The sequence below is a fragment of the Schistocerca americana genome, chromosome 3 (assembly GCF_021461395.2).
Source record: "Schistocerca americana isolate TAMUIC-IGC-003095 chromosome 3, iqSchAmer2.1, whole genome shotgun sequence".
Taxonomy (NCBI): domain Eukaryota; kingdom Metazoa; phylum Arthropoda; class Insecta; order Orthoptera; family Acrididae; genus Schistocerca; species Schistocerca americana.
Window position 1 is genome coordinate 811,645,357 of NC_060121.1, and position 72,089 is coordinate 811,717,445.

Consider the following 72,089-nt stretch of genomic DNA (forward strand, 5'->3'; position numbering starts at 1 on the left):
AATCGCCTTAAAGTATAACATCGACACACTGCACAATGAAAACATGGCACCTGCTGTCTGTCGCCTGCTAATCAGCGCAAGAAGCACTCCGTCTTCAGGCCACAAGTGTCCCATCGGTTCCATCCGACCGCCGTATCATCCTCAGCTGAGGATGCGGATAGGAGGGGCGTGTGGTCAGCACACCGCTCTCCCGGTCGTTAAGATGGTTTTCTTTGACAGGAGCCGCTACTATTCGGTCGAGTAGCTCCTCAATTGGCATCACGAGGCTGAGTGCACCCCGAAAAATGGCAACAGCGCATGGCGGCTGGATGGTCACCCACCCAAGTGCCGGCCACGCCGGCAGCGCTTAACTTCGGTGATTTCACTGTGGCAAGGCCGTTGCCAATCAGCGCAAGAGATTTGCACCAAATCCGGGAAGTAATGAGTTGCGGCTCACGCCCTCCATTTCGGATAAATTACATATGCGCAAATGCGTGGTTGCGCTTTTGGAAATGTAAGCGTATGCGTAAAGTTAAACAGAAAAAAGTCCATAACTCCTGGTCTAACCGTTAGAGTCCCCGCCTCTAGATCGCGGCGTCCCGGTTTCGATACCCGGCCCATTAAGAGAGAGTCTTCGTTCGGGGAGTGTGTCCTTGTGTTGTCCTAATCACTTCATCTCATATTCATCACAAAGGCGCTTAAGTCGCTGAAATGTCGTCAAATGGAAAGACTTGCCCCAGGCGGTAGAACGACCCTAGGCGGGGTCTGCCGACCAAATAATGCCATACGATCATTCATTTCCACAGAAAAAAGGTATCGTGTGGACGTATCTAGGCAATCGAAGACAGATGTACAATCGAATGTGCATGAAGATTTACCTGTGAAAACGATGTGTTCCCGATGGGTTCCGTACAATTCCATCAAAACTCACAAATAGACTTGTCTTACAAATATTTACTATTAAAAACAGTCTTGATCACGATTTATTTATCAAGGTGACCAGTTTCGACCACTACTGTGGTCATCTGCAGACCATTGAGTAGGAACCTCTTTCTGTTGGAGAATCTCCAACAGAGAAAGGTTCCTACTCAATGGTCTGAAGATGACCACAGTAGTGGTCGAAACTGGTCACCTTGATAAATAAATCGTGATCAAGACTGTTTTTAATAGTACAGGGCTATTACAGATGATTGAAGCGATTTCGTAAATTCACTGTAGCTCTATTCATTGACATATGGTCACGACACACTACAGATACGTAGAAAAACCCATAAAGTTTTGTTCGGATGAAGCCGCACTTCAGGTTTCTACCGCCAGAGCGCTTGAGAGCGCAGTGAGACAAAATGGCGACAGGAGCCGAGAAAGCGTATGTTGTGCTTGAAATGCACTCACATCAGTCAGTCATAACAGTGCAACGACACTTCAGGACGAAGTTCAACAAAGATCCACCAACTGATAACTCCATTCGGCGATGGTATGCGCGGTTTAAAGCTTCTGGATGCCTCTGTAAGGGGAAATCAACGGGTCGGCCTGCAGTGAGCGAAGAAACGGTTGAACGCGTGCGGGCAAGTTTCACGCGTAGCCCGCGGAAGTCGACGAATAAAGCGAGCAGGGAGCTAAACGTACCACAGCCGACGGTTTGGAAAATCTTACGGAAAAGGCTAAAGCAGAAGCCTTACCGTTTACAATTGCTACAAGCCCTGACACCCGATGACAAAGTCAAACGCTTTGAATTTTCGGCGCGGTTGCAATAGCTCATGGAAGAGGATGCGTTCAGTGCGAAACTTGTTTTCGATGATGAAGCAACATTTTTTCTTAATGGTGAAGTGAACAGACACAATGTACGAATCTGGGCGGTAGAGAATCCTCACGCATTCATGCAGCAAATTCGCAATTCACCAAAAGTTAACGTGTTTTGTGCAATCTCACGGTTTAAAGTTTACGGCCCCTGTTTCTTCTGCGAAAAAAACGTTACAGGAAACGTGTATCTGGACATGCTGGAAAATTGGCTCATGCCACAACTGGAGACCGACAGCGCTGACTTCATCTTTCAACAGGATGGTGCTCCACCGCACTTCCATCATGATGTTCGGCATTTCTTAAACAGGAGATTGGAAAACCGATGGATCGGTCGTGGTGGAGATCATGATCAGCAATTCATGTCATGGCCTCCACGCTCTCCCGACTTAACCCTATGCGATTTCTTTCTGTGGGGTTATCTGAAAGATTCAGTGTTTAAACCTCCTCTACCAAGAAACGTGCCAGAACTGCGAGCTCGCATCAACGATGCTTTCGAACTCATTGATGGGGACATGCTGCACCGAGTGTGGGAGGAACTTGATTATCGGCTTGATGTCTGCCGAAGCACTAAAGGGGCACATATCAAACATTTGTGAATGCCTAAAAAAACTTTTTGAGTTTTTGTATGTGTGTGCAAAGCATTGTGAAAATATCTCAGATAACAAAGTTATTGTAGAGCTGTGAAATCGCTTCAATCATTTGTAATAACCCTGTAAATATTTGTAAGACATTGATCACTGCCACTCCCATAATGTATTCAAAAGACTCGTCTTAATTGGTGTAAGGGCCGGAAGTTAGTAACAGCATTTCGTGTGTGCTCCAATATTAACCGAAACCAACTAATGCGATTCTTTCACTTGTTTCTTGGCACACAATAATTTGCCACAATCAATCAATGAGGTCAGGAAACGCTGGAAAATGTCGCATCGTACTTCATTATGACAATGTCATCTGTCACATAAGTCGTCATACAACTGATTATTTGACGGAGAGAAACATAGAATGAAAATCTCAATGCCTGTATACACCTGATTTTATAGGCCAACGACTTCTTTTGTCCTCTTGCGATAAACAAGAAATTTATAGACAGCGATTTTCATTACCTAAAAGAGCTGCTGAGTGGTTCCAAAACAATGTTTTGTGATATACACATTAGTGCAGAAAAAAAATGTCCGCTGGATTTGTTTGAGCGCAGGAAAAGATATGTAAATCTTACAGCAAATATTTTGAGAAACAATAAATTATTTGCACCAAAACAAATTTTTCTTTCTTTGTTTTTGAAAAAAAAAAAAAAGTTGAAGGCAAGCTGCTATCATGCGCTTCTCTGCCTGGAAATTTGTGTTGCGATGTGATGAAATGCGACAGACGAAGAAAATACAAAGGCGACCACGGAGCACGGGTACTAATCTCTTGTCGGTGAAATTCGGCTGACTTCGAGCTGCTACGGATTGTTTACGTTCGTTGCCAACAGTAAATGTGTGACAATATCGCGCGCCGTAGCATAAAGTGGCCATTATGTAAATACCGTTGATTCGAGTGTGTCGTTGTGCGCAGTGTTTATTTTATTATTCAGGAAAATGAGAGAAAAGGCTAGGCCTGGTCCTTCTGGCGGCTTCACATCAACATTCGTCTCATTTCTGTGACACATTAACCTATTACATGATTGTTGTATAAGTTGGCTGCCATGGGATAAGGAGGCGGGGCTCGTGCCAGTCACACAAAGTGCTTGTGCCTGTAGCATCCTCCTCAAAAGGGCTGTTTACAGTGGGCGACTAGTAAAAAAGTAACTATTACTCATTCAACGGTATCTATTGCAACAGTACCATTAAAAACGCGAAGTGTCTGACGTATCTGTAAAAACTTGAAGGCAGGTTCCCAATTCCACACCATTGATTGCAAATCCCACAATTCCAGTTAGAATCCTCTACTGTCTGTATAACCTCGTCCACAAAGGTCTGGACCACTCTCTATATTTATTCGTTGAGAACTGTCAAACTGTATACTACGAAGAAAGGACAAGAGGAGAGGAAAATGTCGGGGGGAATCATAACAATTATTTGCGAATGAGTCAGGTATGCAAAGCGAAAAGAAAGTTATGTTAGAACTACAGATCTACATTTCATTTCTGGTGTTTCAACAGATGTTGTTTCGTGACTGACACCGCTGAGCTAATGCCTGCCGGCCATTGAAATGACAGGAGTAACTAAGACAGCTCCAGTACAGAACGATGTTTGTGGAGAGTTACCGGCATTGACGGGCGACGCGAAAGTTATTGACGAGAATAGCGACAAACCGGACTAAACGTGGTCAACGTACTATGGAAAACACAGTAACAATTTATTGATTTGATCCTCATACTTATCATAACACATTTCGGAGAACAACTTGGGTCTTCACGTGATGGTTCAAATAGCTCTAAGCACTATGGGACTTAACATCTGAGCTCATCAGTCCCCTAGACTTAGAACTACGTAAACCTAACTAACCTAAGGACATCACACACGTCCATGCCCGAGCCAGGATTCGAACCTGCGACCGTAGCAGCAGCGCGGTTCCAGACTGAAGCGCCTAGAACCGTTCGGCCACATGGGCCGGCATCACGTGATCAGATAGTTTCAGTTTATCAGTACTATTCTTAGCCACGTAGTAACGTACAGATTCTAAAGGGACGAACGTATTGCATTTGCGATAATAAAGAAGTCATAATGGAAAAAGAAAATATTCAGATGTGTGCATGTTACTGCCACAATTATTCTTTCGTAGCTGGAAGATTACACACCGGTACAACAAAATAGTAATTTTTACAGTGAGGAAGTGTATACATTGATGTGTAACAATCAGAAATCACTGGCAAAAAGACAAATTTTGACAGTATTCAAGTAGTTCAACTGTGAAAAACAGTTTCGTGAGAAAGTAAGTTTCAATGTTTATGCACGGTACTGTGAACATGAAATTAGAGATTATGACACTAATTTGCAAGGTCGGCCTGTGTGGCCGAGCGGTTCTAGGCGCTACAGTCTGGAACTGCGCGACCCTACGGTCGCAGGTTCGAATCCTGCCTCGGGCATGGATGTGTGTGATGTCCTTCGGTTAGTTAGGTTTAAGTAGTTCTAAGTTCTAGGGGACTGATGACCTCAGAAGTTAAGTCCCATAGTGCTCAGAGCCATTTGAACCAACTAATTTGCAAATGCACCTAGAAATTTGTTTATTTCCACCAACTTCAAGAATTTGTAGCATTCCTTTTTGTTTAAGAAGAAAAGGATGCAATTTATTTATGATTTGTAAATTATATCGATTGCTGTGGCCGTCACCATCACCCGAAATTAAACCTGTTTCATGGCACCTTCAAAAATGTATTGAGTGCCATAACAGATATTCCCCTCGTAACACATCGAAAAGCTACAGTCGTGGAACTCGACACCTCAGAAAGTGGAAAGCAAACAACTACTAGTGTTAAGTAACTGTTAAGTGTTGACTACAAAGATAAAAAAATGTTGTCGACCTCACTGCAGTCCAACGCGTCGTCAGAACGCTTGGACTGCGACTCCCGCCGACTCAATCAGTGCTTGCCGCCCTAGGCCCCTCTCCTCTCTCCTCTATGCTGCTTCTGACCCCCCCCCCCCCCTAACCATCCCTACTCTCTCCCGCCGCTCTCGGCTGCGAGCCTCCCTGTAAGCATCACATATTTAACGCGTCCGACGATTTTTATCATCGGCCGGCTGCGGGAGCAGCAGGGACGCTGGCGCGGCGTGCGCTGGTCCACCGAATAAATCGGTTCGATTTTATGTGGCAACGCCGCGTCCCTCCGTAGCCGCCTGGTGGGGTACAGGGGAGGGGAGGGCCGCCGGGATGGCGCGGAAAGGCTCGCTGGCTAACATAAACAAAAAGTGGTCGCTGTTGCCAGACGCACTGCCGCCACCGCCAGCCCGCGGTTTCGGCTGCCCAAGCTACTGCCGCCGCCGGATGGTGCATTTTCGTTACCTCGCGCAGACACCAGCGGCGCCAGTGGCCAAGTCGCGGCGAAGGCGCTGCGCTCCTCTGGTAACTGCGTGTGCCGCGCAGAAGCTGACGTGTGATCATTCGCCCTCCACTCACGTAGCCGTAACTTACGAACCTGTTTGTTTATATATCGCTAATCACTCGACGACACTAACTGGACATATTTCGACCCTCTGGCAGCGGCAGCTCGCCCATGGAACGCTGGATAATAAAGAAGCTGCATTTGCGCTCCAACTGTGCCCCTCAAACACTTTTTTTCTCGAAAGTTGCATATTGACATTAAAATATTACTCTGTTCTTCCTTATCTGACATTTTCCATTATCTTGTTTTGTTCTCGGTTTCTTATTTCCCTTCCAGACTTTCCAACATGCTCAGAATGAGTTTTTATGGATCCTACAAACAGGTCATGCTTTGCACCTCTCACAGCATTGACTTTGATTGAAAAGAGGATGTCCCAAACCTGAAAAAGCCTCTCGTCCCTCATGGGAATGAGAAACACTGAAAAAAAGCTCTACAAGAGATTCCACTTTTTTTCGCACTTGGATATCAAGGACATTCCGATGTATCCCATTATACCTTTGTATTAGTACGCTAACAATCGATCACCTTACCTTCGCCCTAAAGTGCATAACGCGGTGACGAGCAGTTGATAGAAACCTCTAATGAAGCGTATGTTAGGTCAGGGACAACAAATCACAACAGGAAGGAGACAAACGACTAGTTTAACGCGCGCAAAGTACAAAGCGCTGGACGGTGCATAAGCGTTGTGCTTCCCTTATAGAACTGTCGCTAACACGTCAGGCTCTTTTTGTCCCCTTCAAATTTTTGTTTTGTGTTGGCCATAAATTGCATCTATGCTGCGAAATGCACCGGTGCGCGCTCGCATCTGACGCGCGGCGCCTCAGGCTGCAGCTCCGGGGACGCAACCAAGTGCACAGTTCGCAGTCGTTAAAGTACAGAGCAGCCCGCGATTTTTTCCCCCGTCTCTCTTCCGTGGCTACTAGTGTGTGTGGGTGCGTATGTGTGTGTGTATATGTATGTGTGTGTGATATTGATTTAGGGCGTGCTTGTCTGTCGCCTGCGCCGCGAGCTGGCCATGCAGGCACGTGAGACGGCGACGTGGCAACGGCGCGGCGCGGCGGGCTGCGGGAGCGAGTCTGTAGCGCGGAACATGAGGTCGGCCGTCTCCTGCTGCCGACTCGGGAGCACCGAGCTGGTCCGGCGCGCGCCTGTGCTGCAAAAAGTGCTCTGCTGCTTCAACAAATTCGTGGCCGCGGGAAGCCGTACTGCCACCGCATAGATGGCGATTGCGTCCTCGTCGGCAGTACCGCCTGTTCACCTGTGTTATTATTTTCTAGTGCGACAAACAGTGCCCGGTATTTTAAGGAAAACTGCACGTCGGGTGAGTTATTTCTGTTTGCGGGAGAGGAGATTCTTTCGGGTGTCAGCTCTCGCATCCCTGTCTGGCCCGGGTAGAGGGGGGAAAGCCTAGTAGCGTGAAGGCATACGCACTCGGCGTACACCGGAGCGCAATGCTTTGTTGGTGTTTACAAATTTTATGTGACAGCTCCGGCTGTAACGCGTTACACTCTGGAGTTTTTGCGCCGAATGCCACTGTTTCTCACTGATGCGTTCACTTTCGTGTTTCTTCGCCATATCGTATTTTCCGAAGTGGTTTTCTTCGTCTTTCGAACACCGGTGGATGCACGGAAACATTGGGTTTTAAGCTCATTCTTCGTGTTTTTATCAAGTTAACAGAGCCTTCAGTGCATTTGTGTGATTGTTGAAATGACATTATGGTGAAAAGTGTACGTCCTAAGTGTATGTCACAAGATTAATTTTCTTTAGAGCTATTTTTTACCGTAGCGCTGGAGGTGGTCTGTCAATAATTTTTAACCTTTGTCACACTGGTGTGCGAGTTTTGTGTCGCTTTCTGATTCCAGACAAGCCTAAGAAAATGTGTTACTGTCGCTTATTTACTTTCATAATTTGAAAATATACGCTGAAATCTTCCCCTGTTTCATTTAATATCCTGTAGTAATCGAAAATAGTTTCTCGATTTGCGTGCGTAGGAAAGGCAGTGTACTTCAACATATTTGTGTTTTTCAGGAAAATTAATATGCATCGACAGATGGGTTCTATAGCAACCATGGATTGTTAATGTTTGCTGGTGATGAAGAGCAGATATGGCAATAAATTTCTCGGCATCATTTGCTGCTTACTTAGCAGCAGGACTGAAGGTTCCCAGACAGTTTATGTACTGTATTGCTCAAGGTAAGAACATAGAAATATCCGCAAATTATCTTTGTGTGATGATCTTAACGGCTGAACAATCTACTACAGCTTCCTTTGGAGTTTGTGAAACTCTTGTAACAGCACACTTTGCAAATCTATTGTTGCCCTTCGTCTGTGGTGCGCTTTGCATCAGGGATCTAAACAAATTTTAATGCATTAAGTTTTGAACCACAACTACACACTGTGAAATGAGCTGGAGAAGAATAAATGTAGCATCGCGTCAGTTGACCACAACGAGCGGTCACTGCCTATTACATCTTGTCAATACCGATTTGTGATAGACCTCATTTTCGCTCATTTAGTGGCAGTCTCGCCGATACAAAAGTCCTCGACATTACCTAGTTGCAAGTATTGAAATTATTTGTAAACATGATCGTTTTTCTTCTGTAATACAAAATGCAGAATGTGCTTCAGTGCTGAATGCTAAAGCAGAGAAAATTTCGCATCCCATAGTTGCCTGTTCACATGTTTTGTTTACTTTACCAGCTCTATTGTTTTATTAGAACAGTCTTCGTTTTTCTCATATGTATGGTGATCCTGCATCAGCACATTTTCATATCAAAATGAATTTTCCCAAACATGTAGTGCAATCGTTTCTTTATTTCTGCCTTTACAAACCAAAAGCTATCTTTTTTCCTTCTGAGTCTATTAATGACAGTGTTTCATGTACTGCAGTGATTAAAATCAAAACTCTGTAATACTCCCATTAATTTTGGAAAACCTAATAGGCAAAATTGACTGCATTGCATTTCATAAACAGTTTTGTGTAAAACTAATAGAAGTCGGAGTTATGTATGGTTAGAATATGGCTGAACCATTTAGTGTGTATCAGTGTTTACATTGCTAGGCCAGTTACTGTCTAGCCACTAAAAGAGGTAAACATCGAGAATCTTTTTCTGCAGATTGAAATTGTGTTCACTGGAATAGATTTTGAAACATTATTGAGCAATTGATGCAATTTACATGTCAAAATCTTTCAGTTGTTTAAGTGCTTCAATACAAATTATCATAACTGCATTGTCTTTCAACACCTAATTTGCACAAAGGACTATTTGTAGACATACTGGTAGTTAGTTGGATTGGCTCCTGTCACAATAATACTAGGCCTAACCAAATTCTTCCTTAATCATAACTATTAGGTTAGATTTTATGTGTCACATTTCTATTATACTAATCTAAATAAAAATTAAATATATAACAACATTTTGAACTTTTGATATTTACTGGCAGTAATTGATAGGTTGTTTACAGTGGTAGTAGGCCTATCCACAGTCTGTTTTAAAATGCTAGTTTGTGGAAGTGATGCAGTGAAGTTCCAAGTCTCTATGACTTTTCTGATTCCAGATGCAGTCATTGGAAATATGTAGTAAAAATGTTCTACAACATTAGCAAGTGTTTCACATATCTTATGTGTGAAGCAAACACTTAAGTTATCCTAAATCATTTGCCAGCAACTAATGTTTACTCAACAGAGAGAACAAACTGTTCTGATGATATCATTCTTGATGTTTGTCTGTTATATGGCAGTGGGCAGAAAAGTGTATTTCTGCAGTAATTATCTCTGATCATGGTCACAGTACATATCAGATTCACAGGACCAAATGATCCATGCCATCACAGCTTTCATGGTCTTAATATACTTATTCAATACTTTTCTGCAGATATGAAATGTTGAGATCACCTTAGACCAGTCAGTATAAAAACAAAACTTCCGTTTTGAAAGTTAATAGTACCCAAGGCCAGTAGCTGTTATTAACAGAAGAGCATGAAGCACAGAAAATATCTGTCTGAAGGTGTGATGGGTGTGATGTTATCTTTGAATTTGGATATATAGTTTTCAGACTTGAGTTACATTTTTTTAGTTTGTTGAATTTATAGTAAATCATGTTAGAATAGCAGTATTGTCTGAGCCCAGGGAAGTTCTGTCCATGTTGTGTAGCTGTTGATGTCTTTAATCTTCTCTTAAACTGCATCTTTTACGGAGTTTCCTAAGTTCTCAGTAAGCCATCAGTTCTGACACCATGCAACTCAATGCTGTGTTTCTCTTTGGAGCATGTAGCCATATTTTCAAATTAATTTGCAGTATGAAGGTAAACTGACTTGTTCCATCATTATGATTTATCATGCAAATGATCCATGAAACATGAAACTGACTGACTAAGTAGCAGCTTTATTCCTTACCTAATAACATCAACTTCGAAAACTGTCGTAACCTCCAAACTGCAAAAATTTCATTTATGCTATGACATCATTCTATTGAAATACAGCTGTGTGTGTTGTTAGAGTGTCTTACGTCTTCATTATAATGCAGAGTAAATTTCATTTTCTGATCAGTTTACTAGTGTACGTGTATAACTTGTCGTGTTATTCCAGTGTTATTCCAATGTTAATATGTACTTCAGCTTTTCTATTGTGTGGCTTTGCAGTTAGTAAACAATGTGATTACATCAAAATGATTACATATAGGTAGGCATTTCTAAAGTCGCAGAGAAAACTTTCCTTGTTACTTTGTGGGAGGCACATTTGAAATTAGTAATTGTTATTTATAATGATTGCCTCTTAAAGAGAGCATTTAACTTGAGTTCCTTCGTAATAATTTTTTTGCGATTTTTCTCTGCCATGTTCACTGCATGTGTCTTCTGTTGCTTTGTCGTCTGCTTTAATCTGGAGGTTTCAAATTTATGTTTTTTGTTAGTATTCCTCAACTGTCCCAATCTTTTATGTTTTCTGTTATTGTGCATAGTTGCTTGACATCACATTTAATTTACTTTGTCCACTTTGTTTTTCCACTGCCTGAATTTGTGACTTAGGTACTTTTTCTTGTGATTCTGTTCTTTTTGACCTTTCTTCAAAACTGATAATTATTTTTATTATTTTAAACAATGGAAAGTGCAGGGTGGAATAACAATAACATTATGAAAAGGATGGGTTGCTACTCACCGCATAGAGGAGATGTTAAGTTGCAGACAGACACAGTGAAAAGTCTTTCCATTGTGCCTGTCTGCAACTTAGTGTCTCCTTGATAAGGCGAGTAGCAGTCTATCCTTTTCATAATACTATTATCATTTTAAGTGTTTGTGTAAAATAATACATAGACAAGACATAATAATTCTGCTAGCTTATGGACAAATCCTTCTTTAGAGCCCCGCTCCCCCAGCTCACACACAAACACACACACACACACACACACACACACCTGTACATTGCATGGGCATTGCAGCTCGTCTTGCATAAGAGCTTCAGTGTTGATGACACAAGAAGTCAGGTTGGACATTGTAACCACACAGGTTTGTTTGTGTGCGTCTTTTTAAGGTATCTACTTACTTGTCCACGGACCATTTAGTACAGTTGTAGCAGACGTGTCAGAAACACAGAAATAATATGCACATAAAAACATTAATGAAGTAGGATAGGATAAGGTGAGGATAGGGCGGGAAGTCAGCCATGATATAACCAAAGGAACCTTCCCAGCATTCTCCATAACAAGGGAAACCATGGAAAAACCAAATCAGAATGGCCGGACAGGGAATAAATGCCAGGCCTCCCAAATGTGAGTGCAGTACATTAAGATTGGAGTGACTACCTTGCTCGGTACATTTTTGGAAGGGGAATCACAAAATACATTGATGACACTGTGATTGCAATATGCACAGATGAACAAGAAATTTTGGGTAAAAAAGGAAAAAAAAACTGCTCCAGAAAAGTGAAAGCTCATGAACTAATTGCACTGCAAAAAGAGCAACATGTTGTAGATAAATCATGAAACACTGATACAAAGCATCAAAAAATAAAGCACACAACTATGTTATGTGGCACTGCTAGTACATGATACAGTGTAATACATGAACACACAAAAAGCTACTGACACTAAAACCATCATAATTAGGCTCCCTTCCAGTGGGGGTGTGTTATAATGCATGTTAAATTCAGGAAACAGGAACACAACACACAACAGCAGAAAACAATCTTTGCAAAGACACACAGCATAGATGGTTCATGAGTTGACAGAATTAAAGGAACTCAACAATAACTGATGGCCCAGTAATCACATAAGTAAATAAATTCATTTACATTATCGAAACATTATATGTGATATGTGATAATGAATTTAGATTGTCTTCAGCACTGTTGTGAAACATGCCCCATACTCTCACATTAAGGCTCAAAAAGTTGTAGGTCATGATAACATCAACTTGGTTGTTGTACCAACTCAGCAGTTTGGAGTTGGATTTCTTATTGAAATATTGTTTCTTTATTTGTAAACACATTTCAACAAGAAATCATTTTAACTCTGATCGATAATCCATTTCCATCTGCAACATCTGTATGCAAGTTGGCAGTGGCTCACATGCATTTGACTACAAGTTGTTCTAACTTGTTAAATGGGGTCAAAGTAAATGTTACCAGAGACATCAAACAAAGGAAATATGTTCATACATTTTAATGGAATGATTTGAAAGGTAGGTTTAAGTGCTCACTATTATATTTCATGCATAAGAAATGGATGCATGTGGTGGAAAGAAACTGGAGTTTGAGTAGGGAAAAAAAGAGCAGATGGCATACGAAATCCATTTACAGAGTGAATGACTTCCTTTTTACATTTGTTTTTACGTTTCTTACCAGAATGGTAGTTTTTATTTATTTAGCTTTGCTGCTGTCCATTGTTAGTTATTCTGTCATAGCAGCCAACTTGCTTTCAGGTGTTTTAATAGCTGCATGATAATAAATTTAGATTGTCTTCATCACTGTTGTGGAACATGTGCCATACTCACATTAAGGCTCAACAAGTTGTAAGTCATCGCAACATCAACTTGGTTGTTATACTGACTCAGCAATTTGGAACTTGATTTCTTACTGAAATAGTGTTTGTTTATTTGTAAACAATTCTTTATATGTTGCCGTAACAATCTGGCTACAGCTGCGTGTAGAATTCAGTATAAGTGAAAACCAAAATATCAGTCATCAGAAGGAGCTTTATTCAGTGTAAGCGATACAGTAGACAAGAGAAAAGATAAGGGTTTTCTTTGAAGCAATCTATCCCTGAATGCTTTGAATTTCATTTTCGTAGGCAACTTGGTCTGTTTTTCTCACATAAAAGAACTGTTAGACTAATTTTCAATGTCATTTTCCACTGTTCTTGTAGGCCACTGTTCAATGTGATTTCTAACAATGCCTTCCAGTACATATTCTCCGTCATGAGATATGCAGCCAATAATATGGAATCATTGAAAAGAAGTGCAGCATTTAGTCACTGAACACTAGAGTATTGCACATAGAAAACAGTTCCTTAACCATAGAGCAGAAACTTATACTCAGTAGTGTGGGTTGTATTTTCTACAAGCTTTCAGCAGAAATGGAACATTAAGCAACAAGCTTCAAATTGTGAAATTTAAGCTAAAAGACTTCTTGAGATACACCTGTTTTGGGTAAGAGATTCATCCAATTTTTTCGTATTTGATGTATTGTATATGTACATAATATGCACCAAAATACTGTCTACGTCTGCACCTATATATATACTCTGGAAATCACTATGAAGTGCGTGAAAAGGAGTACCTCCCATTGTACTAGTTAGTATGGCTTTTTCCCATCCCTTAAATCATAAATTTTATAATACTTAATATTTGTTAGTGTCTTTGCTATTTGAATATTGGTCCATATAAATTATCAGTGTTTAAAAACTGCAGTCAAGAGGAAAGAAAATTCATTGTTGTGAGATGCTCAGCCTGCCCCCACCCACCCCCACCTGAATCTCCCGCTACATTTTCAGGAGCTTCTTATGGCATTATCTTGCTCCCCATACCTGGATTTCTCAGGGTTGGTTTCCTCCCCCCCCCCCCCCCCCACCCCCCAGCCACCCACCCTGGGGACACACCTTAAGCTACTTCTATCATACATCTGTTGATGACTCTCCATAAAAATCAGCAATACAGTCGCAAATTTTCTCAACACCCCTTAGAATTGTAGTTTGATAATAAGCTCAGATGTGATGCTGACTTGCCACCCCGTAGAACTGTAGTTTTGATAATAAGCTCAGATGTGATACTGAATCAGAGATGTTCCAGAAATAAAGAAATATTGTATCTCCATACCTGCCACAAGCCATTACTTTCAGTATGTCGTATGAGTAAAGTTTGAGTTTGGTTTCACATGATTTCTATAACCTGTACTGTAACGTTTCTAAATTTACCTTGCTACTTTGGTAATTTATAAAGAAAAATGCATTAAATTTGTAACAAATGTTGCCAATAATGAAAGTAGACTTTGAGCTCAATCAATTGCTCCAAACATATTGACATTGTCACTTCACCAACTTGCAGCCAGTTGGCATGTAGACCTAGGGTTATGACGTAAATCAGTCTGTCACCACACGCAAGAATACCCATGGGGAGGGGGCATTATCACACTCAAATTCTATCTTCGTTTTGACTATAAGTATCTTACAAAATATAGAAATTTTTGTTATAATGTAGTCTCATTTGTGCATATTATGGCAGGTTTCGTAATCATTATGTTGTGATTCTTTCCACGGCGAAGAAAACTACACCTACACAGAAACGGAGAGAATGAAAATGTTATGTTTATTCTTTGGTTTGCAGTGGTTTATGCCTTTTTATCCAAAAGCTATCATAATGTAGAATCAACATTTGGATTGTTCTGAAACTGTCTCATTCCTTGTCTCCAGTGTCTATAGCTGTTCCTTGTATGTACAGCATAAATAGTAAAAGATTTTTGGAAGAAAAATCATTTATCTTTTAGTTGAACCCCATTCTGGCTTAATCTAAACTAGATACCATCATTTTCTTTGCTATTTGTTTAGAAATATCATATATATTTCCTTGTTGGCTTTCTTTTTGGATACATACCACTTTTGCAGAATTTCACAAAAATTGATATTTTATTCATGAGAGTTGCATGAGTATACTGTAACTTTTGCAGATGAAGTGATTGTATGTGATTCTACCTCTTTGGGATGTTACAATTTGTTTCTTGCCACACTGAAATTGGTGATGTCTTCTGCCAGATACTATATGATGTGTAATTCCATGTTATGGACAGTATTAGTCAGGATCTGCCCAGGTATCACAGTGATTTTCTCACCAGTAAATTGCTTCAGCTGTTCAATTGTGTGAAACTGTCTACCTTACACCCACCATTTGAACGCACACTGCAAGAAAAAGTGTGGCACGCCAGAACTGATATATTATGGGAAAATATATTACTGTAACTTTACCAAGTTGTGTGCATATGTGTGGCAAATTGCCTGTCTTGCTGGAAGCAGACCTTTGTATTTTGGGGAAAGGCCAGCTGCTTGGAAAATGTGTTGTAAGTTCGCAAAAACATATCAACTCATACCCCAGTCAAGAAACACAGAGCCAGTAATCGGCAACTGGGGGATGTGTTCCAGACACCAACCTCTTCCACCATGAAGATGTTTGACTTGAATAGTGGTTGTATTGCTGGAGCCCAGAATTGTGTAACTTGAGATTTGATGAGGCCAGATAAGTGACACCACCTCATCTTTATCTGCGCCAGGCTGTTCCAACTTGGCCCCGTGAGGCACAGGTGCCCATGAGTGCCTGACAGCTCACCTGTTTATAAGCTACTCACCGGACACCCGTACTGAAACTCGTTCACACCTTGTTCTGTCATATGCGTCCATCCTTGCCCACATGAACTCGGCTGTAGCATAAGGTCACAAATATGGCCAACTCCTTGTAAGAACTCTTTGCCCACCTCTCTCTGCAGGCATTTGACGTGGAACAGCCTGATCTAAAGAAAATAGAAACTGCTACAACTATTCATAGTGTTCCAAACCTTTAGTAGATACAACTCCTGGCACCAGGTAATCAAATGTTAATCCTCGTGCGAGCATGCTTTTGTACAAAGTGCGGCAGCCACAAATAACAGTGTCTTGTACCATTCAATTTTGTTGTTTTAAAATTGTGAGCCCATATCTATTCCTTCATTATTGTTTCAGCTAACACTGTGATAAGTTGTGTTGTTGTATGTCTGCGAAAGGAGTAGTAATATAAAATAAGCAGTGAGCTAGGTGAGAAAAAATTTACGATCCGTGCAAGAAAACTACCCAGATTCCTAGCTAGCAGCATAAATCCACAATAAGGCAGTTATCTATGATATAATTAGCAATCAAATAACCAAATTGGCTGGGATCTGAAGCAGTTGTGCTGTTTAACACTTTGAGTGGATCATTACTGAGTGGTAACACTTCTGCACAGCAATAGGCTGATATAATGAAAGTTAATTTCATTATTGTGTAATTAAACAGTGATCTAGCTTTTATAATGTAAGCTTATTTTATCATTGTTTAACTGAACTATGATTAAACTGTAACTTTGCTCATAGCTTTTTACCTTGGTAACATAAAGACAGCTATTCTTGATGTGTAAGAAGTACACCATATGCTCAATCGTATTATGAAAATTGTCACACCCATGTGAGGGTTAATGTTAATAAGTATGCAAAATGATACTTTATTTAATGCTGTATGGTGTCATACTCCTCATTCACTGTCTCACACAAAATAAACAACAGCGCCAATACAGTACTAATCCTGCCAATAAACATCATATGTGATATGTTGTTCCAATAACACAGTCATATCGTATTTAGTTTCATTGTCATGATTGTTATTTCCTTATTTCAATCCAACAAGAACATTGTGAGTGATTAAAATGGAAATGTTTCAGACTACTGTTGTGGTATCCTCGTAAAACTGTACAGGAGGCTTTTCATTTGTCTTGTATAGCACATGTCATTCAAGAGCAGAATACAAAACAGGCTTGCGGCATCTCAGTTTGACGTGAAACAGTCCAATAGATATTGTTTGACAGCTCAGAATTGATTATTTTGTCTTATTGAGGGAACCTATAACACCCCCCCCTGCTTCCCGGGGTTTGCGAAATTACAAGTTGACAATGACCGTGAATTATGAATTTTGACCCGCGTCGGGATAAGGCATCCGAATCCGAAGTAAATAATGATTATTCCATGGGAAACAGGAGACGTTATAACTTGATCGTTATTGAATGAGTAATTTGGGAATAAATTTTGCCAGTGGAAATTTTTCCAAAATAAATGATTAAGTTGTAAAAGCAATTAAAAAATCGGTCGCCAGCTCAACTGATGAGCGACAGTACTGTTAAGTACGTGAATAATTGTGTCAAAAATAAAGTTTACCTGTTTGTAGTGTAGCAGATGGAACAGGAATTTTTACGTAAGTGCTGTGTCAGGCTCAGTAGTCATATAAAACAATGTCATAACAATCTAATTACACTTAAACATTAATTTTGATAATTATTTTGTTCATAATTTGTCAGCTAAGTGCAATACTGACAACACAGATAATTATCTATCGAGATTTTGAATAATGGACTGTCATTTTGTCTTTAAAATTAGGTACTTTGCACTGTTTAATGTACTGATAATGAAATATATTGCCAATAATTGATTAACTATGTTTTGAATGATAATAATTCGTTAATTGTCAGGTGGAATAAGCTTTATAGTTTCGTGAAATATCCTTGAATTAACTTCAGCTGAATATGCATTGAAATAAATCTTAATAATCAAATTTATTACTTCAGTCTATTATTAAGTTACTACGGTTGGCGTAAGCTTATTAAGTGCAACAATTAACTACGATAACCAGTCTGAAATTTACTCTTCACTGTCTATGCAAATAATGTGATTATTAACATATTTTCTCTTGACAATGGCAGACACACTCGGTTCAATAAGGGAACAGTTGGAAGGAACCTACTTGGTGTTCTTGTCGGGTGGAATGTAACTGCAACACTTCGATTATAAAGTGCTTGTTATTAACTGTTCAACTTCAGAGAAAAGCACAGTCACTGGCAAGCCTTCTACAATTTTATCCTACGAAAATTACGTAGATCTTACTTCCCTTGTTGTCGGTGGATCAACGGAAGTCCACGGCAGTGAGACAATGTGGCATCGGGCTTTTACTGTTGGGACCTGAGCCCACCACTCGCTTCACATTTAAGTCCTCGTTTCTTCAGCTCTATGCTCATTAATCCATAATAACTTGCCCGGCCATGCTTCCAGATATGCCGACCATTACTTTCCCGTCGTACTTAGATCCACACACTAGCCGTTAGATGTAACACAGCTAGGACTAGCAGCACTCGACTGTACTTCTTACTCCGAGCACGGCATTACTGCTACTACTACCCACTGGCGCGCTCCCTCACCCAGAGGCGCGACAAAACAATCTCTCTGACTTCAATGTTAACTAAATATGCCCCGACTTGCCAGTGTTAAATATTACATAATTTAAACATAGTATTTACAATACATATTTGCACTAGACAATACATCGTATACAAACAGTTTCATGTGTTAAATAAGCGAAAAAATTCATGGCAAGGACTGCATTGTAGCATTACAAAAACCGTATACAAGGTAGAACAAGAGTACTGCTGTAGACATTATTTTTCTGTTTTGTTATTTCATTGTTCTTGTTAACTTTTCAAGATATAAAAACATATTTATCACTTTCTTTTTCCTTTATTTTGTTACACATCAAGGAAACTCGCAATGCCAGATTATCAAATTACCTATTAATGGGCTGCAGGAAGTTATGATCTGTCATAGCCCGATAGGCAAGTTTTTGCACAATTCCTGTATTTCTATGGTGAACACATTTGGTACATACATCATCTAAAATACATGACCAAAATGTAACCAGGGATGTAGATTTATTAATTCATGTGTTTATTCTCTCATAATTCATCCTGCATAATTTTCCATCATTTCTTGATAGGAAATCCTTGAAACCTGTGGCTTAAAGTGCAAGTATTCCATTTCAGTGACAATGTCATGCAGGCAGACCTATTCTTGTGTCTTGTCACAAAGAAAACTGCAAGCAAATTTCATCTCTCTGGGCATACAGTTCATTCATGAGCAAGTGAGGGATACAGCAAAACAAACCTTTAAAAAATGCTGAAAGAAACTTTGCAAGAGTTTACTGCTTAAATGACTGTGGCAACTTCCCCCCACACAGTTCCATTTCTGATGTGGTGACAAAGCAACAATTCAAGACTAGAGCTTGGTGCAAAGTGAATTTGTATGGAAGACTTCAAATGTTGTTACAGCTTGTCACAACCCGGTGTTACCAGTTAAAAGAGGGGCATTGACAATTTTATTTTCAGTCACTATCACAATTAAATTTTACAGCTATTATTGGTTTCAATGTTTAAATAATCTGTAGATAGAAGTCTTACTGTGGCTCTTGATTCATGGAGCAAAGTTGGCCAGCAGCCACATGCACAGCTGTTGAATGCTACATAGATGACACTGATTGAAAGCCACAGTGTGGTGGGCAATCGGCAAATAACTTAAATGCCAAATGGTAGTAGCTGTAAAAATTATTTTCATTTGTTTGTTTTATAAATAAATAACAATCGCTGATACTCCATCGATATAAGGCAGATTTTAAACATATTACTTATTAGTCATCTTTCATGTGTAGAGAAATTATAGAGTTGAGATTTATCTGTACATTTGTCAGATTTAATTCATAATGAGAAGAGGGAAAAAACCATACTGCTTGAGTGGGAATAATTTCCCTTACATTATTTTCTTTCATATTACACCTTTATTTTATATGTTTTTCTCTGATCTCTCCAGTTGTCTTTGCAGTGTCTACACCAATTTAATTTTAACAACAGGCCATATTATTTCAATTTTTAACATCAGATGGTGGCCACTGGTGACAGCCCAACTGCCCTTCGTCTGACCATAATCCTCCTCCTTCCCATCTGATTATACCATTGCAATCTGACTATAGTATGATTAAAAGTACGTGTTAAGTTGACACTTGAATATTGGAGCTTAATGTGACTGTCAGAGAACATCACAAGTGAAGTCATTGAGGTCACCAACAGACCACATCAATGCATCATTTCAGTTCCAGATTTTTAGTAGTGTGATGTACATGTGTAATATACTATTTGTACATGTGTAATACACTATTTGGCACTGCCTAACAGCCTATTAAACTGTCTGTAGTCACACTAGGCAAAAATCATGTTCTGTCTGTGTTTGCAGCATGCTACCTGGTGACAGAACTTTATGTGGTACACAGCTGACAGCGAATTTGGCAACACTCTTGTGCCATGTGGCAGATGTCAAATAGTTTTAATTACACCGTAGCAGCACAAAAACACAAGTAGCAGTTGATGACACTCCTACTTGTGAATCTCTCAGAGAATATTGTGTGTATTATTTCTTTTCAGTTTCCAGCCGATAATATTTATATGTAGCCTGTAAATTTTTGTAAACCTAGTTATTGTGTTTTGTTTGCAAGGAATTTTTATATGATTTCTATCATTTTACCTTTCTCTCAATTGCAGATACTGGAGCATTGTATGTCCCATATAAAGATGGTACTGACAGGCAACAAGCCCAAGCTGGACAGTGGGCTACAGGTCCACTGCAAGATGGAACTGGTGGCTACCATCCACAGCAACAAGGTGGTTCATCAGCTTCAGGAAGTCCTCAGCAGTCGTGTGGGGATCCTGAGACTGTGGCACCTCCACCACCACCAACACAGCCCCCACAACAACAGCAACAAGGCACAATGACATCGCCTGTCCCCTCCCCGTATCCACCACCACAGGATGCTACAGCACCACCACAACAGACACCCGTAGAGGATGATCCTCAGCAACATTCCCCAACACAGCAGCAGCAAGGGACACCACAGCAGCAGCAGACACAGCCTCAGCCACAGCAACCCCCAGCATCACAGCAGCCAGCTCCTCCACAACAGCAGCAGCAGCATCAAGCTGATGTTGAACAGCAGCAGCAACAACAACAACAACAACAGCAGCAACAGAGAGTTGTTGCAGCAGCACAGTGTTTCCCACAAGAGTTACAGCAACAGCAGCAGCAACAACAACAACAGCAGCAGCAGCACCAAGTTGATGTTGAGCAACAGCAGAGGGTGGCTGCTGCAGTAGCAGCTGCTCAATGTTTTCCCCCAGCAGATATGCAACAGCAGCATCAACAACAGCAGCAGCAGCAGCAGCAACATCTGGCATATGCGACACAACATTATTTCAAGGATCAGCGACACACACCAGGAATGCCACCACATGTGCTCACGCCGAGTGGCTTTACTGCCCTTCATTACTTGAAGCAACCGGGAGTGATGTTAACTTCACTTGGTACAATGGGCATGGGAGATGGAAGTGGTGTAGGTCTGGGGACGAGCATCACTGACGGGACAGGTGTGGGTGTCGGTGCAGTTGCATACCCAAATGTTCAGGTAGATGTGCGCTCACTGCCTGATATCATCCAGCAGCAACAGCAAGCCCAGCATCAAGCACAACAACAACAGGCTCAAGGTCCGGGAACAGGAAAACCGGGGCGGGGAGGCAATGGTTCGGGCTCAGAGCTCAGGCTTTTCAAGTGTCTTACGTGTGGCAAGGACTTCAAGCAGAAATCGACACTGTTGCAGCACGAACGTATCCATACTGACAGCCGCCCTTATGGTTGCCCCGAATGTGGAAAGCGGTTCCGACAACAGTCCCATCTGACACAGCACCTACGCATCCACGCCAATGAGAAGCCTTACGCCTGCGCATACTGCGAGCGCTCCTTCCGGCAACGTGCCATCCTCAACCAGCACCTGCGCATCCATTCGGGTGAGAAGCCTTACCGGTGCCCGCAGTGCGGCAAGCACTTCCGCCAGAAGGCCATCCTCAACCAGCACGTCCGCACACACCAAGGCGAGCGCCCCACTACTTCTAGTCCTCCTCACGATAACGCCAGGGCAAAGTTGGCCGCGCTCTTTGAGCTCTTTAGTAGACCGAGTCTTCTCCCTTTGCTGGGCGGCTCGTTGAAGATCCAACAGCCCGATTAAATGTAATTAACAATAAGAGATAAGAAGTACTGTGTCGTTTCAATTTTTGGCTGCGTGTCCATTCCGTTCTCGGAAACTGTATTCCAGCTTGTAGTATTTTGTGGGATCTCTCTTTCCTGTTTGAGATAACAAGTTCATTTAACATAGACTGGAAGAGAGATATTTAAATTTGCTTTAGTGAAACAAATATCTCATGAGAATTGGATATATGAAATTTATTTCGTATTTTAAAGCAGCAAAACCTTGTTAACTTTCTCAGGAACTTTTTCCTGATTTTTAGTTGCTTTTTACTGGTGCTGAAGAATCTCAGTGGAATTTCCAAAGCAGTGTAGTTCCAGTTTGTACCAGGTGTCATGTAAGAGGTCCCTAATCATATTATTGTCATGTCTGTAATGATTGGCAGAATAGCTATATTCATCAAACACGGTGTAAATCTTGTCATGCCTAACTGATATAGTCAGGCACATTCAGTCTTGAGCCTTTGGATCTACAGCAGCATATCTCTCTTTTATTGAATCCTTTATCACATTTCTCTTAATTAACTCTTACAGAGAGGATCGATGCCTACTCACTATAAAGTTGACACATTGAGTTGCAGACAGACACAATGAAAAGACTGTTACACATTAAGGTTTTGGACAAAGCCTTTGCCAGGAAAGCAAAACACACATGCATTCACATAAGCAAGCACATTTCCTAGACACTTGATCACTATCTCTGGCTGCTCAGGTCAGACTGAAACTGAAATCCAATCCATTGTGGAGTGGGGAAAGGGGTGGGGGGGGATAGCAGGGTACAAGTAGGGGAAGAGGAAACAGTGCTGTCTGGTGGAGTGTGCGGGGACTAGAGATGGCAGACAAGGCTGTCTGGTTCAGCATCAGGAGACTGTGCGAGAGGGAGGGAATGGAAAAAAGGGAGACTAACAGAGAAGGGGAAAAGGTTGGCGAGTATATTGGCAGAGAACAGTGCACAATAAGGATGGGGACGTGAGTTGGGAGGAGGTGATAGGACAAATGCGGCAAAAACTATTTGGTAGAGGGTGTGGCGACAGTAGGTTGCCATAGGCCTAGGCTGGGATAATTTTGGGAGAGGAGAATATGTTGGAAGGTAACTCCAAAGGTTAACTCCCATCTGTGCATTTCAGAAAAGCTGGTGGTGGAGGGGAGGATCCAGATGGCCTGGGTTGCTAAGCAGCTGTTGAAACCAAGCTCGTTATGTTCAGCTGCATGTTATGCAACAGGATGGTCCACTTTGCTCTTGGCCACAGTTTGATGGGGGCTATCCTTATTGGTTGATATCTGATTGGAAGTCATAGCAATATCAAAAGCTGAACAATGATTGCAGGAGAGATGGTACACGACATGGCTGCTTTCACAGGTGGGCCAGGTAGAATAAGCCGTGACAGGACTGGAATAGAAAGTGCTGGATGGTTGGATTGGACAGGACTTGCTCTTGATTCTTCCACAGGGATCATATCCCTGTGGAAAGGGTCAACCAGCTATCCACCAGGGTGAATGACCACTGCCAAACTGTGGCTAAGAGCAAAGTGGACCACCCTGTTGCACAACATGTTGTTGATGAATGCAACATGCTTGACTTCAGTGGCTGCTTCACATCCTGGGCCATCTGTATCCTCCCCTCTACCACCAGCTTTTCTGAACTGTGCAGATGGGAGTTATCCTTACAACACATTCTCAACTCCCAAAACCGAGCGAGGTGGCGCAGTGGCTAGCACACTGACTCGCATTTCGGAGGACGACGGTTCAATCCAGCATCCGGCCATCCTGATTTAGGTTTTCCGTGATTTCCCTAAATCGCTCCAGGCAAATGCCGGGATTGTTCCTTTGAAAGGGCACGGCCGACTTCCTTCCCCGTCCTTCCCTAATCCGATGAGACCGATGACCTCGCTGTCTGGTCTCCTTCCCCAAACAACCCAACCCAACTCCCAAAATCATCCCGGACTCAACCTATGGTAACCTACTGTCTCACACCCTCCTCCCAACAGTTCCCTCCCCTTCTCTCGTATCACCTCCTCACAACTCACGTCCCCACCCTCCTTGTGCACTGCTGTCTGCAAGTGCACTAACCAATCTTTTTCCCTTCTCTGCTCCCCTCCTTTCTGCTCCCTTTTTCCCCTTCCCTTCATCTCTCACAGAGATACTGCGCTGGGTAGCCTTGTCTGCCACTTCTACTCCCCATACACTCCGTGAGGCAGCACTGTTTCCTCTTCCCCCACTTGTACCCTGCTGTTCCTTCCCCTTTCCTGCTCCACTATGGATTGGATCTTGATTTCAGTTTCAGTAAGGCCTGAGCAACCAGAGGTAGCAGACCTGTGTGTGATGTGTGCTTGCTTGTCTGAATACATGTGTATTTCTCTTTTCTAATGAAAGCTTTGGTCACTAATTCAATGTGTAACAGTGTTTTTGTTTCGCCTGTCTGTAACTCAACGTGTCATCCTTACAGTGATTAGCGATCTATCCTTTCCATAATTGTTGATATTTCAACCTGAATTTTCCATTTCTGTTAATTAAGATTTATTGGCTGTGCCTTTACCTACATTTCCAGACCTTCTCTTCTTGCATCTCTTCCCCCCCCCCCCCCCCCCCTCTCTCTCTCTCTCTCTCTCTCTCTCTCTCTCTCTCTCTCTCTCTCTCCAGCAGAAGCACTAAAGATTCCAAATACTCGGGACTGTGCCTGTCAATGTTTCTGAAGGCCAGCTCGGGATTTCCAATCTGTTTTTTGGATGTGGTTATTGTATTTGTCAATATTAATTTTGAGAGATTTTTTTGTTTAAGTAGTAGAATACATGTGACAGATGGGTCCCTTACCAATCCATGAAAACTTGTCACATAAAAGGATTCATCCTAGGAAATTCACAAGCCATTTGTCAGTTGCCAGAATGTTGGCAAGTTGAATGTCATCATTTAATTAGAAACACTTGTATCTGTGTATATCAGATAACTGAAACATGCAAGAACATTTCTCAAGCAAAGGTTTTCTTTCATAAAATGATACAACTATCTGTTGGCAAGCGGTGCAATACCCACACAAGATTGTTATTTTCTTATAGATTCAAGAAAGTGAAAGAACTGGATTGCTTTCTGTAGGGAAATATGTTGTAAAACTGTTAGTAGCTATTATTTTCCACTTCATAACTTTCTAATTAATTGCTGCACAAGGTTTTGTTGTCCTTATGTCATTGCATGAGTCAACATTTATAAGTGGAACACTTATACATCATTATTTTGTTTATTTTACAGATGTGAGTCCTCATTTGGTGTTCAAGAATGGTATGACGCCTACCCTGTGGCCTCAAGATGTGCCATACCCACCTGATGCTGAGAAGGATGATGCAGCTTCTACATTTGGGAATCCTGAAGACGGCAGTGTGCCACCGGACCAGGCTCGTAGCAATGGGCAGTGTTTTTCTCCTGACAGTGCTGGCAATGTGCAACAATATCAAGCATATTTCAAGGATGCCAAGGGTATGAACCATTCAGTGTTTGGAAATGGGGGTCCTGCAGGAAACTTTGGGGCACTTCAGTACTTAAAACAGGGTCAGGTAAAGCCTGGTGGACTGCTGCCCGATGTAATACAGCACGGGAGAAGTGCAGGGATGCCCCTTTATGTGCGCTGTCCTATTTGTCAAAAGGAGTTCAAGCAGAAATCGACATTGCTGCAACACGGTTGCATCCATATAGAGTCCAGGCCATATCCGTGCCCAGAGTGTGGTAAGCGGTTTCGACAACAATCTCATCTCACACAACATCTTCGAATACATACAAATGAGAAGCCGTACGGCTGTGTATACTGTGGTCGAAATTTCAGGCAGCGGACTATCCTCAATCAGCATATTCGTATTCACACAGGTGAGAAACCATATAAATGTGGACAATGTGGAAAAGACTTCCGCCAGAAGGCCATTCTCGATCAGCACACTCGTACACATCAAGGTGATAGGCCGTTCTGCTGTCCGATGCCTAACTGCAGGCGGCGCTTTGCGACGGAGCCAGAAGTGAAGAAGCACATAGACAACCACATGAATCCACATGCTGCGAAATCTAGACGTGCTAACACGGCGGGTGTTGGTGTTCTGGAAGCAAAACATCATCCCGGAGCCACAGTACTGGGAGGTGAAAGGGGTCCTCCAACTCTGCTGACACGGGGCATTCCACCCACAGCTGTAGTGAAGCCCGAACTGTATTTCCCACAGTGTTACGCACCTACATTCAATCATCAGCCACCACCGCCCCCTCCTCCGCCTCCACCTAATGCCCAGTTTGCCACACCACAGGGTGCCGGTGGTAGCATAAGTGGTGGGAGCATTAATGGTGCTACAATCAATGGTAACACTATTAATGGAAACAGTATTAATGGTACTACGATCAATGCAAATGCCATCAATGGTAATACCATTGGGGCTGCTAGTAATCTCAGCAATCTCAGTGGAGGCAGCATCACTGCCGGTAGTCTAAATGGCGGTGGCATTAATGGTGCCAGTAGCAGCAACAATAGCACAAATAATAATCAGAGTCCTGTGATGAATTCACCTGCCCCTGAGTACAAGTCTGTGCCCCCACAAACATCCAGTCTGCCGGCCCAGTGACTAGCGGCTGCCCTTCTCTAGCCATCGGGACCCGGCACGCTGCCACATTTTGCTGGTAGTGCTGCCGGACCCATCAAGCATGAGCCTTGTTGGGAAATGTCCCCCTGTGCTGAGAATGGGCAGGGATACTATGAAGTTATACACTCTGTATGAACTGCTCAGTGAACATTTCACTGTAAAAACTGTTTGACTGAACTTTGGTTGTGATACAACCAGTAAAATGTGTTTGGGAGTCAATTAGTCCCACTGTACAAAAAATGACAGCTCGATTGACATCGTTATAAATGCCGGTTACTGACCAGTCCTAGACTGATGATATAGTATGTGATAGATATTATTTGAAAAGATTTTAAATTGTTCATACTTGATAGAGAAATAATTATAATCACTTGAACAATATTGTATAAATATAGTGACACAGTAGTTTATTAACAAAGTGAAATGAAAATAGCTCCGCTATATATTAAAAACACAACACATATATAAATAAATAAAAATATATATATATATTAAAATATATACATAGATAACTTTTATATTAATACTCTACTAATATTCCTTAATACAAAGAGGTTGGAGATTGGAAATAAATGTAGATAATATATTTTAAATGTTTTGTGTAAGGTGCTGATATAACTGAGAACTGTATTGGGCAGGTAGGTTTGTATCACAGTTTTATAGTACATACAGAATGAATGCAGTTGTTACGAATGTGCTTTAGCAGGACTGGTGTGATGTATTGAATTTATAACAGCTTTCTTGAAATGTTTCTCTTTTTCACTGTTATAAATGCAAATTAAGGCCTAGATATTTTAAATGTGGTTCTACATGTTTTATAATCTGTTGTGTTATTCATGCTGTCTTCTGGGTTGGTTGACCTTTTTTGTGATTATCTGGCGCTTTTCCATAGAAAACTAGTATGTGATATTAGCAGACTGGTAAACTTCTGCTGCCACTAGTGTCGTTCTTTGTTGATTCTAAATCATTTGATGATTCTTCAGAAGAGTTAACTTGGTAAACTAGATGTTCAGTGTACAATGTTAATTATCCCTTGTGCTTCAGAGGCTCAAAGAGTGAAATGCAAATAATGGTGCCTGATATTCATATTACACACCATGTCATCCATATAATGGAGGCAAAAGTTATGGAGATAGTGTAAGAACATACCCTGGGGAAAAACGTGAATCCTTGTTCTGAAAGCAAATTCTGTTACAGTAGATGAGTAAATTCCTGTTTTTGTATTATATTTATCTGTATAGCTTTTGAAGTGATAGAAATTTTGTTGAAGGTTCAGTTAACGTAGAAAGATTTCTTTAATTTTCTGGCAACATTCTAATATGCTGTTGAAACTAACATCACAGAGAGTGAAGGTGCGAAAGATCTGATAATTCTGAAAGGATCCATCCTGTCCCCACCATTTCTGTTGCTAATTATTTATCTACCGTAATTTTAATCTGCAATTTCTTCTAGCTTGTTTGTATTTTTAGCTGATAGAAATTTATGAGGAATCATGACCTGCCTGATTTTCTGTTGGGGTTGTCTCCCTTGGGAAAGCTGGCTTCATCATGCTTCTTGAGCCCTCCCTGCCCTATATTGTGGGACACTCTTCATCTGGCTCCACAGTTGAGACCATTCCAGCTTGGCTGACTGTGAAATTTATGAAATTTTTGAGCTTTGTTACTCGTACATTTTAGTTCCAGAGTTACTGTACTGGTGTTGTTGAACACAAGTTACTACAGGACTTACCAGCAAGGTATTACTGCTAAACAGAAAAAGTATGTGATCTAAGGTTTTGAGACAGTTTAGCTTAAATCGTATATTGGTGTGGTCGAACATTGTTTTTGCGTCATTAGATGGTGATGATGAACAAATTCATCATTGATATATCATGGATATTCAGTGATGAAATTGTAAACATTTTTGAAAATTTAATTGAGAAAAAAAACTTACATGAATTTGAAGGGGGGGGGGGGGGGCAAATTACTTGTAAACCGTCACTGCAACACAGGTGGTAAACAAAATAACTGTCTTGAGCACTTCAGCCTACTCTGTTGTGAAAGCTAGTTATTAACAATCAGTTAATCATTAAAGCAGAAAATCCATAAGAAATGGTGGAAGTGGGTGCTAGTTAATCTGTCAAGCTGTGGTCGTAATTAATGAAATTTAATGACAAGCAGAAAGATAGATACAAGTAAGACAATAATACATTGCTGTAGCCTCACGTTGGCTTGTTATTGTTCATAACAAATGTGCCAGACTACTTCCATGGCACACTGTGTTATTGTTGACTTGCATGAAAGTTTTAAAAAAAATTGTGCTTGCCATTGTAGATTCTTGGCAATTAAGATCACTGTAAGTGTGAACAGGAACTTTACTCACTGTAGGCAGAATAGACACCTTTTCTGTAAATACCCTGTCCAAATTTAATAAAATCTTTCTCCCCTCCATGTTTATAAATTTCATGTTGTTTCAAGTTGTGTCTACATTGTGACCATTACATGCCTTCATACAGATAACTGTTGTAACATGCATTTATTGTCCATACTTTACTGGTATTTTATGGTGTGTAATATGACTTAACACAATGTTTCTTTTGGGATACAAAGACTATAATGAAGTTTACAAAACAGTCTGCACATAGTGATTCTTGTAAAACATTTGATCATAGTCTGGAAGAAGTATGTTTTAAAACATTGTTAATAGTTATTAGGGATATTTGTTGTCAGCAGTTTTTGTCTCTTGTAATGGCTGTGAGCATTTTACATTGGCTAAATGTAGTAGTTGCAGCCTAGAAGACAGTTGTACACTTTTTTAAAAAAAAGAAGTCACTACAGTAAAATAAAATATCACCTAAGTAGGGCTGTGTTATTTTTTCTCGTTGTAATTGTGACAAATACAGGTAGAATAAAAGGTAGTTTATGTTTCTGCATAATTCAGAATCCTCCACATTTTAGTCTGGAGATATTAAAATAATACTCATACTTAAATATGTAAATGTTATTCTAACTACAGAATAATTTTAAACTTTTAAAGTTTTGCTGAAATATATGTTTGGTTATACAAACAGGGTCCTTAATAAGTGTATACCAATGCTTTGCATATAGATCTGCTGACATTTAAAACTAAAATTATAAATTTTTATAAACAGTTCTATATCTGTCAAATCTTCATGGAACAATCCTTTACTTTTGTGTGTATTTATTACAAGTGTCCATTTAGGACATTGATCTTTGTGTATCCTTCTGATAGAACTCTTTTTGCCCCCTTTCTTACTTGAGTCTCAGTTGCACTGGCTTTGTAATAAAAATACATATATTTTTCCACAGCAGTAACTGGTAATGAATGTTTAAGAATTGGGGGATACTAATTAAAAGAGAAATCTGGATTCCTCCAATGAATCAACTCCACAGCCATTAAACTGTCGTACTAAATAACGAAATTGAATTTTCTAATACAAGTGGTATAACTGAACAGAAGATTTTGGGTGCATATTTAGACATTTAACTTTTTGTGTATCCAATTTCCAATTCTAGAGCATTACAGTGTTGTGTCATTTTATCAGAGAGAACATCACTACTGTAAGTCTGAATTTTACACCTTTCGAGTATACTGGTGGTGTAATACATAGTGATGTATTTCATGTAGTTGGAAATCAATTCTATGTATTAATTTGTTGAATTTGGTTTGTTAAAATTCTCCCAGTAATTCACAATGAACAGTAATTTCTTAACATTATAAAGCTTGATACCGTTGTTCACAAATGGAGTAAAATAATGCAGATTTAGGGGCTATCCCAGTATTAACATGGACAGACACTCAAGACCAACGAAGAATCTGATCTGTGTGCAGATATTGTTGTCATAATTAAAGCTGGAATTTTGAAGGCCAAAGTTACTGTTCATATTATAATAATGAGTGACTGAAAAAAGTTGCAGTACCATAATTTCATGTGAATCCATGTTCCCTTAGAGCAGTACATGCCGTAAGAATTCAGGTAACAGCTGTAATGTTACTCCAAGTAACATATTGTGCTTGCTCAAGAATTCAAGGTAAGAAGAAAACCATCCTTTGTTGTACAGGCACCATATTTCAGTTGTCACATATTTATTGCTTATGGAAAATGCTTTGTGGGATACGAACAATGGTATGCATAAAGACAACAACATTCAGTGTAGCAGGAGGGCTGATGAGAGGGTAGGCTGGCTTAGCTATCAGCTGGAAGAGGAGGAGGGGGGGGGGGGGGCCTTGGGCATGTGTGTACACAGGATGCAGGCACTCATCCTGATGGTAAATGAAAATGTGATGGCTATACAGCAGTCCTCAACACCTTGTTTATATGTTCATCGATTTGTATGTTCATCTATTTATATGCCATCTATTTGTGCAAAATGGCAATAGGATCGAAAAAACACAATAGTAACAACAAATTCTTGTTACTGAATGTAATGGCTCCTGTACATGAAAAAGGGAGAAAAAGAATCTAGCAGAATTTCTCAGCTGTTATAGTAGCACCAGGGGAGGGGGGGTATTTTACCATGAGGTATCCCAGTCAAGCAAGAATTTCTCCTTTTAATTATACATTATTATCCTAGAATTCTTAAATAATTAAGAATTTTGGAAAAATGTTGCTGATGGTATGAACCGTGAACACATTGATTTTGGAACAGTGTTACTTTATCTCTTTTGACGTTAATTGCTAGATGTACCTTCAGGTTGACATCTTCCCCTAAACCAACTTGCAGTTGTCTAGTTTTTACTAGTACATATAAATGAAACACTTCTGATCTCATTGGACTGAGAGATCATAAGTCTTTGTTTAATATTGATTTATTTCATGACTTTTTGCAAGAGTTTCTGTGCACAACTAAAATGGAAATATTCGTTCCTTCAGTGAAGTGAAGCCGTTATATAATCCACAGGTTTTGGATGTGTCATGTCAATCATACACCTTGTGAGAAAGAATGTTTGATAATCTGGAGCATGCTTGGAAGAGAATATAAGTGGGCTTACCAATGAAACAGATAGTGAATTGTTCTTACATGCATATATATATCTTCTCTCTGGTGCAGTTAAATGTAACATGGAAAAAGAATGAATACAGATTAGATATTTGTTTTCTTATGTGCATAGAAGTGGAGATATATTGAAATAAGTTTCTCATCTGTTGGTTAATTATATGAAAGAAGTTCAGTTCACGAAAGTGAAGGTGTTAGTTAGAAGTTGTTAGTTAGGTTGACATATAAATATTTTGGCTGTGGAGTTAGATTTCATATTTTTAAAGCTACTAAATCTTAGATGCATTGGATTTTCAAAGTAGTAGTAATTGGTTTGTTTACTACTTAATGTGTTACTGTCAAACATATTTATTTCATTTTTCGCTTAAAACTGTTGTGTGTACAGCAGATTTATTTTTATTTTGCAACATATTTGATATTTTATTGCAGTTTTCTTGAAAATGGTGTTGTAAATAAGGATGTTTTATGCAGTGATTTCACCATTTTCTGGAAGTCATAAAGTGCTCTCTTGTATATTTGCCATTTTAGGATGGATTTTGCAGTAACACTATGTTTGTAGATAAGTAATATGACAGTTGTGTATTTCAGGGACATGTGTATGCCATTGCTTATTAGCATTTCTAGTTGTGATGACATTGATACTATTGTCAAGGCAGTTTCCAAAGTGTAACCGGACTGATAGCTCTCTGTGATAAGTGCTCTTTCCCCAAATAAGGGAAATTGTGCTGGTGCTGAAACATTGTAGCCGTATTACAATAATAAGTCATTTGGTGCAGCTTTTATAGTTTTGTGATGTGAAAGCATTCTGGAACTGACAGAATGATGTTTGTGGTTTGTAGTTAACTTGCCAGTGCATTCATTGTTGTAGAATACATGTGCACATTTCCAAATTATTTGAAGGACACTGTAAATCTGTGTGCATTTTATATTTCTATATTTGACTTGCATAATGGATGTATTCAAGAAATGTATTTTTATCTGATCAATTTCTGATACTCAAACTTGGGAACTGCCAAGACAATGTATACTCATCCAGCTTGCCATGTTTATGTGACTTTACTGTTTTCTATGTGCAAATTGTTATTTCTATTTTTTTAATAGTATAGTGAACAGTCTCTCTAACAAAGAATACACTTTGTTATACTGTTAGTAAAAGAAACTTCTGGAGGAAAGAGTATTGTGTATGTTTTTGAGACTGATAATTTTTTGTCCATTGTTAAATATCTTCTCTTTATTTCACCCTTATTCTGTATTCAGTGATTGCAAGTTATGCAAATATGATTTAAAAATGCATAGATATTCCATTTGTAACATCCATATTAATAGCATATTTTGCTGTCTATTGGTTACAGTAAAAGTTTTTTGTCACAAGTTAATGAATAGCTTATGTGATGCTAAGTTATTTTAAATGTGAAATCTGAGCATAAATTTTGTTTTGTAAATTTGTTTTAATATGTTGCACTTATTTGACAAAACATCTTTTGTTTAAATTTTTTACACTCTTGTCAGTTGAGGAAATCTAATTTTTTTTTCTGCTTAAAGCAAACCTGTAATTCTTTTTCACTTCTCGTTTCAGTTGTCTACATAAACTTCCATATGTTGCTTTCACTGAAACAGAAGATGCAGTCAGTTTTTTTGTAAGGCTTTGCAACCTCCTAAGTATTCTAATGTTCTTCAAAAGATTTGATCTTGAAGTAATATTTGGGTACTCCATCAGTGCTGTTTGATACTTTTCATTGTAGCTTAAAAATAATACTGGTGCTGAAATATGGGCAGTCTCCCCATTTCTTCACTCCTCTTCAGGCTTGCCAAAAAAAAGGAACATGCATCTAAAACTAAGAAATTTAGAAAGACTGCTGATGTTTTATGTGGACACAGTTACAAAAAATAAACTAGGTTATATCTGATGTCTTCTCTCCACTGTCAGATACATTTCTTTCCTCTGGGGTACAGCTACTTCCAGAATCGATTATGTGATGTACACCACATTTGATGGAAGAACTAGTTTTCTTGCAGAGCTTCTGCAAAATTTTCAAACTTGCCATTTTAGAAATTTTTATGGCTTACATTTTAGATAAGAACAAGACAATCTTATAAGCACTATCAAAGGGTACTTCTGTCTCTTTCCTTTTATTCCCTTATTTCACTAACAGAAAAGATCTACTTTTCTGCAAGCCAGTCAGTATTCTTATCTTGCCAGTAAATTAAAACTGAGTGATGAAGCTGCATTGTTAAAAAGATATTAAGTACTTTTTATTAAAGTTCACTGTTTTAAAACTATACTGTTACAACCAGTGAGTCTCCAACTCTATATGAAGAACAATTTTTTTATATGTATGTATATGTGCTATGTAGACCTTTTGGCACCATTTTATTAAACTTTTGACTCATAAGCAACATTTTCTTGTTTTGTATGTGATAATTTGTCACTCTAGAACTTTCTAACACTTCAACATGTGCATCACATTTGGAAAAGTATTTGCTGATAAGTACAAATGCTCATTTAGTGTATGTATTCACTGTTATGAATAAACATGTTTCTTCTCTCTTAAATACTTTGCTTTGTGCTGTTGTATCACGAGCACAAAAAATTCACAATATTTCCAGATGCCTGAACATAGTTTCAGTAAATTTCACTCCATGCAGTTGCTTCAGATGGCAAGAAGGTCCCAGCAGAATGTAAATAAAAAATAATTCCTGTAGGCCAAGGTGATAAAGATTGAGAAGCAACATCTGTGTCATATACCAACACTCTGTATGATGTGTTTTTATGTATAAAATGAAGAAATAATTTTTGGTACATTTTTGATGTTTATTGTTCTTTGGACTGAGATTTGTCTGTTGTATTATAATAGTAGTGAAAACTGCTTTCTTTTGTTACTGGTGCCATTAATGTTTTATAGGTGCAATGCATTGCTAAAGTCATTAATGAACAGCATTTTGTTGTTTTCCTCTTGAATTGTAATAAAGTAACTGAGACATCTTTATTTGAACATACGTTATATTTAAATTGTCATTTTGGAAAACTGAATGCTTTTAAAGATATCTGTTGTTGAATCACTATAAATTTGTTTTTGTTGAACCTTCCTCAAAATATGTTGTACTTTTATAAAATCAAAGCTGTTCAGGAAGAAAACTGACACAAAAGCTTTTTAAAAAGAATAACAACTTCATGATGATTGATACAATGAAAACAAAGGGCAAAACATTTTTATTACTGGTTATTTTAAAATCTGTTACATGAAAAGAAACACAAAAAGATGTATTACAATTTACATATGCTAGGCATATGCCATAAGTGCATGAAATACAATAAAATGTCTCAGTTGAGTTTTCATATTTGTTTCTCTGTTTGCGTACTCCTTAACTTTAGTATAGATGCTATTATTTTTTAACTCTTACTAGAGGGACTATGCATGCAATACAAGAATAATTGCGCCAAGTACGCAGATATAATATTATTTTAGTAGCAACTGAAGAGGGTGGAATAGAAAACCACGATGACATTGAAAGTACCTTGCAGTTTTCTGAAATCACTTCAGCATTACAATGTTCACAATCTCAACACCATATTGCTATAAATATGCAGTTTTTGTTTTGAAGCAGAGAACATTCAGTTCTTAGGACAATGTATGAGCTCCCAAAGCTGTGGAAGAGTGAAACAGGAGCTTCAGTGATGATTACACAGCCATGTTGTGGACATTTTGAGTGATAATTTTTCTTTTGGTGACTGTTGGCATGTTCGGACTGATGACGTGCACATTTTTGTACTTGCTGTTGCACCGAACAAGCAAAAACGTTTATTACTTACCTGAACAGAATTTTTTCTCTGTAAACACAAGTACAGCATTACCCTTTCAGTTGCTTCTGAGTTTTCTGAACCCATCTGTGTTCCATGGGAATATGGGAGCCGTTTATTGTTTTAGTTAAACATTCTACCTTTATTTTTTCGAACTTGGAAGATACTAGTCTGAACGAATAGAACTGACTCGAGCTTATTTTGACTAGTTACATGTCAAACTTTTTATACTTGGGGTTACTGTTTTCAAATGACTTTGTTTTATGTATGCTTTTTGTTTCCTTTTATTATACTCATTTGGAGAGATGACTCACATAGGTGCTTGCAGGATGCCGCCACTTGGCAACACGCTGTAAATTTATGTAGATGCATGGTGTTACCGTGTGGCAGTGCATACAGTCTGCCTCCATGGGAAAAGACTATATATAATATTGTTATTTTGGCATAACAGTCAAAAATCAATAATGTGTGTTGAAGATTGGCTGTACGTAAATGCAGCTGAAAGAGTTATTTCTGATAGTTAGATCGCGTCTCAAGAAATTACATTTATGAACCATATAAAATGGTGCTTATGGAAGAACAGATTATGTTTTCATGTTTATGGAACTAAACAATTAATAATTAATCAGTATTTTTGTCTTGCTGCCATATAGCAACAGTATTATCTGCTGCTATGAACATAGCTTTTTTCCAATGTGGGCAGATACAATAACTTTCAAATTGTAGACATAACATCAATTCATGCTTCTGTGAGGATAGAGGTTCTGCATCAATTATGAATATTCCTGGAGAAAGTGGTGATTTGGAACTGGATGACACTGACAGTGAGGAAGTATTTGCAGATGACTAAGAAGATGAGAGGGCTGGGCCTGATACTTGAATTTTTGGTGTAGTTATTTCTGAGACTACTGGTGACAGTGGCAAAGAAGAACAAGGCAAAAGCAATGTATTACACTTAAATGTCATTCTTACCACACAGCAAAGGAATACTTCAAAGCCAAATAAAAGATAAACTTTCATGCAGATATGAGAAATGTTGGAAAGAAGTATCCTTGCCAAAACACCGTCCAATTTTCATGTGTCTTGGAAATGTTAGGCCTTATTATCGACAAGTTAAACATGCTGTCTGTTCAAAAAAATCCTTATTGAACAGACTATACTGTTCAAAGGACATCGCTGAATGAAAAAAAAAAGAAAAGAAATGGGACTATAAAATGTTTGACGTAAATTGCTTAGTGCACAACTGCGTATTGCTGGGAGTAGCCAAAATGAACATCTTACTGACATACAAGCTAGTGGAAATGTTGTGCCACTAAGACTCACTGTTCAAACCAACCATGTAAAGGGATTTACGTTTGAGTGTGTCAAGAAAAGAAGAGATCTAGAAGAGTTAAAAAGGACAAAAGCCAATGTTCTGTGAGAAATAAATACATTATTCTGCAGTAAAAAAAGCATAACAAAAGATTTGTGGCATTGCTCAGTGCTGTTATGGGAGCAATTCCAATGACTGAAGCAGAAAGATATGGCAAGAAGTTGAAGAAACTTGTCAAGATAGCATACCCCAGGGCAATTACACAATAAAATCAGTTCGTAGCAGATGTAGGTCCTATGGATTTAGTGAAAGCCCTATATGGGATACAGATTCATTCAAAAAATTGTACCACAGAATATATTTTCATGTACTTGATCTGAATGCTTGGTTTCTTGACAGAGGATAGGCACTATCAAGTGGAATTCATTTGAAAAGCACACTCACCATAGACGAGTTCAAGAAAGTCATAAATAGTGGTTTGCTGTCCGAGGGGAAACGTGAGGCAAGGAAGACCTAGAACTAGTTCTGTTGAGATTTCCATACCACAAAGAGAAAGAAAGGACTTATTGGATGGCACAGGACATTAGACTATTATAAAATATGAAAGGATGGTCCAAAGTTTCATCGTGCTATTCAATAGCCTGCCTGAGTGAAGTGTGTGAAATGTAAATTGCATTTACGTTTTACTGCAAATAAGAACTGTTTCTTCAACAGTTGGATACCTCTTATAACTTATGTGGGTATTTCAGGAGTACAGCTGAAAATGTTAGGAGAAATTGTAAATAAAATTGAAAAAAATGTTGAACAGGAAATATTTTATGGGTATATTTAGAAGCACCTTTATATCTTTCATAAAATAGTTGATATATTTAAGTAAATAAAAATATTGAGTCTTCTGGGAAACTGATTGCCATCTACAACTACATGTATGCTCTGCAAACCACCACAAGGTGCATGGTGGAGGGTATGCAGTAATTATTCTGATCTTATCCTGACAGTCCCTATGTGACTGATACATAGGAGGTTGTAGTATATTCCTAGAGTTGTCATTTAAAGCAGGTTCTTGAAACTTTGTTCTTTGGGATAGTTTACATCTATCTTGAGTCTTTCATTTCAGTTCCTTCAGTATCTCTGTGACACTCTCCCATGAATCAAACAAACCTGTAACCATTTGTGCTGCCCTTCTCTGTATACGTTCACTAACCCCTGTTAGTCCTATTTGGTACGGGTTCCACACATGTGAACAATATTCTAGAAGTGTTTGCACAAGTGATTTGTAAGCAGTCTTCTTTGTAGACTGACTGCACTTCCCCAGTATTCTACCAATGAACTGAAGTCTGCCACCTCTTTTTCCCACAACTGCGCCTATGTGATCATTCCATTTCATATTTGTATAAAGCATTACACCCAGATATATGTATGAGTTGGCTGATTCCATCAGTGATTCATTGATATTACAGTCATATGATGCAATTTTTTTTTTTTTTTTTTTCATATTGTGAAGTGCACAACTTTACATTTCTGAATATTTAAAGCAAGTTGCCAGTCTTTGCACCACTTGCCATATGGTAACAAACCTAAAATGCTGAATAAAAGTGAAATCAAAATGTCATGTACAAACTGTTACATTGTAAGATCTTGTCCCTAGATATTGTTTTCATTCAAAGTGTTTTGCTACAAATCTCCATGAACCATGGACCTTGCCATTGGTAGGGTGGCTTGCATGCCTTGGTGATACAGGTATCTGCACCATAGATGCAACCACAATGGAGGGATATCTGTTGAAGGCCAGACACACATGTGGTTCCTGAAGAGGAGCAACAGCCTCTCCAGTAGTTGCAGAGGACGCAGTCTGGGTGCTGGCCTGATTTGGCCTTACATCAACCAAAATAACTGTGCTGTGCTGGTACTGTGAACAGCTGAATACAAGGCGAAACTACAGCTGTAATTTTTCCACAGGGCTTGCAGCTCTACTGTATGGTTAAATGATGATGGCATCCTCTTGGATAAAATATTCCAGAGGTAAAATAGTCCCCCATTCGTATCACCAGATGGGGGCTAGCAGGAATATGTCATCAGAACAAACAAAACTAGTCTTCTACAGACTGGAACATGGAATGTTAGATCCCTTAATCGCACAGGTAGGTTAGAAACTTTATAAAGGAAAATAGACAAGTTGAAGTTGGATATAGAGGGGAATAAGGGAAGTTGGGTGGCAGGAGGAATGGAACTGTGGCCAGGTGAATACAGGGCTACAAATACAAAATCAAATAGGGGTAATGCAAAGGTAGGTTTAAAAATGAATAAGGAAGGAAATAAGAGTGCAGGTAACCTACTGTAAACAGCATAGTGAATACATTATTGTAGCCAAGATGGACACAAAAGCCAATACCCACCATAGTCACAGTAGTACCAATTTATATGCTAACTAGCTACTCAGATGGTGAAGAGAATGAAGAAATGCATGCACAGATAAAAGAAATTATTCGGGTAGTTAAGGGAGACAAAAATTTAACTGTGATGGGGGACTGGAATTCAGTAGTAGGAAAAGGAAGAGAAAGAAAAATTGTAGGTGAATCTGGAATGAAAGATGAAACCACTTGGTAGAATTCTGCACAGAGCATAATTTAATTGCAACTAACACTTGGTTTAAGAATCATGAAAGAAGGTTGTGCACATGGAAGAAACCTGGAGACATTGGAAGGTTTCAGACTGATAATATAATGCTTAAGACAGAGATTTCTTAAATTCTAAGATATTTCTGGGGGCAGATGTGGAATCTTGACCACAATTTATTGGTTGTGAACAGTAGAATAAAACTAAAGATATTGCAAATAGGTAGGGAATTACGGAGATGGGATGTAGATAAGTTGAAAGAACCCAGAGATTTAGGGTTTCAGAGAGAGTATTAGGCAATTATTAAATAGATCAGGGGAAAGGAATATAGCTGAAGATGAACTGGGTAGCTCTGAGAGATGAAATAGTGATGGCAGCAGAGGATCAAATTAGTAGAAAGACAGTGTCTATTAGAAATCCTTGAGTAATGAGGAGATATTGAATTTAATTAGTGACATGAGAAAATATAAAAATGAAACTGATGAAAGGGAATGTAAACATCTCAAAAATGAGATTGACAGCAAGTGCAAAATGGCTTAAGAAGGAATGGCTAGAGGACAAGTGTAAGCATCTAGGAGCATATTTCAGTAGGGGAAAAAGAGACATTATGTATGGAAAATTAAAGAAGTCTTTAGAGAAAAGAGAAGCAGATATATGAATATCAAGAGCTCAGATGGAAAACCAGTCCTAAGCAAAGAATGGAAAGGTTGAAGGAGTATATAGAGGGTCTATGCGAGGGAGATGAACTTGATGGCAATGTTATGTAAGTGGAAGAGGACATAGATGAAGATGAGATGGAAGATATGATACTGCAACAAGAATTTGACAGAGCACTGAAAGACCTAAGTGGAAACAAGGCTCCAGGCGTAGACATTTGGTCAGAACCACTGTCAGCCTTGGGAGAGTCAGCAATGACAAAATTCTTTCATCTGGTGCAGAAGATGTATGAAACAGGCAAAATACTCTCATATTTCAAGCAAAATGTGATAATATCAGTTCCAAAGAAAGCAGATGCCGACAGAGATGAATATTACTGAACTATCAGTTTAATAAATCATGGTTGCAAAATACTGATACGAATTCCTTATAGAAGAATGGAAAAACTGGTAGAAGCAGATCTCGAAGAAGATTCCATAGACATGTAGGAACACGTGAGGCAATACTGACCCTACAGCTTGTCTTAGAAGATAGGGTAAGGAAAGGCAAAGCTATGTTTATAGCATTTGACAACACTGACTGGAATACTCTCTTTGAAATTTTGAAGATAACATAAGTAAAATACAGGGAGCAAAAGGCTGTTTACAACTTGTGTAGTAACCAGACAGATTCAAGATGACGATGGTTCAATCTGCTTCCGGCCATCCAGATTTAGGTTTTCCATGATTTCCCTAAATTGCTTAAGGCAAATTCTGGAATGGCTCCTTTGAAAGGGCAAGCCCAATTTCCTTCTCCACCCTTCCCAGCTCTGAGCTTGTTCTCCTTCTTTAATGATCTCATTGTCACAGGGGTGTTAAACATTGATGTCCTCCTCCTCCCAGTAACCAGACAGTAGTTGGGGGACTTGAAAGACAAGCAGTGGCTGAGAAAGGAGTGAGGTTACAGGGTTGTAGCCTGTAGTAAAGGTTATTCAATCTGTACATTTAGCAAGCAGTAAAGGATACGAAAGAAAAATTTGGAGTAGGCAGCAAAGGACTTAAGACCAGTTGAATAGAACTGACAGTGTCTTGAAAGGAGGATATAAGATGAATATCAACAAAAGCAAAACACGGATAATAGAATGTGGTTTCATTAAATCAGGTAATGTTGAGAAAACAAGATACTGAAAATAGTACACGATTTTTGCTATTTGAGTAACAGAATAATTGATGATGATGGAAGTAGAGGGGATATAAAATGCAGACTGGCAATGGCAAGGAAAGTGTTTCCAAAGAAGAGAAATTTGTTAACACTGAATATAGATATACCCTCCCAGGGGACACCAACTTGTAGTAGGCACCTTCTGTGCCAGGCGGAGGGTTTGCTGCCTCGTAGTAGGCACCTTCAGTGCCAAGCGGGAGTGCTAGCGTGCTTCCGTGAAGTCAAGAGATGTGCTGGCGGTAGCGTAGCTACTGACAGGGTTACCCAAGCCTGACTGGTCTCAACTGAGGAGCCAGATGAAGTGTGTCCCACAACATAGGGCAGGGAGGGCTCTAGAGGTGTAGTGAAGCCAGCTTCGCTAGGGGAGTAAATCTAATACAAATCCTGGTCTGCCAGGTTGGGGGTTGGGCTCAAGACAAATATCCTCTTCCTGTAAAAAAAAGTAAAGTTATGAAAACCCTAAGAGCAGAAGCCAGACGGATTAATAGACGACAGCATGGCACGGATCTTGGACAATAAATGGTTAAAAAGTTGAAAACATCTTCGAATTGGTACCTGGAATGTTTGATCTTTATAGAGCCCAGGCTCTCTAAGGAAGTTATTAGACCAGCAGGGGAAGCTCAAAGAGAGCATTATTGCCATCCAAGAAATTCGATGGACAGAGAGTGGGGTATTGGAAAAGAAAGTTTACTATGTTCTATTGCTGTGATGATAACAGACATGACTTTGGTACAGGTTTCCTTGTTGATAAAGACCTGAAACGTTTAGTGATGAATTTTACACCCATTAATCCAAGGCTATCAGTAATTAGAATTAAAGGAAGATTCTTTAATTATAGCATAATTAATGGACATGAGCAACAGAAGAATGTATTGAAGACCTAAAAGATTATTTCTATGATGCCCTTGAAAAAGCTTATGATAAGTGTCCAAGCAATGACATCAAGATCATAATGGGTGATTTTAATGCACAACTTGGAAGAGAAGATATGTTCCAGCCCATAATTGGAGCCCATAGTAAACTTGAATCCCCTAATGATAGTAGAATAAGATTGATCCTCTTTGCAGCCTCCCGTAATATGATAGTGGGCTCTATCAGGTTTCCCCATAAGGAGATACACAAGAGTACATGGAAGTCACCTGACGGTGGAAACATTTATCAAATTGATCATGTACTGGCTCTGAGCACTATGGGACTTAACATCTGTGGTCATCAGTCTGATCATGTACTGGTAGACCAGAGGCATAAATCTAACTTGATGGATGTTTAACCTTTCGTGGCCCTAATGTGGATTCAGATCATTTTCTTGTAATGGCCAAGATAAGAGCAAGGATATCAAATGCTCAGAAAGAAAGACATCCTAGGAAAGAATGGTACAATATTGCAGTACTGCAATTAACAGAAATTGATGAATCATACTGTCAGAAAGTTTCTCAGGCCCTAGTACAAGAACAAGAACAAGAAACAATGCGAGACAGTAATGGCATGGAACAAAAATGGATGACTATAAAAAGAGCTATAGACATTTCAGCTATGGAAACACTAGGGATGGAGAGAAAATCAAAAAGGCCTACATGGTTTGATGAAGAGTGTAAGAGAGTGACTGAAGAAAAGAACACTGCATACCAAAAGACATTTCAGGTGAACTGCACAAGAACTTGTCGGAGGATTATCGAGAGAAAAGGAGGATCAAACAGATGACACATCACCGAAAGAAAAGGGAATGGACAAGGCTGAAATAGAATGTGTGGAATTGCCCAAGAAGAAGAATGAAACAAGGAAGTTCTTTATAAAAGAAACAATGCTAGAAGACAATTTGCTCCAATAACCAGCTTGATTAGAGATGAAGAAGGAAACATAATGGAAAGATTGTGAAGATACCATACTTTAATGACCTGCTGAATCGAGAGATAAAGCAAGCAGAGGATATCTCTAATGATTGTGAGTACTGATTGGATGATGAACGGCCACGGGATAGCCTAGGGTTAGAGGATGTTCATAAAGCTTTAAGGAAACTGAAGAATAACAAGGCCCTCAGCACTGATAGCATTCTTGCAGAACTGCTAAAATGTGGAGGAGCAACATTAGAGCAGTCTCTGAAGTCTCATATGGGAATGGGAAAGGATAGCAGATGAATGGAATGAAAGAATATTATGTCCCATATATAAAAAGGGTCACCAAATGGAGTGTAGAAACCACCATGCAATCATCCTCCTGAACCTGGAGTACAAGGTGTTATCTAATATTATTTTTGATCAGTTACTCCCACAGGTGGATAAAGAAATTGAAATATACCAAAGCAGATTTCGATGTGGAAGGTCAACAATAGACCAGATTTTCAACCTGTGCCAAATTCTGGAGAAAACTGTTGAATATAGAATGGGAACACATCACCTATTTATTGACTTTAAGACTGCATACGACAGCATCAATAAAACAAGTTGTTTCATGCCTTACAGGAGATGGGGATACATGGAAAGCTCCTGAGAATGGTTAAAATGTATGATTTTTGTGACAGGAGCATTGACATATATAGTGTACATTTCTGCATTTACCTTTTCCTCCAGTGTTCTCTGTCAAACACATGCTTATTATTTAATGTAGCACCCGAGAAGGTGATTAGGGAAGCAGGCCTACAGGCCAGGGACACCATCTTCTACAAGTCAGTGCAGATTTTAGCATATGCAGATGATGTAGACATCATAGCACAGACAGTACCGGCACTGAAAGAAGCTTTTACAGCCTTAAGTGAAGCAAGTAAGAACATTGGTCTTATGATAAATGAAAATGAAACTAAATACATGGCCTGTGGAAATGCATGTCAACCCAATATGCCGTCAACTTTCAGTGTGAATGAATTCACATTTGAAAGAGTTGATAACTTCAAATATCTTGGTTCCACAGTCATTTGCTTTAATGACATCTCAACTGAAATTAAGATTAGGCTGATATCAGCAAATAAGGCATATTTCACCTTGAGTAATTTATTCCGGTCAACACTCCTCAGCTGTCCTACAAAATTCACTATTTGTAAAACCCTTGTTAGACCATTTCTCACTTATGCTTCAGAAACATGGCCGTTGACGGAAACAGCTGCAAGGCTGCTCGAAGGATTTGACAGGAAAGTTTTGAGGAGAATAATTGGCACTGTGTATGACAGAGAACATTGGAGGAAAAGGTAAATGCAGATTGTACACTATATATGTCGATGCTCCTGTCACAAAAATCATACGATCAGGAAGGATAAGATGGGCAGATCATGTGGCAAGAATGGAGGAGTGTGAGGTGATAAAAAAGATTCTCTTTGGTAATTCAGGAGGACAAAGAGGGTGAGGTCGACCTCAAGCAAGATGGCTGGATGGAGTGGAAGAAGACCTACTGAAGCTCGGATGCAGAAACTGGAGGAGGGTAGCATGTGACCGTAATGGATGGCGGAAGCTCACTGGGAAGGCCAAGGTTCATCCTGGACTGTAGCACCACAGAAGAAGAAGAAAGAATATAGATGTAAGTGTTAGGAAATCTTTTCTGAAAGTATTTGTATTGAAAAATGAACAGTTTAGACAAGAGGAGAATAGAAGCTTTTGAAATATGGTGCTACAGAAGAATGCTGAAGATGAGGTGGGTAGATAATATAACTAATGAGGAGGTACTGAATAGAATTGGGGAGAAAAAATTGTGGCACACGCTGACTAGAAGAAGAGATCAGTTAATAGGACACATTCTGAGACATCAAGGGATCACCAATTTAGTATTTGAGGGAAAAGCTGGGAGTAAAAATTGTAGAGGGAGACCAAGTTATGAATACAGTAAGTAGATTCAGAAGGATGTAAGTTGCAGTAGTTATTTAGAGATGAAGAGGCTTGCTTGGTATAGAGTAGCATGGAGAGCTGCATAAACCAGTGTTTAGACTGAAGACCACAACAACAAAAACATTTTCTTAAGTAATAATCAATATCATAGCATGTAGTACCCTTATCAAATACAGACCATCATTTTTCTGCCTAGAATGCCAAATAAATTTATTATTATTCATTAATTTCATGTTTCTGCTCATTCTATTTTCTGATGTCAACCTTTACACCAAACATACAGAAATCAGTGTCAAGGAAGTGACCATGTACAATATGTATAGACCATGCACAAAATCAATAAGGAACTCATGACATGAAACATGTAATTAATGAATGATAATAAATTTTTCTGTGATCTACATACAAAATAAATTTTGGTATCATTATGATGAGAGGTTTAAGCAATTTAAATGATGGTACCCCTTAGAGAAATGGGAGCAAGGGACAGGAAAAGACCAAGTGCACTCAGTGTGTATGCCTGGGGGCCTCATTCAGCATGTTGAAAAGGCTATTCCAGCAGCCACTGAGGGAACAGGGTGCAACCAACTGCAGATTTTGATGCACTTTGGAACAAATGATGCCTGTTATCTGGGCTCTGAGGACATTCTTGAGTCATTCCAACAACTGGCAGAGAAGGTTGAGAAGACCAGCCTCGGGCATGGAGTTTCAACAAAGCTCACAATTTGCAGCAGTGTTCTCAGAACTGCTTGTGGTTCTTTTGTTCTGAGTGGAAGGACTGGACCAGAGACTTCAAAAGTTCTGTGACAAGCTAGGCTGCGACACCCAGGACTTGGGCCATAGAGTTGAGAACTGTAGGGTCCCCTAAATAGGTCAGGTGTGCACTACACATCAGAGGCTGCTACTCAGGTAGCTAGTTGTGGGTGGGGTGCACACAAGTATTTTTTAGATTAGGTGACTCTCCATCCAGTCCAAATAACAACAGCTGTAGGAAACCCAGAAGTATCAGTGTCAGATTGGAAGAAATGCCTCCCACAGGTGAGAGAATTAAAATCCTAATGGTAAACTGCCAAAGCATTTGCAACAAAGTGATAGAGTTTGAACTGTTCGTGAAAAACAGTGAAGCTCTTTAATACTAGGTACAGAAACCTGGTTGAAACCTGAACTTGATAGCACTGAGATTTTTGGGGAAAATTTAAGTGTATGCTGAAAAGAATAGGCAAGTGGGAAACAGGTGGTGTATTTGTCGCAATGGGCGAGAAACTCAAATCAACAGAAGTAGAAATTGCAGCTGCATGTAAGATTATTTGGGAAAGACTCAGTGTCAGGGGTGGACATAAAATGATAACTGGATTCTTCTATTGCCCACCAGACTCTTCTCCTGATGTAACTGTAAACTTTAGAGGAAACGTCAGTTCATTTGTATGTAAGTTCCCCAGTCATAATGTAATCATCAGCAGAGACTTTCATCATCCAACAATTAATTGGGAAAATTCTAGTTTTGTTAGTGGTGGGCTTGATAAGATGCCCTGTGAAACTTAACTAAATGCCTTCTCTGAAAACTATCTAGAACAGATACTTAGGAACCCCACTCATGATGGAAATGTATTGGATCTAATGGCAACAAATAGACCTGACCTCTTTGAGGACATCCACATCAAAATTGGTATCAGTGACCATGAAATGATTGTGCCAACAATGATTACCAAAGTACAAATTACAACTAAAAGAAGCACAATGATTTATACATTCAATAAACTAGATAAAAAATCAGTAGTGTCATTTCTCAATGAGGAACTTGAAACTTTCAGCACAGGGCAGGAGCATGTAGAGGAACTCTGGCTCAGGTTTAAAAGACTAGTTCACCATGCACTAGATAGATATGTACCCAGAAGAACAGTTCATGATGGGAGGGAACCTCCATGGTATACAGTCACTGTAAAGAAACTTCTAAAGAAAAAGAGATAATAATAGGTGTAAAAAGAGTGTAGGGTTATAGATAGACAAATGCTGAATGAAACATTTGGTTGCTTAGAAAGCAATGCATGATGCCTTCAATGACTACCATAGTTGCATATTGTCACAGAACCCAAAGAACTTCTGGTTATGTGTAAAGGCTGTTAGTGACACCAAAGTTGGTGTCCAGTCCCTAGCAAATGAGACAGGAACTGAAATTGAGAGTAGGGAAGCAAAAGCTAAAATGCTTAACACCATTTTCAAGTGTTCCTTTATAAAGGAAAACCCAGGAGAACTGCCCCAATTTAATCCTAAAACCATTGAAAAGATGAGTGAAATAAGTATTAGTGTCAGTGGTGTTGAGCAACAGCTGACATTGTTAAAATTGAACAAAGCTCCAGGCCCTGATGGAATCCCTGTCATATTCTATAGTGAATTTGCACCTGAGTTAGCCCCTCATATCACTAGAATGATTCTAGGCAGAATCTATTATAGATCCCTCGAACAATAAACTGTGCCCAGTTCTTGGAAAAAAGGCACAGGTCACACCCGTCTGCAAGAAGGGTAATACAAGTGATCCACAAAACTACCATCCAGTATCCTTGACATCAATTTGTTGTAGAATCTTAATACATACTCTGAGCTCAAACATAGTGAGGTATCAAACAGAATGACCTCCTCAATGCCAACCAGCATGGATTTCGAAAACACTGATCATGTGAAACCCAACTCGCACTTTTCTCACATGACATACTTAAAGCTTTGGACCAAGGTAGCCAGGTAGATGCAGTGTTTCTTTATTTCCATAAAGCATTTGACTCAGTGTCATACCTACACTTGTCAAAAGTATGATGATATGCAGTATCAAGTTAAATTTGTGACTGGACTGAGGACGTTTTGGTAGGGAGGTCACAGCATTTTGTCTTGGATGGAAAGGCATCATTAGATGTAAAAGTAACTTCAGGTGTGCCCTAGGGAAGTGTGTTGGTACCCTTGTTGTTCATAATGTATATTAATGACCTGGCAGAAAATATTAATAGTTAAGTCGGGCTTTTTACTGATGATTCAGTTATCTATAATGAAGTACAATCTGAAAGAAGCTGGATAAATATTCAGTCAAACCCTGATAAGATTTCAATGTAATGCAGAGACTGGCAACCTGCTTTAAATATTCAGAAATGTAAAATTTTTTATTTCACAAAATGAAAAACCATGAGTCAATGTTGGAATCGGCCAACTCATAAAAACATCTCTGTGTAATACTTCGTGGAAATATGAAATGGCATGTTCACTTAGGTTCAGTCATGGGTAAAGCAGGTGGTAGACTTCAGTCTTTTAGTAGAATACTGGAGAAATGCAATCAGTCTACAATGGATATTGCTTAAAAATCACTCATGCGACTGGTTCTCGAATATTGCTCAAGTGTGTGGGGCCTGTACTAGATAGGACAAACAGGGGATTTTGAACACATACAGAAAAGGGCAACACAATTGGTCACAGGTTTGTTTAACCCTTGGGAGAGTGTTAAAGAGATACTGAAGGAACTAAACTGGAAGCCTCTTGAAGACCGGCATAAACTATCCTGAGAAAGTCTATAAACAAAGCTTCAAGAGCTGTCTATAAAAGATTTCTCTAAGAATATACGACAACCCCCTATGTATTGCTCGCATGAGGATCATGAAGATATGATTAGAATAATTACTGCATGGACAGAGGCATTCAAACAATCATTCTTCCCGCACTCCATATGTAAATGGAACAGGAAGAAACCCTAATAATTGATACAATGGGACATACCCTCTGCTATGCACCTCACTGTGGTTTGCAGAGTTTAGATGTAAATGTATATGTAGATTTCTTATGTACAGCTTGCAGTATTACTTGTCCATCTTTTGCATATGTATTGTAGAATCTCTGTTATTGATACAGGGACCAAAGCTATGCTATTGCCATCAACGCTATGAATTTCACTGTGGTATCAGTCTCTGGAAGGTTTCACGTAAAAATTGTCAACAGTCTAAAGATAACTCTTCAATGGCACCCTTCACACAGTAAAATTCATAGCTATCTCATATCAATTACAGAGAATCTGTAATACGCATACTAAAGCAATACCATTGTCAATATTGTGTTGGTTAGTTGGTTTGGGGGAAGAGACCAAACAGCTAGGTCATCAATCCCATCGCAATAGGGAAGGATGAGGATGGAAGTCAGCGATGGCCTTTCAAAGGAACCATCTGCATTTGCCTGAAGCGATTTAGGGAAATCATGTAAAATCTAAATTAGGATGGCCAGAGGGGGGGTTTGAACCATTGTCCTCCTGAATGTGAGTCCAGTGTGCTAACCACTGCCCCATCTTGCTCGGTCAATATATTGTGTTGTGGTAGATACACAGATAGTATGTCTGGGTGTATCTAGATTAGTTGATTTGTGGATGCACTTTTTATGCTATTGAGTGTTTTTTACACCTTTCCTTGTGTAGTTCTTCATTCCACGCTGTCTTTGAAATCATAGCTTTTGCAGTTGAAGTGGGGCAGCTTTTGCGGTTCAGAAGGGTGCAAGCAGAGACAGAGAGAATTAAATTACAATCCAGGGAGGAAATCAAAATGAGTCGCTATGATACATCAGTAAATGTATGCTTGGCTGTGAGGATCCTGAAGATGTCATATGTAAACAGCAACTCTGATGACATAGGTGCACTACATGGGCGAAAAAATGCAAACATAGCAGAAAATTACAACAGCCTGCTTTTTTTGTTGATGTTACAGTCATCAACTGTGAGGCTGATTTGGTGTAGTTCTCCATTCCTGTTACTTGCCAGTAGTCTTCTTTGTTTCTATGTAACTTACGCTCCTGTGATTCCTTCCACCACCCTGCTGACTATAGTTTTCAACAATGAGTCAAGTTTCCCAACCATTGTCTTACTTGTCAAGCATTCTTTCTCATACAGAGCTGTGTTTCGAACATGGCTTTTCGTGACTCTTTTTATGGTCTGAACATCTGTGTTTTTTGACTCTGGCAGTAGATTCCTTTTATGAAAAGATCCTTGCAGTCATTGCTACCATGTCTTTCTTATGTCTTCCTTCTTTATCTATTCTATTTCCAAGGTAGCAAAATTCATCCACCACTCTTGAGAGCCTCTTGTCCAAGCTTAACTTTCGGCCATCCAGCATATCCTTCTGCTGTGCTCACCATTACCTTAGTTTTCTTTTTGTTTATGTGTACATTGTAATGATCAGCAAGCACATAGGCTCCTCCATTTCATTAATCATCTGATTAATTCCTGTTAGTGAAATGTATTATGCTGCTTTTCTATCTGACAATCAACTTCCATACCTATATTCCTCATTGCTGCTCAATGTATAAATTACCATTAATGACCATGAGCAACCTCACGATACACATTTCTTGAATTTAGTCTGTTGTACCATTCCATCAAAACTGATTACTCCAATCTGCTTGAATAAAAAGAGTGGAGTCTACCGGTGTAGATAATACCACACAGCCAAAGTACAGAAACAATTTTTATTCAGCAGCCCTATAAAAATTTTTATTCAGCAGCCTTCAGATCTAAAAACTGAAAGTACTTTTATTTGTTCCCCCCTCCCCCTTCCCCTCCATTAATCTGCTCCCTATCTTCGGCCACAATACTAAAATTGTTTTTATGATCTTCTACTTCTTTAAATATTAAGACCAGTTCACACCTAACCTGCTTTAAATTTTCCATTCCATCTTTCACTGAAGTACTTTTGAGCATTTTTTATGCTTTTGATACCAGACTGACCATGTAGTAACCTATTCTTCCTTTCTTCAGGAATGTAGTAATTATGATTCTTTTCCAAATCTCATGGAAGTTTCCAGTTTAATAAATGTCATTCATGAACTTGTTTGGTTCATGCCCAACCTTTGTGCTGGTGGCCTGTAAGAATTACACAGGTAGTTATCTAAACCTGAATGTTTGTTCCTCCAGAGTTCTTCCAAAGCGCTTCTGAAATTCAAAGATAAGGATTGAGTCTGCAGCTTCCCCCTTATCTCATTAAGTATTAATTAGCAGTGATTGGGCATGGATGGGGATGGTTAAGAGAGAGAAAACCTACTTTGTAGCTGGATGAATCTGTGTTACCCAGTATGATAATGTGTTTTTAATTTTATGTAAATTAAAGTTCCTCAGCTATATATAGATGGAAAAAGCTCATTTGAAAGTATAACAGTGCTGATCATTCTACTTTGTTTATTGTTTTTTTACAAGTAACACTTCCTAACAATGCCTAGACCCAACCATGACCATTCTAACATTTAAATTTCCTGCTGAAGTTTGCCATAGCTTTGTGGCTTTTCCAAACTAATCTTTCTTGTGACAACTGTTTGTGGAATCCTTACTCTTACTGTTACAGTAATAATAAAATAATGCTTTACCAACAGAAGTTACAGACTCAGAACGGCGATACTATTTTGTCCACTAATTTCATCATGATTGTGCACAACTTCCGTGAATAAGCTGACTTATTAATTATTGCTTACTAATAACCTACCAGTTGACTTAATACTTCCATACTCATAAGTCATTACTTTAGCAAAATGTTCAAATAATGTTCATGTGACCAACTACACACATCTAACCTGCAGTAAACCCAAAGACTGGCTCTTTCTTACACATTGGTTCATGATTGGCAGTTCTTGGGCATTGTTGAATGTAACATAGCAAGACTACTGTCAGGCAAAAGGTGCACTACTTTGATCAAGTGATTTACTATATCATATCGCGAACAGTTGCCTGAACTGCTTCAGCCATCTGGACATGGTTCCTGGCCGACTCAAATTTCCAACTTATTGCATGCTGCAATGCAACATCCCTTGTTTATTAACTGTCTACTTTCGAATTATTGATTCCCTAAGGAGTTTGGATGATATTAATGCATACACACTGACCCAAATGTCAATGAGCTGTTGGACATGTCTGACATAACAAACACCACTCAAATAGATACATTTCTGTAAGAGTCCAACAGCTCGTTGACATTTGTTTCAGTGAGGATGCACTAATATTGTCTGAAGTTGTCGAGAATCAATAATTTGCTAGTAGGGGTCAATGGATGAGGGATGCTGCACTGCAGCATGCTGTAAGTTGGAAATTTGAGTTGGTCAGGGCAATGTACAGATGGCCAAAGTGGTTCAGGCAACAGTTCATGAGAAGCAGTAAATTTGGGTAGTCCCAGCCCGGCACAAATTTTCAATTTTCACCATTGTGTTACCACAATGCCCCGTGTGGCTGGAAGCTGTGAATTCCCACCCATCCCGTTCCTTTCTTTCCCCATTCTCTACTTCATACAAATTCTTGATATTATAGCCATAGGACACTATGTTTTCAGAAGTGTACAATTTTAAATTTCTAACATTTAAAGCAAGTAGCTAACTTTTGCACCACTTTGAAATCTTATCAAGATCTGGTTGAATATTTGTGCAGCTTCTTTCAGGGCACTTCATTACAGATAACTTTACCATCTGAGATTACTATTAATATTGTCCACAAGGTCACACAACATGAATAGAAAGGATCCCAACACACTCTCTTGGGGCACATCCAAAGTTACTTACACATGTATCGATGATTCTCTGTACAAGATAAAATGCTACATCCTCTCTACCAAAAAATCTTCAGTCCAATCATAAATTTTGCTTATGATTATACTTTTGATAAAAAATGCAGATGCGTTACTGAGTCAAATCAAGAAATACTGCATCTATCTGACAGTCTGGATACAATGCTTTCAGTATGTCACGTGAGAAACGTGTCAGTTGGATTTCACATGGTCCATGTTTTCAGAATCTGTACTGGATGGAGCAGGTCATTCTGTTCAAGACACTTCATTATGTTTGAGGTCAGAATATATTCTAAAATTCTACAACAAATGGACATCAAGGATACTGGATGGTGGTTCTGTGGATCATTTCTCCTACCCTTCTTGTAGATGGGTGTGACCTGTTCTTTCCAACTTCTGGGTATTATTTTTTGTGTAAGGGATGTACAACAGATTATAGTTAGAAGAGGGGCTAACGCAGCTGGTAATTCAGTATAAAATCTTACAGGGATTTCATCAGGCACTGAGGCTTTGTAAAATTTTAATGATTTAAGCTGTTTCTCAATGCCACTAACACTAACATTTATATCACTCATCTTTCAGTGGTATGAGGATTAAATTGGGACTGTTCTCCCAAGTATTCTTTTGTAAAGGAATGTTTGAAAATTTATTTACCGGTAAGCATTTCTGCTTTTGCTTTGCTATCCTCATCTCCAGTTGCTTTCTCATCTGTGAGTGACTGACACCAACTTTGATGCCACTAACAGACAAATTCTTTGGGTTCTGTGAAAGATTATTTGACAATATTCTGCTATGGCTGGCTTCTTGCACTGCTCGCTTGACAGACAAGTGCATTTCATTCAGCATCTTACACCTACTTGCAGAAGTATGCTCAGACACCACTGTACATGGGGCTAAAAATATATAACAAATTAAAAGGAAGAAACACATTAACAATGGACCTCGGTTCACTGAAAAGTTTACTCCAAAATATTTTAATAGAGAAATGTTACTACACCATTGAAGAGTTCATGGAAGACAGTCTGACACTTTGAACAATAAAAATCTATAGCTAATACTGCAGTGTTGTCTGTGTACAACAAAGGAAATTGGTAAACTGTCAATTTATAGTAAATATTGTAGAGTTGTATTTATTGGCATTATTCTTAAAACAGTGTAAAAAGAATTTCTATAAATCATTATACAATATATTTTTGCTAAACTTGACATGTCTCCTGTACAACATATCATATGATCTGTACAATGTATGTAATGGGACTAATAAATCACATTTTACATTTACATTTATGCAAGTCTCTATTTCTTTAGAAGTTTCTTCATGGTAATTATACATTATGGAGGGTTCCTCCCACCATGAACTGTTCTACGGGTACGTATATATCCAGTGCATAATCAGCCGTTCTTTTAAACTTGAGCTATAGTTTCTCAACATGTTCTTGTTGTGAACTGAAAGTCTGAAGTTCATCATCGAGATGTGACACTACTGCTTCTGTATCTAATTTACTGAATATATAAATCTTTCCACTAGTTTTAGTTGTCCTTTTACTTTGGTAACCATTGTTGCAACAACTGCCTCATGATAAATGATATCATTTTTGATGTGGCTATATTCAGAGAGGTCAGGTCTGCTTGTTGCCATTAGATCTAATACTGTACACATATTTCCATCATGAGTGGGGTTCCGAATGATCTGTTCTAGGCAGTTTTCAGAGAAGGCATTTAGTAATGTTTCACAAGATGTCTTGTCACTCACACCACTAATGAAACTGTAATTTTCCCCATTGATTGTTGAATGATTAAAGTTTCCTCCAATGATTACAATATGATTGGAGACCTAACATACAAATGAACTTAATGTTTCCCTAAAGTTTTTAGTTACATTTGGCGGTGAGTCTGGTGGTCAAAAAGAATTCCATTACAATTTTATGCTCACCCTTCATACTGAGTCTTGTCCAAATAATCTTAATGCTCGCTTCTGAGGAATGAACGCTTTCCTTGCTAATGGCTGGTTGCCCCAAAAAATAATGCCGTATTCAATGAGTGAGTGAAAATAGCCATAGTATGCCACTTTTGCAGTGTTAGGTTCAACACATGTCGTGACAACCCGTAAAGCATATGTAGCAGAACTAAGCCTCTTACAGAGATCTACGAGGTGCGACAATAAAGTAATGAGAATGATTTTCTTTGCAACATGTGGCAGCCCTGCAGGCTTGGGTAAGCACAATATCTTTGACATTGGTCTATAAGCTGCTTCTAGTCCAAGCAGCACATCGATGCAACTGCTCAGTCGTGAGTTGTGCTGTAATAAGTTAACACGTGTTTATGTCTCTCATCACAGAAATGGAACCGCATAACATTGCGCAACGGTATGCCATTTCTTTTTGCGTTAAATTGGGTGAAAATGTGATGACAATTTACGGTAGGCTTCAGAAGGCTTTTCGAGAGGAGGTTATGTCGAGAACTCAAGTTTTTCATTGGCATAAAATGTTTACTGAAAGCAGAACGGAAGCTGAAGATGAAGACCACAGTGGATGACCATCAACCTCACAGATGGATGTCAACTTGGCCAGGGTGCATGAACTTGTACGACCTGATCAAAGATTATCCATGAAAATGATTGCAGAAGAACTGAACATCAATTGAGAAATGGTATAAGAAAGATTTTTGCAAAAATGGTCTCCAAAAATCTCCCACCACAACAGCAAGAAACACAGAAAAATGTGGCAGCTGACCGGTTAGAGCAAATGGAAATCAATCCAGAATTGTTGAGCCATGTTACCACTGGTGATGAAAGTTGGTTTTTCAGTACAATCCAGAGACAAAACGCCAAAGTTCGCATTGGTGCTCAAAGGGATCACCCAGACCAAAAAAAGCTCATATGTCAAAGTGAAAAGTGAAATGCGTGCTTGTGTGCTTCTTTGATTCCAAAGGAACTGTTCATAAAGAATGGGTGCCTCCTGGACAAACAGTTAACCAATATTACCACAAAGAAATTTTAGAAAGACTTCGTAAAAGAGTTCTTCATGTCCGTGCCAACATTGGTGATAACTGGATTCTGCATCACAATAATGCGCCATCCCATACTGCTCTGTCAGTACAGCAATTTTTAACCTCAAAACAAATTTCAGTACTACCACAGCCACCTTATTCACCATATATCACTCCGTGCGACTTTTTTCTATTTCCAAAAATCAAAACAGCAGCCAAGGGACACAATTTTCAAACAACACAAGATGTCCAAAAAGCTGTGACGAGGGTCTTGGAGAATATTACAGAAGATGAGTTCCAGAAATGTTACCATCAATGGCAGAAGCACTCGAAAAAGTGTGTGCAATCAGAAGGGAACTACTTTGAAGGAGACAACACTAAATTTGACTAAAATGGTAAGCAACATTTTTTTTTCACATCAGTCTCATTACTTCATTGTCGCACCTCGTATCATATGTGAAGACCAGTTCCTTTTCTTGTCAATGTGCACTTCAAGAAATTTTGTTGTTTCCATTCTTTCTATTGGCTGATTACCACATGTCACACTTTCTCTCTTTTTCTGTTTTTGTACAGAACTGAATAAAGCTGGTCTTACTGGAATTTAATGAGAGACCATTCACCTTGAACCAATTAACCACATCTCAGAGTATGTAATTAATGGATTCCTCAAGATTACTATCTGTTCTACTGCTCATAAAATTGTGGTATCAGCAAATAATGTAAAATTACATGGCAAGTTTGTACATGATGGTAGATCATTTATAAAGATCAGGAATAACAGTGGTCCAAAAATTGAGCCCTGAGGCACTACACATGTAATGGAGCTCCATTCAGAATGTGAAGAAACATCACACACTCCATCTGAGCTACTCAAGACAACTTTTTGTTTTCTGTCTTGGAGATAAGACTGAAGCCAATTGCCTGCAACACCACTTATTCCTATTAATTTTGCTTTTTGCAAGAGAACCTGGTGATCAACACAGTCAAAACGCTTTAGACAAATCACAGAAGACACCAAGTACTGGCATTTTTTCATTAAGGGTTTCTAGGACTTCATTTGCAAGTGCATAGATTGCACCTTCTGTTGAACAGCCCTTTTGAAAGCCAAATTGGCTCTTGCTGAGAACTCCATTCTTCATGAGATGATCAGTAATTCTTACATGTATTAGCTTTAATTTTAGAGAAAGCTGTCAGCAAAGAGATAGGTCGATAGTTAGTTAGTTCAGTTTTACCACCGTTTTTGTACAGCGGCTTCACAATGGTGTACTTAAGTCTGTACGGTTTTGGTAGGTATTGAGTCCCATAAACCAACTTCTTACAGCACAATAACGATTTATTCGGATAACGTTCACAGGTTAACATCACAGTGCAAGAGTAAAACTCTTCCAACTCTCTGGCGAAGCAGACCCAAAGATCATAAATATAGCAAAGACATATACATAGGTATGCACGGAAGTACAGGTTATTACTGTACGATCGCTACAAGTCTACTGGGAACAACACCTTTCTGAAGGGAAGCATTGAAAATATGACAGAGAATGTCCCTGATCCACACACAAGAATATTTAAATAAATTACTAGAAATATTATCAACCCCCGCAGAGCTCTTACATTTTAGAGACATGATGATTTTTTAATTTCATCTATAGTGACAGGATTAAGGTACATTTCTGAAATTGGGTTTGAATATACAGCTTGACAAAGAGTTACAGCTTCATCAACACTGGGCTTGCAACCAATCTGTTGAGTTACGGATAGGAAGTGTTTATTAAAAATCTCAGCCACACTTTTGGGGTTATCTACTAGGGTACCTTCATATCTGATTTTATTTATACCTTCATTGCTTGTTGTATCTCTTCCTGTTTCTTTTTTTACAATGCTCCAAATTATTTTTATTTTATTATTAGAATTATCTTTTTTCTTCTTTGCAAAAATGATAGTCTATATTGCTGCTGACACTACACATACAACTTACAAACGCTAAAAATCACTACATGAATCACTGTTCAAAAAACTGACAGTTCTTTTATTTTGTAGGTACCACTCACTCTTTTTGCTCACCTACAACATGCTCAGTTGCAAGTTGCATTGTTGTTAACATACTTCCCATTTTTCTTCCATGTGTTCTTCCCCCACATAGAGTTTATGTCCTCTGAAATGTTAAGGTGGGTGCATGCTCATTTGGCTCTACTTGTTACGTTTCATGCTAGTTTTTAAGCCCACAGTTTTTTATGGCAATGGAAAAGATCAAAAAATTTTGTAATCTACATCTACATCTATACTCCGCGAGCCACCTTACGGTGTGTGGCGGAGGGTACTTATTGTACCACTATCTGATCCCCCCTTCCCTGTTCCATTCACGAATTGTGCGTGGAAAGAACAACTGCTTGTAAGTCTCCGTATTTGCTCTAATTTCTCGGATCTTTTCGTTGTGATCATTACGCGAGATATATGTGGGCGGTAGTAATATGTTGCCCATCTCTTCCCGGAATGTGCTCTCTCGTAATTTCGATAATAAACCTCTCCGTATTGCGTAACGCCTTTCTTGAAGTGTCCGCCACTGGAGCTTGTTCAGCATCTCCGTAACGCTCTCGCGCTGACTAAATGTCCCCATGACAAATCGCGCTGCTTTTCGCTGGATCATGTCTATCTCTTCTATTAATCCAACCTGGTAAGGGTCCCATACTGATGAGCAATACTCAAGAGTACATGCATTCAGTGATAACAAGTTTGGCTTCTTAGCTTAAACAACAGTGACATTATTTTCTTGTTTTTACTTCATTTCACACTGACCAAGTTGCTAAGGATAAGGTTTCACCAAAATTCAACTACCCATGCAATTATTTTTTAAATATTTTTGGAAGATAGCTGCCAACAGCCATTAAGTAATGTACAAAATACATATTCAAACTGTCAGCTGTTTTTATTTTAAACCCAAATTCTACTGATTTCGGTCTTGGATCTACTTCATGGATGAAGAGTTACAATGGTTTAAGCCACCATGGCAAACATCGAAATTGTAAATGTATACAGAGCAGAGTACGGCTCTGTATACATTTAGAATTTGGATGTTTGCTTTTAAAGTCTTGTCTCATATATTTACATTTGTGGCATGCACTACACATCTTAAGTAATGACTAATGCAATATTGTGGCTTAAACCATTTTAACCCTTCATCTGTGAAGATGGTTCAATTCCGAAATTGGTTGAATTTGTGTTTAAAATAAAAATAGCTGATGGTTCAGATATGCATTTTGTACATTTATAAATTATTTTTTACTCTTCTTGAAAATTATATTGAATTAATTTGTAATCTGAAGGACCACAAAAGAATGAAGATAACAAGTGGATGAAGAGGAGAAATGAGGATCTATACAAAAACATTGAAATGACCACAAACACAATAAGAAAGAGGAAATTAAAGTTTTATGGTCATATTTACAGAAAGACTGACAATAGGCTAATGAAGAAAAGTTTTAGTTTTATTTTTAAATTAAAAAGCGTCTTGGGATGGCCGGAAGAGGCACCATACAGGATAGGGAAAAATTTCAGGCTACTGATCAAAACTGCAAAATTTCACACCCTAAAATAAAAACCAAACCTAGGAGGATGATGTCAAATGAATAGAGGCAGGCCATCAACCAGTGCATGAAGAAATTCTGGGAAAATAGGAAAAAGATTGTGCCTTAGTCTTAGGCTCCAAGCAGTCTATAATTGGCTAATTTCTGTAACTAAAAAAGAAAATTTAAAAACATGTAAATTTACAGGACTGCTGTTTCAAGTTAAAAACTTGTCCTTTTTTGTTGTGTCTGGAGGCAATATATTTAAGCATGCAATTGATGGGTCACATTTTTCTGTATAAAAATGACAAATATGCTACTTGATTAGTGTGTTGCACTGCGATATGGTATAATGCAACACAATATGTGCTGTTGTCATTTTTGAGCTGCTGTAACTTTGTTGTCACTTGTAAATAAAATACTTCTAAGTGGCCACAATTGGAGATTATGAAATCTACACATGCAGCTACTGAGGCATCAGTTTCATAAGAAATTTCCATATAATTGGTAAATGGAAATGCCATGTGGCTAAGGCCTCCGATCGGGTAGACTGGTCACCTGGTGCAAGTCTTTCGAGTTAACGCCACTTCGGTGACTTGTGTGTTGATGGGGATGAAATGATGATGATAAGGACAACACAACACCCAGTCCCTGAGTGGAGAAAATCTCTGACCCGGCCGGGAATTGAACCCGGGCCGTTAGGTATGACATTCCGTCGCACTGACCACTCAGCTACCAGGGCCAGACATATAACTGGTTTATAACAGAGATGAATAAATCTTCTTGAATAAATAATCTGCTGTTGTTTGAAGTTATTGCATGTTACTTTGAAAATACCAAGTAAATAAATCCTGAACAGAAAAGCAATCAGTGGATGAAAAATATTTTAAAATTCGACTTTTATATATCCTATAAAGTCATGGAAGGTATCTCAAGATTAAAAGAGCGTCTTGATATGTTGTGCATTTGGAAAAGAGAGACAAGACTCATATTAATACTCATGCAAGAAACATCACAAAAATTAATCAAAATATCCACGGGTGTGCTGCCGGTCAATAGTGTCCAACGGGCACAATATTTCGGCGATCATACATGTCGCCATCATCAGGTGAACTCAGGTGAACTGACGGACTGAGCTCCTGTGAACGTGCCGGTATGGAGATCCGTACGCTATGGCTAATCAGCACCCCTGATGGAGATGGGCGGGCTGTTTGAGGGCTTGCATTGCCCTTTTCAGCCATTTGCTGTACATAACTCATACATTCATTTATTTATTAGTTCAATATTTCTTGCAAAAGTGCATTTGATCATATTGAGTATACAAAGATATAGTATATATAAAGATGCAGAAATATAAAATAATACAATAATACAAAATAAAACAAAATATATAAACAAAATATAAAGTAGGTACAAGGATATTAAATAGGTACAAAAATATTACGTAAAATGAGGTTAGAGGTTGAGGTTTAAGTATTAAAGATTTTAAGGCATGTTGTGATATAGTGTTTGTTTATAAATTATACAGTATTTTCCGTTATGATTATTCTCTTTGTTTTCTTTGAGTACTTTAGTGTGTATGGAGGTTGTAGCATACGATAGTAGTACCATAGTTTTGGTGTGTATGCTACTTCTAATGTTTAATTTGTTATTTCTATGCTACTTTTTAGATGTAGCTTAGTCTACAGTTCTTGTGTATGTTTTGTGTGTGTGCGTGTGCGCGCAGGCGCGTTCGCGTTTGTCTGTATATTCTGGGGTCAGTTTCTGTGTCTTTGGGTCAGGTGTGGGGGAAGTTGGATGCCTTGTGTTAGTGGTTCCATGGTGGGGGCGAGGTCTGGGTATTCTTGGCTGGCGTTTTGTGCTACTGTACATGCTGGTTGGGTATATTTAAATTTTGGTCGTCTGTTCACTCGCGGTCTTGTTGTCAAAATGTCTTCCATGTCTGGGCGTTTCGTTAATATGTGTCTACCGTAGTTCGCTCTGAGTTTGGTCAGTCTGTTTTGTAGCGGCTCCACGCCTGTGATGTCATATACGTCGTCACCGGGCGTGAGCCTTGGCAGTCTACAGATGCTGCGTAAAAGTCGTCTTTCGGTCGAGTAAAGTTGTTTGGCTACCGGTTTGTGCAAGCCTCCTAAGGGGGCTGCTGCATATTCTATCACTGGTCTGATGTACGTCTTGTAGGTGTGTATCGCCGTGTGGTCGTCACATCCGTGGAATCGTCCTTATACTTGTCTGATTAGGTGTTTTCTTTTCCTCGTCTTGTTTAGCAGGTAAGTGAGGTGTGTCTTCCAGTTTAAGTACTTGTCTAGGTACACTCCTAGGTACCTGGCAGTGTTGTTAAGTCTTAGTGGTGTGTCCCACAGCGTCAGTTGTATGTCATTTGTGTTTTGTTGTCGTTTTTTCGTCAGGTGTCTGTGTCTAAATAAAACCATTTGGGTTTTGGTTGGGTTTGGTCGGATTCTCCATGTCGTCATCCAGTTTTCTAATCTTTGTAGGTAGGTCTGTGTTTTTTGTTGTATGGTTGTCATCTTCAAGTCTGTGCACCAGTAGGCAGTGTCGTCAGCATACAGTCCTACCGTTTCTTTGGGGGTTGTTGTCGGTGGTACGTCAGCCGTGTAAAGCGCGTACAGCAGCGGGGATAGGATACCTCCTTGTGGCACTCCTGCTTGGGGTGTGAATTCTTGGGAGTAGGCTCCGCCGACATGTACCTTGCACTTCCTGTTTGTGATGTACGCCCGTATTAGTCGTATAACCTTGGTCGGGAGGCCCAATTTGCTCAGTTTGTAGAGCAGTCCTGTATGCCAGAGCTTGTCGAAGGCACGCTCTATGTCTAAGAAGACTGCAAGCGTGCAGTGTCCTCTGTTGAAGCCTTGTGTTATTCCGTTGGTCAGTCTGATTAACGGGTCGTTAGTGGAGTGATTTTGTCGGAAGCCTGATTGTGTCAGAGGGAGGATGTCGTTGCGTTCTACATACGTTTTTATGCGGTCAGTTAGTATCCTTTCCTAAGTTTTCCCTATGACGTCGAGTAGAGATATTGGTCTGTAAGATCTTGGGTCAGTCCTTGGTTTGTCAGGTTTTGGTATCATTATTGTTTTGCTAGTCTTCCAAGTGGCGGGTAGCATTTCATTTGTGAGACAATAGTTGTAGATGAGGTAGAGGATGGGTGTCAGGAGGTGGGCTGGGGCTTTCTGAAGGTGTATACGTCTTATGTCATTTTGTCCTGGAGCTGTGTTACGTCCTGAGTATATGGCATTAATTATTTCTGTGTTAGTGATCTCTGCTGTCAGCGTGTTTTCGTCTCCTGTTGCTGTCGTTGGGGTCTTTAGGATTATAGTCAGCTGTTGCTCGGCGTGTTGTCTGAAGTTGTCGTCAAATTTTGCGTCTTGTGGGAAGGAGTAAACTTGCTGCAGTACTTGTCGAAATGCATCTGCTTGTTCTGCTTTGTCTGTTGTCGGTTCGTTATCCACTAGTAATGTAGTGTTTGTTGTCTGTCGTTGTCCCGTGAGCATTTTAAAGCGTTGCCAGAATTTCCCCCCTTCCCTGTAGTTGAGTCTTCTGCATGTGTCGTCCCATTGTCTTTGTCGGTGTTCAGATATGATTCTTTTAATTCTGGCATTCAATCTATTCCATTGTCTTTTTAGGTCTGGGTTGTTGTCGCGTCTGATTTGTCTATAAAGTTGTTTTTTGTGTCGAATTAGGTTGAGGGCTTCCAGGGGTATGCCTTGTTTCCAATTTTCGACTACTATGGTGGGTATGGCTTCATATATTGCTTGATGTATGGCAGTCTCTATTCTATCTGTGGTGTGTTGGAGGTCGTCGTTGTCTGTTATCGTCAGTGGTATTGATAGTTGTTCCGTGAGTAATTCTTTATATTTGTCTCAATCCGCATTTGCGGATTGTTCGTCTTGTGGGTATATGGTCTGGGGGCAGGGTGGCGCTGGTCGAAAAAAGGATTGGCAGGTGGTCGCTTGTTATCGAGGTGCCCACGACAGCATCTGACATTGTGTCGCTAATGTTGTGTCCATATATTACGTGATCTGGTGTCGAGTGGCCTCGGGGTCCTATGAAAGTCGGTTGGTTAACTGGTAACCGTTCCATCGGTTCTGTTGTCAGGAAGTCGAATAGACTTCGTCCGTTTCCATTATCAGCTCTGTCCCCTAGCATATGGTGTCGTGCATTAAAGTCTCCTAGTATTATGTATCTATTGTAAGTCATCATATGTCGTACGAAGTGCAGTGGCAGGGGCGTTCCAGATGGGTTGTACAGGCATGTTATCGTAAGAGTGCGTCTGTTCTTGTCTCTTATCTGTACTATTACTGCTTCTATGTTATTGAGTGGTGCCGGGAGAGGAATCTCCTTTGCTGCAATCGTGTTCTGCACGAGTATAGCTACTCCTCCTCTTCCATCCTGCCTGTCTTTTCGGAATGTATTGTACCTGGGGATGTTAAAGGCGTGTGTGTTCCTTAGCCATGTTTCGGTGATGACTGCAATATGGACACCTTCCTGTTGTATGGTGTGCATTAGTAGTGGGCGTTTCGGTTTGACGCCTTGTCGTTTACTGATAGGAGACGTAGTGTGTTGGCCATCGCGGAGGTGCCCGGGAGGGAGGGGGTTGGAGTTAGGGTGTGGGTGCCTGTTTAATTCGTGTCCTGTTGTGTGTGTTGCGGTGTGTGCTGGGGTGTGTGTTGTGGTGTGTGTCTGAAGCGTGTTTCTGGGTGCCAGTGGTCACTTTTTGTGATATGTATTTTGTTTCCTGTTTGCGTCACCTCAAAGTCTTTTTCTAGAATCTGTTTAGTAGCTTGTTACAGTGACTTTTTGATGGCTTCCCTGCGATCCTGGAACAAGTCCAGCAGAGTTGCAGCAAGGACTCGTACCAGGTCTTCTTTCAGCATGAGCTCTTGTTTGAGGTCGTCATTGTTGCTTGGAAGTGGCGCTGGTTCGTCGATGATTTTTATTGGCGCGCGCGTTTCCTCACTTGTTGCCTCCTTGGGACGCATGGGACACATGTACGAGAGCGCGGAGTGGTCACCCTTGCAGTTTGCGCACATCTCTTTCTCTTTTATGTTACAGCGTGAGAGATCGTGCGGTCCACTGCATCTTGGGCACTTTGTTTCTCCAGTGCAGTTCGCTGTGGCATGCTCAAAGGTTAAGCACCTGCCACATTGTGCCGGTTGTGGGGGAGGGTCACGTGGGGGCTCTGCGTGTCTTACGGTGAAATCTATTTTTTCTCCCTCAGTCAGGAGTGTGTCAACAGTTCGTTGGCAGTACGTAATTACCCTGAATTTCTGGGTAAACGAGTTGCGCTTCCTGTCCTTTATTCGCCATGCTTTTACCACGTCGAAACCCTGTTGGCGAAGTTGTTCTGTCACAGTTCGTCCGTTGTTCCGTGTGGGATTTGTTTTAATATGACACTCATTGAGGGGTTCTTCCTGTGTCTCCCTATGGATCCTCGCGGTTCCCTTGTTTGTCTGGAGTTGACGGTGACCTCAGGGTACCCACATGCCCGCAGCACGCTCCCTCCGCCGTCCGCGCCCCGCGCCCCGCGCCACGGTCGCGCAGTGGAACAGATTGCGACGGCGTCTGAGATGACGTCGGTGTGATGGCTCTGTCCGCCGTAGTCGTCACAACTATACGTTTGCTCGATTTACTCTTGATTAACCCAATCGCTGGTTCCCAAGCCTTGCTAAGATTATAGCCACAGTAACGGTTTATGAGGTCGTCATTGGTGCGAAATTCGATGGCCTCTCTAACAACGCTGTCCCAGTATCTCGACGTCTGTACCAGAATCCTCGTGCGGTCATACTCCATGGCGTGATTTTCCGACAAGCAATGTTCAGCGACCGCCGACTTGCTCGTATAGTATAGTTGTGCTGACCACGGCGGACAGAGCCATCACACCGACGTCATATCAATCTGTTCCACCGCGCGACCGTGGCGCGGGGCGCGGACGGCGGAGGGAGTGTGCCGCGGGCGGAGGGTATTTAAATCGTCCGCCGCCGCGACCGAACCCAGTCCCACTCACTCGGCAGGCGCTGGAGACTGCGGACGGAGCGCACAGGCACGTTCCACACGAGGCAGCAGAAGAAGCCGGCGCGCACGCACCTCCACACGCTGACGATCGGACATGGCCCGACGTAGGAAGGGCGGCAAGATTGCGGCCACGCCTGAACTCCTGGTCGATGCGATCGGCAACGATCGCGGACGCAGACGGCGCCACAAGAAGAGACAGCGCACTGAGCAGCAATGCTTCAAGTGCCAAAGGATGGGGCACATTGCAAAAGTGTGCAGGGGCACATTAGCGTGTCTGAAGAGTGCTGAGGCACACGACACACGCAACTGCACCAAGCCCCGCGATGCGGCTGCCAGGTGCGTGAATTGCGGCTGTGCCCACGCCGCAAACTCGCGCAGCTGCGTCTACGTGCGGGGCTACAGAAGCAAGATGGCCGCCCCACGCCCTGCAGAGGTACCTGGCGTCGAGACGGACGTCTCACCTCCCCGTTCCCGCGGGGGTGGTGGACCGTGCCGTCGTGAAGCCGCCACGGACGACGCACTGGCCGTCTTCCACACCGCCCTTGCGGCCGAAAGGGCCGCCATGAGGGAGGAACTCGTGGCTGTTCACCGCCAGCTGCAACAGCTGCGTGAGGAGCTGCGGGTCCTCAGTGTCATCGTAACTGCCATCTGCTTCACGTCTGCTGTGCAGCGAGCTACCTTAATTTAAGTATTAACTGTATTTTTCTTACTTGTCACTTCTTCTTCCGTGTGTATTTGCTTTTAGGAAGCTTTAATTGTCGGGTGCTATTAATAGTGTTCCATAGATTTCGTGTTTGTTTTGAATACAGTCAGAGAGAGTCCCTTTAGTCAGCCATAGTGCCAGTAGAGTCAGCGTCATCGTAACTGCCGTCTGCTTCACGTCTGCTGTGCAGCGAGCTACCTTAATTTAAGTATTAACTGTATTTTTCTTACTTGTCACTTCTTCTTCCATGTGTATTTACTTTTAGGAAGCTTTAATTGTCGAGTGCTATTAATAGTTCCATAGATTTCGTGTTTGTTTTGAACACAGTCAGAGAGTCCCTAAAGTCAACCATAGTGCCAGTAGTGCTAGTGTTTGTTTTCAATACAGTCCAGAGACAGGTAGCGCTATTTTCATTGTTTTCTACAAGAAGTGCCTAGCAACCACAGTTTAGTGAATAAACAGCCACCTTTAGTGAATTAGCAGTCTAGTTAAAGGTTGATTAACTCTCTTCAGTAAATTGATTCATTAGGATGGATAGGATGTGTGACTGCTGTGTACGGACGCAGGAGGAGCTGGCCACTGTTCGCGAACAGCTGAGCGTGTTGATGGCCGCGGTCAGCCGTCTTCAGGCTGCTGCCTCGGAGTGTAGCAGCAGTGGGGAGTCTGGTGCGTCACAAGGTACACCCCAGGTGTTACATGCTTCACCCACTGTCCCTGCTGTCGAGACATCTTCGCGTGTACTGGGCGCGGTTGGGCCACCCTCTCCCCAATGGGAGTGGTGGGTTCAGCGGCGTTCGCGGCGCACGAGGCGAAGGGTCAATGTGGAGGCTGGCCGTGTGGCATCGCCCGCTCTGTCTGTGAGTGGACATGTGGCTGCTCCTTCAGCAAGGTCCGAGCAGGCACACGGGGGGAGGGGTTTATTAGTTATTGGGAGCTCCAACGTTAGGCGGGTGATGGAGCCCCTTAGGGAAATAGCGGGAAGGTCGGGGAAGAAGGCCAGTGTTTATTCTGTCTGCTTGCCGGGGGGTCTCATCCGAGATGTGGAGGAGGCCCTACCAGCGGCGATAGAGAGCACTGGGTGCACCCGACTGCAAATTGTTGCTCATGTCGGCACCAATGACTCCTGCCGTCTGGGTTCAGAGCTCATCCTCAGTTCGTACAGGCGGTTGGCGGCATTGGTGAAGGCAGAAAGCCTCGCTCGTGGGGTGAAATCAGAGCTAACTATTTGTAGTATCGTTCCCAGAACCGATCGCGGTCCTCTGGTTTGGAGCCGAGTGGAAGGCTTAAACCAGAGGCTCAGACGATTCTGCGGAGTCTGGGGTGCAAATTTCTCGACCTCCGCTATCGGGTGGAGAAATGTAGGTTCCCCTGAATAGGTCAGGCGTGCACTATATACCGGAAGCGGCTACAAGGGTAGCGGAGTACGTGTGGAATGCCCATGGGGGTTTTTTAGGTTAGATACTTCCCTCCCTAGGCCCGACAAGACGCCTCCTGAGACGCGGCAAGGTAGGAGTAGGCAAAATGCAACAGGGAATAACAATATTAATGTGCTAATAGTAAACTGCAGGAGCGTCTACAGAAAGGTCCCAGAACTGCTCTCATTAATAAACGGTCACAACGCCCATATAGTACTAGGGACAGAAAGCTGGCTGAAACCAGACGTAAACAGTAATGAAATCCTAAGCTCAGATTGGAATGTATACCGCAGAGACAGGCTGGACAGTGAAGGGGGAGGCGTGTTTATAGCGATAAGAAGTGCAATAGTATCGAAGGAAATTGATGGAGATCCGAAATGTGAAATGATTTGGGTGAAGGTCACGGTTAAAGCAGGCTCAGACATGGTAATTGGATGTCTCTATAGGCCCCCTGGCTCAGCAGCTGTTGTCGCTGAGCACCTTAAGGATAATTTGGAAAATATTTCGAGTAGATTTCCCCACCATGTTATAGTTCTGGGTGGAGATTTTAATTTGCCGGATATAGACTGGGAGACTCAGACGTTCATAACGGGTGGCAGGGACAAAGAATCCAGTGAAATTTTTTTAAGTGCTTTATCTGAAAACTACCTTGAGCAGTTAAACAGAGAACCGACTCGTGGCGATAACATATTAGACCTTCTGGTGACAAACAGACCCGAACTATTTGAAAAAGTTAACACAGAACAGGGAATCAGCGATCATAAAGCGGTTAGGGCATCGATAATTTCAGCCGTAAATAGGAATATTAAAAAGGGTAGGAAGATTTTTCTGTTTAGAAAAAGTGACAAAAAGCAGATTTCAGAGTACCTGTTGGCTCAACACAAAAGTTTTGTCTCAAGTACAGATAGTGTTGAGGATCAGTGGACAAAGTTCAAAACCGTCGTACATAATGCGTTAGATGAGTATGTGCCAAGCAAGATCGTAAGAGATAGAAAAGAGCCACCGTGGTACAACAACCGAGTTAGAAAACTGCTGCGGAAGCAAAAGGAACTTCACAGCAAACATAAACATAGACAAAGCCTTGCAGACAAACAAAAATTACGCGAAGCAAAATGTAGTGTGAGGAGGGCTATGCGAGAGGCGTTCAATGAATTCGAAAGTAAAGTTCTATGTACTGACTTGGCAGAAAATCCTAAGAAATTTTGGTCTTATGTCAAAGCGGTAGGTGGGTCAAAACAAAATGTCCAAACACTCTGTGACCAAAATGGTACTGAAACAGAGGATTACAGACTAAAGGCCGAAATACTAAATGTCTTTTTCCAAAGTTCCTTCTCTAGATTGTCGCACAGATGACAAAATGGTAGATATCGAAATAGACGACAGAGGGATAGAGAAACAATTAAAATCGCTCAAAAGAGGAAAGGCCTCTGGACCTGATGGGATACCAGTTCAATTTTACACAGAGTACGCGAAGGAACTTGCCCCCCTTCTTGCAGCGGTGTACCGTAGGTCTCGAGAAGAGCGTAGCGTTCCAAAGGATTGGAAAAGGGCACAGGTCATCCCCGTTTTCAAGAAGGGACGTCGAGCAGATGTGCAGAACTATAGACCTATATCTCTAACGTCGATCATTGTAGAATTTTGGAACACGTATTGTGTTAGAGTATAATGACTTTTCTGGAGACTAGAAATCTACTCTGTAGGAATCAGCATGGGTTTCGAAAAAGACAGTCATGTGAAACCCAGCTCGCGCTATTCGTCCACGAGACTCAGAGGGCCATAGACACAGGTTCACAGGTAGATGCTGTGTTTCTTAACTTCTACACGGCGTTCGATACAGTTCCCCACAGTCATTTAATGAACAAAGTAAGAGCATATGGACTATCAGACCAATTGTGTGATTGGATTGAGGAGTTCCTAGATTACAGGACGCAGCATGTCATTCTCAATGGAGAGAAGTCTTCCGAAGTAAGAGTGATTTCAAGTGTGCCGCAGGGGAATGTCATAGGACCGTTGCTATTCACAATATACATAAATGACCTGGTGGATGACATCGGAAGTTCACTGAGGCTTTTTGCGGATGATGCTGTGGTGTATCGAGAGGTTGTAACAATGGAAAATTGTACTGAAATGCAGGAGGATCTGCAGCGAATTGACGCATGGTGCAGGGAATGGCAATTGAATCTCAATATAGACAAGTGTAATGTGCTGCGAATACACAGAAAGATAGATCCTTTATCATTTAGCTACAAAATAGCTGGTCAGCAACTGGAAGCAGTTAATACCATAAATTATCTGGGAGTACGCATTAGGAGTGATTTAAAATGGAATGATCATATAATGTTGATCGTCGGTAAAGCAGATGCCAGACTGAGATTCATTGGAAGAATCCTAAGGAAATGCAATCCGAAAACAAAGGAAGTAGGTTACAGTACGCTTGTTCGCCCACTGCTTGAATACTGCTCAGCAGTGTGGGATCCATACCAGATAGGGTTGATAGAAGATATAGAGAAGATCCAACGGAGAGCAGCGTGCTTCGTTACAGGATCCTTTAGTAATCGCGAAAGCATTACTTAGATGATAGATAAACTCCAGTGGAAGACTCTGCAGGAGAGACGCTCAGTAGCTCGGTACGGGCTTTTGTCAAAGTTTCGAGAACATACCTTCACCGAAGAGTCAAGCAGTATATTCCTCCCTCCTACGTATATCTCGCCAAGAGACCATGAGGATAAAATCAGAGAGATTAGAGCCCACACAGAGGCATACCGACAATCCTTCTTTCCACGAACAATACGAGACTGGAATAGAAGGGAAAACCGATAGAGGTACTCAAGGTACCCTCCGCCACACACCGTCAGGTGGCTTGCGGAGTATGGATGTAGATGTAGATGTAGAAGATGCCTACCCCCACCGCCACCTCCACTGCAAGTCGGCCAGCGGGGGTCGACGCCTCCACCCAGACGGAGCCACCCGAGCCGCCAGTTGACGTGACGGGCGGCGTAGAGGCACCCATGGACATCGAAGTGGAGCAGCCTGCTCTCCCTCCTGACGGGGAGGTCGAGCCGCGGGCACACGACGAGGAGACGCACGCGGAGACAGCCCCAGCTGCTGCGTCGGAGACTGAATGCCTGCCGCTCCCTACGGAGCACAGCTTGGACCCTGTGCTGCAGCTGTTCGCGACTCTTCATGGCGGGACATACCCACACCTGGACAACGCCTGTCCAGTCACTCCACCCCACAGGACGAAGACTGCTTCTTCGCAAGCTGAAGAAGCGGTAACAGACGAAGAGCTGCCCCTCCCGCTCCCAGACGAGCGGAGCGTGCAGCCCTTCCTCAAGGAGATCGTGGCGTTGCTGAAGGACGGGTCGTACCCTCATGGGGAAAACCCATACCCCTTCACGCCGGCGCACGCGAAGCCACCGCTGCCTCACGTACCGTGCGACCTTAAGCTCATGCGTGGCATATTGCGTGAGGCAGTAACGAAGATGGAGCTGATTCTGCTCAATAGCCGCCCCATCTTCACCCCTTCGGACTGGGAACACATCTGGCTGGTCACAGAGAAGTGGGTGAAGGAGGAGTGGCGCTCCGGCAGGCGTCAGCCTGCCCCAGAAGACATACCGATAATCAACTACTTCGCTAGTCTAAACTCAGCGGGGTAGCCGAGGCCCATTCCAACGAGAGGCCACAAATACGACAACAGAGGAGTTTAAGGAGGAACAGCAGCACTGCTGCTTAGCCTCCACCATCTCCGGACTGAGGAGGTCCGTGATTTTCTAGTGAGCGAGCGAGCAGCCGAACCCGTTCCCTCTGAGCAGCCATAGCGTACGGATCTCCGTGCCGGCACGTTCACAGGAGCTCAGTCCGTCAGTTCACCTGATGATGGCGACATGTATGATCGCCGAAATATTGTGCCCGTTGGACACTATTGACCGGCAGCACACCCGTGGATATTTTGATTATCAAATGCGCCGGGAGAAACTCAAGAATCACATCATACACCTTTACGGGGAGGAGATGTATCGCAGCATGAAGAAATTTGAAAAGTTGCGCCACCGTAGATGTCGTTTGCTAAGTACTCTTGCCTTTCTAAAGAGATGTCGTTCCGAGAATGTTGTTCCAAATTTTGCTAAGGTTATGCATCACATCGATTCTGCAGCAGCTAAGAGAATCAAGAAACGAGCCAGCCTCGCATTGGTACGTGAGAGAGTGCAATTCACCCGCCGGAGCCTTGAGTTTATCTCACAGGAATTACTCAAACTACATTTGCAACTGGCTAGTAAGTTCACTTTTTGTTCCTGGGATTGGATTGATGGTGTCACCTGGGTGTCAGCTGATTCCGCCCATAAGAAGGCTATGGGACGTCAAACAGCTAAGTTCTCACGTCTCCTTGACAAACCGTTTCTGCAGGTTCCGTGCAAGACTGTCATCAATTTGAGTGGCATGGTGTTGAGTGATGATGCGGTCTCGGTTTTGCAGAAAGGTCTCAACTTCACTCCCACCCCCAAGTTCACTCCGGTCGCAGAAATTGTTAGTGCTGCTGAACAGGTTGCAGCTCGACTTCCGCCAGAATCAGCCGAGGAAATACGTCGTGAAACTTGTCGTGCGTTGACGAAATCCAAGCCGATGAAGTCAAATATCAGCAGTAAAGAGAGGGCGGCCATTCGTGATCTGAGGGAGCGCTCTGAAATTGTTGTCTTACCAGCTGACAAAGGCAATGCTATAGTTGTTGTCTCCCATAAGGACTACACTGATAAGATGCAGAGCCTGCTAAATGACGATTCCTACCGGAAGATCAGCGTTGACCCTACAAAGAAGGTGGAGAACAAGATGAGGGCACTTC

At 40.6% G+C, this 72,089-nt stretch overlaps 1 protein-coding gene across 1 annotated transcript; it reads left to right on the forward strand.

The window, feature by feature from the left end:
- The first annotated feature begins 6,994 nt into the window (after positions 1-6,994).
- LOC124605152 (zinc finger protein 628) lies at positions 6,995-34,942 on the forward strand. Its single transcript, XM_047136633.1, has 5 exons — positions 6,995-7,181; positions 7,889-8,053; positions 20,473-20,960; positions 21,027-21,852; positions 25,247-34,942. Exons 2-5 carry the CDS (start codon positions 7,966-7,968, stop codon positions 26,590-26,592), a joined length of 2,748 nt encoding a protein of 915 aa, XP_046992589.1. The 5' UTR covers positions 6,995-7,181; positions 7,889-7,965; the 3' UTR covers positions 26,593-34,942.
- Positions 34,943-72,089: the final 37,147 nt, after the last annotated feature.

Excerpts from the sequence above, each read along its gene's own strand:
- LOC124605152 (XM_047136633.1), top strand. The coding sequence starts at position 7,966 with ATGGCAATAAATTTCTCGGCATCATTTGCTGCTTACTTAGCAGCAGGA. Across the intron at positions 8,054-20,472 it reads TATGTACTGTATTGCTCAAG|ATACTGGAGCATTGTATGTC; the intron begins GTAAGAACATAG and ends TCTCAATTGCAG. Across the intron at positions 21,853-25,246 it reads GCACGTCCGCACACACCAAG|ATGTGAGTCCTCATTTGGTG; the intron begins GCGAGCGCCCCA and ends TTTATTTTACAG.